Genomic DNA, 66,453 nt, shown 5'->3' on the forward strand with positions numbered 1-66,453 from the left:
GGGGTTATGGTTAGGGCTAGGGTTAGGGTAAGGGTTATGTTTAGGGTTAGGGTTAGGGTTAGCTTCTTTTTTTTAAAATTCATTATTCATCTCCACTTTTATGAACAATAACACATGATACAATTGTATCTTGCATGGTTAGGGTTTAGGTTGAGGTTGGGGTTAGGGTTAGGGTTAGGGTTAGCTTCTTTTTTTTTTAAATTCATCATTAATCTCTACTTTTATGAACAATAACACATGATAAAATTGTATCTAGAATGGTTAGGGATAGGGTTAGGGTAAGGGTTGAGGGTAGGGTTAGGGTGAGGGTTGAGGTTAGGGTTAGGTTTAGGGTTAGGGTGAGGATTAGTGGTAGGATTGGGGTTAGGGTTAGCTTCTTTTTTTTTAAATTCATTATTAATCTCCACTTCTATGAACAATAACACATGATAAAATTGTATCTAGCATGGTTAGTGTTAGGGTTGAGGTTGGGGTTAGGGTTTAGGTGGAGGTTAGGGTTAGGGTTAGGGTTGAGTTTAGCGTAAGGGTTAGGGTTGAGGTTAGGGTAAGGGTTACGGTTACGTTTGGAGTAAGGGTTAGGGTTAGGGTAAGGGTTAGCTTCTTTTTTTTTAATTCATTATTAATTTCCACTTTTATGAACAATAACACATGATAAAATTATATCTAGCATTGGTAGGGTTAGGGTTGCGATTGGGGTTAGTGTTAGGGTTAGGGTGGGGGTTGGGGTTAGGATTAGGGTTTAGGGAAGGGGTAGCTTCTTTTTTTTAAAATTCATTGTTAATCTCCACTTTTATGAACAAAAACACATGATAAAATTGTATCTAGCATGGTTAGGGTTAGGGTAAAGGTTAAGGTTGGGGTTAGGGTTAGGGTTAGGGTTAGCTTCTTTTTTTTAAATTCATTATTAATCACCCCTTAATGAACAATAATCTATGCTAAAATTGTATCTAGCATGGTTAAGGTTAGGGTTCAGGTGGAGGGTAGGGTTAGGGTTAGGGTGAGGGTTAGCTTTTTATGTTTTAAAATTCATTATTAATATCAACTATTATGAACAATAACACATGATAAAATTGTATCTTGCATGGTTAGGGTTAGGGTTAGGGTTGAGGTTGGGATTAGGGTTAGGGTGTAGGTTAGGGTTACGGTTAGGGTTATGGTTTAGGTTAGCTTCTTTAATTTTAAATTCATTCTTTATCTCAACTTTTATGAACAACAACACAGGATTAAATTGTATCTAGGATGGTTAGGGTTAGGATTGAGGTAAGGGTTTGGGTTACGGTTAGGGTTAGTTTCTTTTTTTTTAAAATCATAATTAATCTCCACTTTTATGAACAATAACACATTATATAATTGTATCTAGCATTGTTAGGGTTAGGGTCAGGGTTGGGGTTGAGGTTGGGGTTAGGGTTGAGGTTAGGGTTAGTGTTAGGGTTGAGGTAAGGATAGTGTTAGGGTTGAGGTTAGGGTGTGGGGTTAGGGTTAGGGTTAGGGTTTAGGTTAGAGTTAGGGTTAGGAGTAGGGTTAGGGTTAGCTTCTATTTTTTTTAAATTAATTATTAATCTCCACTTTTATGAACAACAACACATGATAAAATTGTATCTAGCATTGTAAGGGTTAGGTTGGCTAAGGGTTGAGGTTAGAGTTAGGGTTAGGGTTAGGGTTAGCTTCTTTTTTTTGAATTCATTAATAATCTTTACTTTTATGAATAATAACACATGATAAAATTGTATCTAGCATGCTTAGGGTTGAGGTTAGGGTTGAGTTTAGGGTTAGGGTTTTGAATTCATTAATAATCTCCACTTTTATTAATAATAACACATGATAAAATTGTATCTAGCATTGTTAGCGTTAAGGTTGAGGTACGGGTTAGGGTTAGGGTTAGGGTGTAAGTTCGGTTAGGGTAGAGGTTAGGGTTAGAGTTGAGATTAGGGTAAGGGTTAGGGTTAGGGTAAGGGTTAGCTTCTTTTTTTTAAAATTCATTATTAATCTCCACTTTTGTGAACAACAACACATGATGAAATTGTATCTAGCATGGTTTAGGTTAAGGATGAGGTTGGGCTGAGGGTGAGGTTTAGGGTTAGGTTTTGGGTTAGCTTCTTTTTTTTTTAATTCATTATAAATCGTCAGTTTTATGAACAATAACACATAATAAAATTGTGTCTAGCATGGTTAGGGTTAGTGTTAGGGTTAGGGGAAGGGTTAAGGTAAGTGTTAGTGTTCGGGTTAGGGTTGAGGTTAGGGTAAGGGTTGGGGTTAGCTTTTTTTTTTTAAATTCATTAATCATCTCCACTTTTATGAACAAAAACAGATGATAAAATTGTATCTAGCATGGTGAGGGTAAGGGTTGAGGTTAGGGTTTAAGTTAAGGTTAGGGTTAGGGTTGAGGTTAGGGTTAGGTTTAGGGTTGAGGTTAGGGTGAGGGTTAGGGTTAGCTTTTTTTTAAAAAATTCTTTAATAATCTCCACTTTTATGAACAACAACACATGATAAAATTAGTATTTAGCATGGTTAGGGTTAGGGTTGAGGTTGGGGTTAAGGTTAGGGTTAGGGTTGAGGTTAGGGTTAGTGTTAGGGTTAGGGTTAGGGTTAAGGTTAGGGTGGAGGTTAGGGTTAGTGTTCGGGTTATGGTTAGGGTAATAGTTAGGGTTACGGTTTAGGTTAGGTTTTGTTTAGTGTTGGGTTCAGCTTCTTTTTTTTTTAAATTCATAATAAATCTCCACTTTCATGAACAACAACACATGATAAAATTGTATCTTGCATGGTTAGGGTTAGGGTAAGGGTTGAGGTTTGGGTTAGGGTTAGGTTTAGGGTGTAGGTTAGGGTAAGCGTTAGGGGGAGGGTTAGGTTTGGGGTTGAGGTTAGGGTCAGGGTTAGGGTGTATGTTAGGTTTAGGGTAAGAGTTAGGGTTAAGGTTAGGGTTACGGTTAGGGTAAGGGTTAAGGTTAGCTTCTTTTTTTTTAAATTCATTATTTATCTCCACTTTTATGAACAACAACACATGATTAAATTGTATCTAGGATGGTCAGGGTTAGGGTTGAGGTAAGGGTTTGGGTTACTGTTAGGGTTAGTTTCTTTTATTTTTAAATTAAAAATTAATCTCCACTTTTATGAACAATAACACATTATAGAATTGTATCTAGCATGGTTAGGGTTAGGGTCAGGGTTGGAGTTGAGGTTGGGGTAAGGGTTGAGGTTAGGGTTAGTGTTAGGGTTGAGGTTAGGATAGTGTTAGGGTTGAGGTTTGGGTTTTGGTTAGGTTTAGGGTTAGGGTTAGGGTTAAGGTTAGGGTTAGGGTTAGGGGTATGGTTAGGGTTAGCTTCTATTTTTTTTGAATTAATTATTAATCTCCACTTTTATGAACAACAGCACATGATAAAATTTTATCCAGCATTGTTAGGGTTAGGTTAGGATAAGGGTTGAGGTTTAGGTTAGGGTTGGGGTTAGCTTCTTTTTTTTGAATTCATTAATAATCTTTACTTTTATAAACAATAACACATGATAAAATTGTATCTAGCATGGTCAGGGGTAGGGTTAGGGTTGACGTTAGGGTTAGAGTTAGTGTTAGGGTTAGGGTAAACTTCTTTTTTTTTAAATTCATTATTAATCTCCACTTTTATGAACGATAACACATGATTAAATGTTATCTAGCATGGTTAGAGGTAGGGTTGCAGTTAAGGTTTGGGTGAGGATTAAGGTAAGGGTTAGGGTTAGGGTAAGGGTTAGGGTTGGGGTTGAGGTTAGGGGTAGGGGTAGGGTTAGGGTTAGCTTCTATTTTTTGAACATTCATTATTAATCTCCACCTTTATGAACAAAAACATATGATAAAATTGTATCTAGAATGGTTAGGGTTAGGATTGCGGTTAGGGTTAGGGTAAGGGTAAGGGTTAAGGGTAGTGTTAGGGTTAGGGTTGAGGTTAGGGTTAAGGTGAGGGTTAGGGTTAGGGTTAGCTTCTTTTTTAAAAAATTAATCTCCACTTTTATGAACAACAAAACATGATAAAATTGTATCTAGCATGGTTAGGATTAGGGTTGAGGTTAGGCTTAGGGTTAGGGTTAGTGTCAGTGTTTAGGTTAGGGTTAGGGTTAGGGTAAGGGATGAGGTTAGGGTAAGGGTTAACTTCTTTTTGTTTTAAATTAATAAATCTCCACTTTTATGAACAACAACACATGATAAACTTGGATCTAGCAAGGTTAGGGTCAGGGTTACGGTTTAGGTTGAGGTTGGGGGTAGGGTTAGGGTTAGGGTTGCTTCTTTTTTTTTAAATTCATTATTAATCTCTACTTTTATGAACAATAACACAGGATTAATTTGTATCCAGCATGGTTAGGATTAGGGTTGAGGTTTAGGTTAGGGTTAGGGTTAGAGTTTGGTTTAGGTTTGAGGTTGGGGTTAGGGTTTGGGTTAGGGTTGAGGTTGGTGTTAGGGTAAGGGTTAAGGTTAGCTGCTTTTTTTTTACATTCCTTATTAATCTCCACTGTTATGAATAACAACATATGATATAATTGTATCTAGCATGGTTAGGGTTAGGGTTGAAGTTAGGGTTAGGGTTAGGGTTGAGGTTTTGGTTAGGGTTGGGGTTAGGGTTAGGGATAGCGTTCGGGTTAGGGTTGAGGTTGGGGTTAGTGTAAGGGTTAGGGTTGAGGTAAGGGTTAGGAGTAGGGTTAGGGTTGGTGTTAGGGTTGAGGTTAGGGCTAGGGTTAGGGTTGGGGTTAGGGTGAGGGTTAGGGTTAGGGTTACAATTAGCTTTTTTTTTTTTTAAATTCATTATTAATCTCCACTTTTATGAACACTAACACATGATAAAAGAGTATCTAGCATGGTTAGTGTAATGGTTGATGCTTGGATTAGGGTTAAGGTTAGTGTTAGGGTTAGCTTCTTTTTTTTTAATTCATTATTAATCTCCACTTTTATGAACAATAACACATGATAAAATTGTATCTAGCATTGTTGGTGTTAGGGTTCAGGTTGGGGTTAGGGTTACGGTTAGGGATAGGGTAAGTTTCTTTTTTTTTAAATTTATTATTAATCTCAACTATGCTGAACAATAACACATGATAAAATTGTATCTAGCATTGTAAGGGTTAGGGTTAGGGTTGAGGTTAGGGTTAGGGTTTAGGTTAGGGTTAGGGTTTAGGTTAGGGTTAGGGTTAGGGTTAGGGTTAAGGTTAGGGTTTGATTATTTTTTTTTTGATTCATTATTAATCTCAACTATTATGAACAATAACACATGATAAAATTGTATCTAGCATGGTTAGGGTTAGGGTTACGGTTGAAGTTGGGGTTAGGGTTAGGGCTAGGGTAAGGGTTTAGGTGAGGGTAAGGGTTAGGGTTAGGGTTAGGGGTAGCTTCTTTTTTTTTTAAATTCATGATTAATCTCCACTTTTATGAACAATAATACATCATAAAATTTTCTAGCTTTGTTAGGGTAAGGGTTTGAATTAGGGTTGAGGTTGGGATTAGGGTTAGGGTTAGGTTTTTTTTTTTCAATTCATTAATTATTTCCACTTTTATGAACAATAACACATGATAAAATTTTATCTAGCATGGTTAGGATTAGGGTTAGGGTTGAAGTTGGGGTTAAGGTTAGGGTTGGGGTTTGGGTTAGGGTTATCCTCTTTTTTCTTAAATTAATTATTAATCTCCACTTTTATGAACAATAACACATGATAAAATTGAATCAAGCTTGGTTAGGGTTAGGGTTGAGGTTGGGGTTAGGGTTAGGGTTGGGGTTAGCTTCTTTTTTTTTAATTCATTATTAATCTCCACTTTTATGAACAACACATGATAAAATTGTATCTAGCATGGTTAGGGTTAGGTTTGAGGTTGAGGTTAGGGTTAGGGTTAGGGTTGTGGTTGGGGTTAGGGTTAGGGTTAGGGGTAGCTTCTTTTTTTTTTAATTCCTTTTTAATCTCCTTTTTTATGAACAACAATACATGATAAAATTGTATCTAGCATGGTTAGGGTAAGGGTTGAGGTTAGGGTTAGGGTTGAGGTTTGGGTTAGGGTTGAGGTTTGGGTTAGGGTTGGGATTAGGGTTAGGGATATGGTTAGGGTTAGGGTTGAGGTTGTGGTTAGGGTTAGGGTTGAGGTAAGGGTTAGGGTTAGGGTTAGGCTTAGTGGTAGGGTTTAGGTTGAGGTTAGGGTAAGGGTTGGGTTTAGGGTGAGGGTTAGTGTTAGCTTCTTTTTTTTAAATTCATTATTAATCTCCACTTTTATGAACACTGACACATGATAAAAGGTATCTAGCATGGTAAGGGTTAGGGTTGAGGTTAGGATTGAAGTTGGGGTATGGGTTAAGGTTAGGGTTAAGGTTAGCTTAGGGTTAGGGTTAGTTTCTTTTTTTTAAATTCATTATTAATCTCCACTTTTATGAACAATAACACATGATAAAATTGTATCTAGCATGGGAAGGGTTGAGGTTAGAATTGAGGTTGGGGTTAGAGTTTGGGTTAGTGTTAGGGTTAGTGTTGAGGTTAGGGTTAGGGTTGGGGGTGAGGTTGGGGTTAGCGTTAGTGTTAGGGTTAGGGTTAGGATTAGTGTTAGGTTTAGTGTTAGGGTTAGGATTGAGGTTGGAGTTAGGGTTAGGGATAGGGTAAGGGTTGATGTATGGGTTAGCGTTAGGGTTAGGGTTAGGGTTAGGGTTAGTGCTAGCTTCTTTTTTTTAAAATTCATTATTACTCTCCACTTTTATGAACAATAACACATGATACAATTGTATCTAGCATGGTTAGGGTTAGGGATGAGGTTAAGGTTAGGGTTTGGGTTAGGGTTAGCTTCTTTTTTTTTAAATTCATTATTAATCTCCACTTTTATGGACAATAACACATGAGAAAATTGTATCTAGCATGGTTAGGGTTAGAGTTGAAGTTGGGGTTAGGGTTAGTGTTAGGGTTAGGCTTAGGGTTGAGGTTGTGTTTAGGGTTAGGGTTAGGATTAGGGTTGAGGTTGGGGTGAGGGTTAGAGTTAGGGTTAGCTTCTTTTTTTTTTAAATTCATTATTAATCTCCACTTTTATGAACTATAACACATGATAAAATTGTATCTAGCATGGTTAGGGTTAGGGTTGAGGTTGGGGTTAGGGTTAGGGTAAGGGTTAGCTTCTTTTTTTTTAAATTGATTATTATACCTCACTTTTATGAACAATAACACATTATAAAATTGTATCTAGCATGGTTAGGGTTAGGGTTGAGGTTGAGATTAGGGTTAGGGTTAGGGTTAGGATTAGCTTCTTTTTATGTAAAATTCATTATTTTTTCTTACTTTTATGAACTATAACACATTATAAAATTGTATCTAGCATGGTTAGGGTTTGGGTTGAGGTTGGGGTTATGGTTAGGGTTAGGGTTTGCTTCTTTGTTTTTAAATTCATTTTTATTCCTCGCTTTTATAAAAAATAATACATGATAAAATTGTATGTAGCATGGTTAGGGTTAGGGGTGAGGTTGGGGTTAGGGTTAGGTTTAGGGTGAGCTTCTTTTTTTTGAAATTCATTAATGTTCCTCACTTTTATGAATAATAACACATGACAAAATAGTATCTAGCATGGTTAGGGTTAGGTTGATGTTTTTTTTTGTTTACTGTGCCACTTTATGTTTTTTTTATTTACTTTTTATTTACACAACAAAAAACATGTTTCGAAATAAATGTTACAAAAGTCAAGAATGACTTTATTAAATAAATAACCAAAGTCACCATTCGCAAATACACTGAGTAACACAGAGTCAAAACATATTTTACCTCTTGTTCTGTTTTGCTTTTGTTTTACGGCATATCAATCTTTTTTCGTGTTATTTAATGCCGAATCGTGTAATTTTGTAACATTTAGACATCTTCACGTTGTTTACGTAGTTATTATTTATGTTTTGTCTGTTTTGTTTGCTTCTTTTACAGGCATTCATCATCTTCTAATGCCCACCGACAGGGCATACATATTTAAATACTATAAAAAAAATGGACACGACAATTTTTTTAATATGAAATAAAACACACAGTTTCATTACTTACAATCTAATTTATTTAAAGAAATATTTATTTCCTATTTAAAGATTTTCAGTATATTTTATTTAACTGAAGAAATATTTATTGTTCATACATATATTTTCCCTTATTTTTTTTACATTGTTAGGTAAAGTTTCAGAATAGTTAACCCCCCTCCCCATATTAAGAATGGCTTTCAGCATGATTCTTACAATAATGTTATCAAAGTTTATTGATTTTTCTTATTTAACAAAAATTATAAAAAGATACAAGAACATTTTAAACATTTTTTTCATTAAATGGTTATTTAGGTGAAGATTTAGAATAGTCAAACCCTCTCCCCTTATTAAGAATGGCATTTTTATTATTTCAGCATGATGCTTACATTTTTCTTTATATAAAAAAAAAGATACAAGAAAATGTTAAGCTCTTTTTTTTAAATTAAACTGTTAGATCAAAAATCGGAATAACTTACTTTATAGCCAATTAGCCAGCTGTATTAAAATGTTTTAGCATTTAATACCTAATAAGGTTTTTGCTTCAATTGTCACAAGTAGACGATACCGATTCAAAGAAGGTAATTCGTCAACAATTGTTTTAGCCGAATTTTACGGTAAAGTGTAGTGGATTGGTGGATATATTATACATATCCCCCAGTTTGTATTTATTTGCTTCCCCACTGAGCAAATTAGGCACAAGGCCGTTTTTTAATGTGGAGAGAGAGAGGGAGGGGGAGGGAAATGGGGACCAGCTCCCGATGGGTGGGAAATGGGAGTTGGATAGGAACTGTTGGTATGAAGAGTTGCCCCTACATTGACCAAAGTAGATATGTGGGGTTACCCCCACATATGGTCTTTGCTTGCAGTATCTGTCGGAACAGATACTACACTTTGATCTTGTCGCCCGGGCCGCAAAGGGCGGGGGCCAGTGTATATACATATCCCCCAAGTTATTCATTTGATAAAAGCAATATTTAATGAGCATGGTTCTTCTTGCCAGGCAATGGGTTTACCTGAACCAACAGGTGATCCTCCAATAGATAATATGACTCGAAATACAAACGGGCCTAATGTTGAATTGTTAAACAATGAACAATTACAGGTCTTTAATACTATAATCAAGGCTGTCATGGCAACTGAAAAAGAAGCCCCACACAGCAATTGCTTCTATTTAGATGCCCCAGCCGGATCAGGAAAAACCTTTTTATTCAACATGTTATATGATTACTTCACCTCCAGCAGTACTGTAACCGCTACTGCGGCATTGCTGCAATGCTACTAACTTCAGGGAAAACACTCCACAGTATATTCAAACTACCTGTACCTCTGACCGAAACCGGTGTCTGTAACGTTTCTCCTGTATCAGAGCATGCTTCTTTTTTGAGAAAGGTAAAGGTATTCATCATAGACGAAGCCTCTATGATACCTAATCATGCACTGCTTGCTATAGATAGATGTTTACAAGATATAATGGGTAACGATAAAATATTTGGTGGAAAATTTCTCATACTTGGAGGTGACTTCAGGCAAATTTTGCCAGTAGTGCCACATGGATCACCTACATCTATTATAGACACCTGTCTTAAAAGATGCCCATTGTGGCATCATTTCAGTCAATTACAACTAACACAAAACGTCAGAACTAACATAAATGAACAGGAGTTTTCTAGATGGCTCCTTCATCTTTGTAATGGTACACTAACGAGCAGTCTTAATGACGTTCCTGTAGATGCCATAGATGTTCCTGACTATTCGGTATGTAATGGTTCTCTAATCTCAGAAATATTTGATTGCAGCCCTCAAGAAATGGAAAATTGAATCATCATGACTCTAAAAAATACAGAATGTTTAACAGTAAATGTAGAAATTCTAAATAATCTTCCTGGAGGCATAAATACATATTTAAGTGCAGATTACATCTCCGATGATGATGCTGAACTTCAAAATTATCCTATCGAGTTCATAAATTCATTAACTCCATCTGGAATGTTACCTCACCGACTTAATGTGAAAATAGGGGCAATAGTAATGCGACTGCAAAATTTATCCATAAATCAAGGACTTTGTAATGGAACTAGGATGAAAATAAAAGAATGTCATCAAAACAGCATCATTGCTATTTTAATTAATGGATCTAATAGAGGTTCCACAATTATCATTCCAAGAATTAAGTTAAAGCCAAGTGATACAAATGTTCCGTTTGCATTTCATCAGATACAGTTTGCAATACGATTAGCATATTCACTGACCATCAATAAAGCACAAGGCCAAACTTTGGATAAGGTTGGTATATATCTTCAACAACCTGTATTTTCTCATGGTCAGCTGTATGTGGCATGTTCAAGAGCTCGATCTAAGCACAGTGTGAAATTTAAGGTAATGCAACTGCATAGAGATGATAATCAGGTCAGAAAGCGTGGTGTAACATATACTAAGAATATTGTTTACCGTGAAGTGTTATGAAAACAATCAGGAACAGCTATGGAATCTAAAAATTAACTTAGATGTAAATATGATTTTGGGAAAAAATTTTTTTTAAATTGCTTTCCTTATATTTAAAATTCATAATTTGATGAAAAAGTAGTGTACAGTTTGTTTAACCTACCTCACATCATTTTGATTATCGAAAAATCAAAATTTAACTGTATTTCGTAAGATTTACAGAAACACTTCATTTTCTATGCATGTAATACACAAGCGTCTGAATATTATAACAGATTACAATGTTTTTATGGAAAAAACTTTTGTACAGAAAATTTAAAGTGTTCTATTTATATTATCAGGAAGTTGTGATGCATTAATTGAAATCTATATCACTAATTCGACTTAAAAAATATTTGTGAATTTCCAAATCTTCATTGAATAAAATTTAAAATAAATAGAAAAGTCTATTGCATATGTAAAAGTTGACGGTTGCTTATTTAACTTCATTAAAAGTTATCAAAGTCAACCAAGAACTGCTCAATATTCTGGCTTAATGGATCATTTAGCAAGGAATGAAGATGGCGATTCTGGTGTACCAGTTATTCTACCATCTTCATTTACAGGAAGTCCTAGGAATCTTCAACAACTGTATATTGCATTTATTTGGTATTATATCATATATGTTGTTAACTATTCTGTACTTCCACTTTACAATTTAATAAATTAAAGATAACATTAAAAAGTGTCAATATTGCATTTATTTGGTATTATATCATATATGTTGTTAACTATTCTGTACTTCCACTTTACAATTTAATAAATTAAAGATAACATTAAAAAGTGTCAATATTGCATTTATTTGGTATTATATTTTATATGTTGTTAAGTATTCTGTACTTCCACTTAACAATCTAATAAATTAAAGATAACATTAAAAAGTGTCAATATTGCATTTATTTGGTATTATATTTTATATGTTGTTAAGTATTCTGTACTTCCACTTAACAATCTAATAAATTAAAGATAACATTAAAAAGTGTCAATATTGCATTTATTTGGTATTATATTTTATATGTTGTTAACTATTCTGTACTTCCACTTAACAATCTAATAAATTAAAGATAACATTAAAAAGTGTCAATATTGCATTTATTTGGTATTATATTTTATATGTTGTTAACTATTCTGTACTTCCACTTAACAATTTAATAAATTAAAGATAACGTTAAAAAGAGCTTTCTTTCACAAGTAAACATTATAAACAGAACTTTTTACAAATAATAAACAACTTTATTTATTTTTTAATTTTAAACAATATACTTCGGACTAATGTTCTCATTTGGTTGATTAAAAAAATGGTGCTAAACGTCTTTTCTTCCCCCCGTCCACTCGTCGGTAGGAAATATCGACATATCCTATATGTTATTAACTATTCTGTACTTCCACTAAACAAATCAATCAACCAAAGATAACAATGACATTTTTAGTTTAGATGGGAATTAGATCCTATATGTTGTTAACTATTCTGTACTTTCACTTAACAATTTAAAAAACCAAAGATACCGTAAAAAAGTATCAATATGACAGCTATTTGGTGGTTTCCTACCAGTATTTTGTTTTATTATTGATGTTTAAATGATTATCGGGACTTCCATTATAGCTGTTTTATATCTGCCAATTTTTATAATTCTAATGTGAGATTCAGCACGATGTTTTTCAAAAGGAGTCCATAAAAATGTCCCCGAATTTAAAAATGAAATTTAACCCCCTTTTTTTATAGGATGTTTTGATTGGTTGTTTCTGTTTTATTGCATATCAACCCTTTTCAGGTTATTTAATGCCGAATCCAAAGATTTTGAAGGAAAATTTGTTTAATAGAATATATTTGTTGTTTACACGTCGGTTTCTGTTTAACCCATATATGTGACCCTAACAGCTTCTACCACTCCGGATAAGAGTGGACCTGGGAGCAATGGCAATTAAAGTTTGGCTTCACACTCCCCAAAGCCCACAAACTGGGGCCTCACCACTGGATATAGTTTAAGGTCATATCCAGGACCTTTATAGAATGTAAAACAAAAAAATACAAAGGCACTTTTTTAAATATCAAATATTATTTTGAATATTGACATTTAAGAAAGCCAACAACAATATTGTTACTGTACATTCCTCGACCTTTTGGCTAGGAGAAAAGTGTAGTATATGTTCTAGTACTGCACTAGTACTGCACAATAGGAACAATATTTTTACAGTATCTTTCGTTTAATAAATTAGTTGGTGAAATTTTAGCCTCCTTACAAATCCTAAGAAAGTCGAAATATATATTACCCCACCACCTCTAACTGCTGCAAAAATGATAAATTGAGATTAATTACATGCCTGACTGGCCATGAAGTAAGTGCTCATTTATGTTTAATTTATAAAGTGATCTCCAAATTTGCGCTGCCAAGTGTTCAAAGTTCAAAAGATTTTACCTTTGCGGTCTCTAGCAAACTATTCAGCCAATTCTTAGTCTAAATATTTGAAATTTACATAATGTGTATTCAGACAAGTGACAAGCACTTTAATCAGTTTTGGGAGGCAAAAATCACGCTGCCAAAAGGTCAAAGTTGAAAGAGTTAACCTTTATAGATTCTACCAAACTCCTCCGCCAATTTTGGGTCTGCACACTTAAAATTTTAGATGTAGGTAAATTGGAGATTGGTCAAAATTTATAGATGATTTTCCCCTGCTGATGTCCCCAGATCAACTCTGTGTGATATCGAGCTAACCTTATCCATGTGTCTCACACGTCATTATATAGCTTGTGGAGTAAAAAACAGTATCATTGGATGCATCATCTCATGGTGTGGAAGCTGTCATGTTACAAATGCAAGACAACAACAACATGTGTATGCATCCTCATCATGAGAGAAACTGAAATAAACACGGATTAAAAAGGAAACCCATGCAATAACATGGGTATGAGATTGACTACACTATTGGCCTACCCTGTCGCTCAAAAAGGAGAAGGTAATACTTGGGAGGAAGGCATTCCGACAATGAGACAGAGAATACAGTTTTAACTCAACTTAAAGACTAAATTTGTTTAGATTCAGAAAAGTTAGACAGAAGGTCATTTCATAGTGATGTGTGCGTGTAAAATGAATGCTGATGCTCGAAATCTATTAATATTTTGACCCCTCTCGTTACTTAAAAATTCACCAAAACTCAGGAAATTAACCAATTTCAAAAATTTTCTGCTTTTATCAAATAATGATAACGGAATATAATGAACGCATTATTTTATTTACATTTTAGTGGAAATGTATTATTTCGCTTAAACAAAAAATGCATTTACTAAAGTTTTGGTTTTCAGTAGTAAAAAAAAATGCATTCATTTATTTTTTATTTTTTTATGAAAATAAAGCATCATGAATTATAATATTTTTTTAATATTTAATTTTTACAGGAATATTACAAAAAAAGCCCCTGAAGTCCATATTAATGAATTCCATATGACTCAAAGAAAAATTAATTTCTTGGACTACCTATATTATCATTTGTTTATTTAATATTTTCAGACAAAAAATTATAATTTCAAAAAATATTTCTTTTTTTTTAGATTACAGGTTTCACATAATTTTTTACATGTAACGTTTTCATATTTTCCTTGCTTGCATGAATGAAACTTTTGACGTAACATAATTTTTATATTATCTTGAAAAATAAAATCTTTTATATAATCTTGAAAAATAAAATTTTTTATATAATCTTGAAAAATAAAAAATTTTATATAATCTTAAAAAATAAAATTTTTTATATAATATTGAAAAATAATAATTTTTATATAATCTTGAAAAATAATAATTTTTATATAATCTTGAAAAATAATTTTTATACAATCTTGAAAAATAATAATTTTGATATAATCTTGAAAAATAATAATTTTTGTATAATCTGGAAAAATAATAATTTTTATATAATCTTGAAAAATAAAAATTTTTATACAATCTTGAAAAATAATAATTTTTATATAATCTTGAAAAATAATGATTTTTATATAATCTTGAAAAATAATGATTTTTATATAATCTTGAAAAATAATAATTTTTATATAATCTTGAAAAATAATAATTTTTATATAATCTTGAAAAATAATAATTTTTGTATAATCTTGAAAAATAAAAATAATTTTAAAACAGGAACATAGTAAAATAATTAAATTAAGAAATGGTAAAAATGATACAAACGTTCGGAATAGGAATGTACGGATGCACGTCTGGGGGTAAAAAGAAATCCAGCACCACTACCTTCCTTTTAATTACATAACGTCATTTACAGACATCCTTTTGATTGTCTCAGATTTGAGCTTCCATTATATCCATGTCTACAAAACTTCCATTTGTTGCAATTTTGTGAACGGCAGAATCCCTCAATTTTTTAGGCTAATTAATTGTTTGTACAAGTCAGTTCTTTTTATTTAGTTCAATATCTTAGGACTTTATTTTACTAATTATCTTTAAAATAGACCCGGAAAACTAATATTTATTTTTAAAAGATTTCTCCAATGAATTTATTTAACTTCAAAATTTAGCTGAATTGGTTAACTCGCCATGAAAACATTTTTCTTCATGTATTTTTACCCGTACCTAAAAATGTAAGGGAGATAATTACATTTATTTAACTAATAATCATAATGAAAATATTACAACTGATATTTTTATTCATGTATTTTTACCTAAAAATGTAAGGGAGATAATTACTATTAATTAGATATTAATTTTTGCCCGTACCTACACAGTGAGAACTCACCTCCCAAAAAGGGACCATCCCATCAGCATCCCCTTACGAACGAGAGAACAAAAAGCTATCGACAATTAAAGTAATACATTTTCCAATATGAGAAATGTCTGGCATGATTGCTTCTTTAAACTGAATAAATACCACAAATACCAGATGTTTGACCGAAATTGGAAAAAATGTCTAGTTGTGATCTACTTTAACTTAATATCAATTTCATGAAGATGAAACCTGTAATCGTTTTTCTCATGTGAATATTAAAATGTGATAAATAAAATAAGACTAATTTTAAGAGTCGATTGCGTATTTTTCCCTACTGTATCCAAAATTGTACTGTAGCAAATATACCTAAAGAATTTTCTAACATATTACAATACGTTCCAATTATATTTATTTTTCAACAATAATGAATGTATTGGCTTTTAAATAAGTATTACAAAAAGTCCTAATTATATTTTGTTTTTTAAAATTGATTAATTTGTTGACTTTTTATTAAGAATACGTTTAAAAGTTAAATATTATCACATGAAATCTATTTTATATTTGCAGCAATCAACAGAAATCAATTATTTGATTAGAATGGATCTTCATTTTTCGTTGATGATATAAGAAACTCATACCATATTTGGAAATGTCCACATAAAAATTTAGTGAAAATATCAGAAAGCAAAGAAATTATAGACTTGTGAAACACGTGACATCAAATTTGATGTAAAGAAGTTCAAAACATTGTTCTTGTTACGTGTATGAATTCTTTTACATATAGCATTACCATCAATGTAAAAATGCATAGAAAATTTAAAAGTGCAAAAAAATCCTGCATCTATAATGTTTAAGAAAAATACAAAACATCCGCTAAAACTAAAATCAGTAGAAATGAAAACATATTTTACTAACAAAGAAAATGTTACAGAGTTTGGTTGGTTTTTGCTAATATATTAAAATTCGATAAATGCATGAAAAAATAGTTATGCAAAAAATCATACATTTATAATAAAAGAAAACGTGAAGTGTAAAGCAAAAATCGCAATGGCGAAGTAAAATAGAAAAAAATTAAAATAGAAAAAAAGTAAAATAGAAAAAAGTAAAATAGAAAAAAAGTAAAATAGAAAAACAGTAAAATAGAAAAAAAGTAAAATAGAAAAAAGGGATAAGAAAAACAAAAATTCTTTAATACATGTAGGTTGTTTTTATTATTAAAGAAATCAACATATGCAAACACACATGGGAGATAAACCAGATTCTTGTGAAGTATGTTTTTATTCTTTTACACGGAAGTCACATTTGTTACAACATATGTTAACACATACAGGAGAGAAACCACATTCTTGTGAAGTATGTGGGTTTTCTTTTAGACAGAAGTCATCTTTGTTGCGACATATGTTCACACATACGGGAGAGAAACCACATTCTTGTGAAGTATGTGGTTCTTCTTTTGCACGGAAGTCACATTTGTTGCAACATATGTTAACACATACGGGAGATAAACCACATTCTTGTGAAGTATGTGGTTCTTCTTTTACACAGAAGTCATCTTTGTTGCAACATATGTTTACCCATAAAGGAAATAAACCACATTTCTGTGAAATATGTGGTTCTTCTTTTACACGGAAGTCATCTTTGTTGCGACATATGCGAACACATACAGGGGAGAAACCATATTCTTGTGAAATTTGTGGTTATTCTTTTACAGATAAGTCAAATATGTTGCAACACACGTTAACACATACGGGTGAAAAACAGCATTCCTGTGAAGTATGTGGTTCTTCTTTTAGACAGAAGTCAAATTTGTTGCAACATATGCTAACACATACAGGAGAAAAACCACATTCCTGTGAAGTATGTGGTTCTTCTTTTACACAGAAGTCGCATTTGTTGGGGCATATGTCAACACATACGGGAGAGAAACCACATTCTTGTGAAGTATGTGGTTCTTCTTTTACATGGAAGTCGCATTTGTTGGGACATATGTTAACACATACGGGAGATAAACCACATTCTTGTGAAGTATGTGGTTCTTCTTTTACATGGAAGCCAACTTTGTTGCGACATATGCGAACACATACAAAATAGAGATCATATTCTTGTGAAGTGTGTTGTTCTTTTTTTCACACAAGGCAAATATGTTGCAACAAATGCATACTCATACAGGAGACACATGACATTCATACAAAAAGTTTATTTTAATTCATCATATCCATATACATATAAAAGACAAACGTGTATGCAGAAGACAAATATGTTGAACAAATAACGATTTTTTCGCCAAGATTAGACTCATAGTAGAATTTATATTTTTTTATACAATTATTTCAATATTAGTTTTCATAATCCAGAGATATAAATATTTAATTACTGTAACTTATCATTTACTGGTTAAACGATGATGTTCAATAAAGTATAATATATGTTTTTGAACCAATTTAATTCTGATTTAATATATTTGCATTACAAGCTAATCAATGAATATAAAGTAATGAAGTCATAAATCAGTATGTATGTGTCCGCCATTTTTCAAATGAGCAATACTTTTTCTCTGGTGTTCTTGGGTAATTATTTGCTTTATCAGGTTTCCAGTTTTTTTTTCTACTCGACGAATGCCCCAGAGTGAGGTCCAGAATATATCTCTAGTTTTTGAAGTTGCATATAAATGCACGAGCACATTATTTAAATATTATGTTGGAGTTACTCATTTGTGAAATAAGTGGACGGGGCAGAAATATGCGACTATACAATCAATCCCAATATGAATATAAAATAAATATTTTAATTTCCCTTTGTGCCCTTCTACTGTTGTGTTACAAGTCATGTCTCTTCATCAATAAACAGATGTATTTAAGCAATATACTTAATATCTACAATTACCATATGCTCGCTTGTATTAATAAATGACCTCAAACCACTGAATATAGATTATATTTAACTTTCACTATATTTGTAACAGAAATATACAGTTATATTAGCTGTGTCACTAGGGCTATTTTCTAAGTATATACAATGCTTTATGCCTGACCTTGATGACTGCCTATAAATAGAATATACGAATTTCGAATCACCATGTACTAATTATTTCTCTTATAACTGAAAAAACACATGACAGATAGCTACTGTAATTCCAATATATACTTTACCTCCAAGGCGACTTCCTTTATCTAACTTGCATGCCAAAAAAATAAAATTCCCAAACCAACCTTTACTTAAAACTGTAAATCCTAATGAAAATCTACTCTCATTTGTTAATAACCCCCGTCTCTTGAAAGCTAACAACCTGCCCCCCCAAGCTGTCACTAAAACTCCTACATTGCACACGCCTTTGTAGTGGAATCTTTAACTCCCAGCCCTTATCCTTCACATGCTGACCGCTTAGTAGTCATCACTAAACATCTATACATTTCTACCTATGACATGCATTAGAGTTCATTCCTATATGACACTTTTAATTAAGTGTCAAAAAGTTGACTGGCGAAGTTAATTAAAATTAATTAAATTATGATAATAATTGTTTTATTGAACAGTAAAAATTTCGTTTGGGTAGCCAACACTTTTTAAGAACCAAGTGTAATAAACTGTCATTGAGTGTAAAGAGATGATGACCCGAGAAAGAACAGGATTGACCTATAAAACTGTCAATAAAACAAAAACCATCTGCAGGTGTATTGACCTTTCAAAATTATAAAAACGTTATCAAAATAAATTCGTTTTGGGAATCCAACATTTTAAGTGCAAGGAGATGGTGCCTCGAGCAATGACCTATAACACTAAAACAAAGTGCTGAAAAATCATAATTGTCAAAATTATAAACAATAAATATATTTCTAAGTTGGCAAACATTGTGGGTCGGCCTAACTTAGAATTAAGCACAAGTTTGGCACAAGGCTGGGCGGCTATACATCGTTAATCAACTAATCACAGAATTAGTATAGCCCCTCCCAATGACTGCAACTAATTGGCCGATTATCTAAAAACCGATCAGAGGCTAACATGGGTGATTGTTACGACGATAGCTATTAGTCGGCATTCCCCATTGACTGACCAATCAGACACTGATTGTTCAAGGATTCGGGCCAATAAATAGAGGATACCCAAAGCGAAAAAGCAAGTTGATTCATTTTTGTCGCCACTAAAAGAACTAAATGCGTTGCCACTCCGTTCTACATCATTAACGCTGCCTAATTGCAGTTAAGATTTTCTAAGAAAACTTTATTCCGCCAGTCAACCACAATCACTCCCATTCCGTGGTGTTTTTGAAGATTGTTTTAATAAACGTTGTTATTGTTTATAACAAGTGCTTTCCGATGTTTTCTTTTGTCTGCTTGGCAACTTTTCTTCTCTCCAGCAGAACTTCAACCTTCTTCGACTGGACCGTACTGATCTCTTCTTTCTACAGAACTTAAAGCAACGTGGGCGTGGAAGGAAACAGAGAAAGATCAGTCGAAATATGTGGTGATCACGAAACCATTAGCCAACTCGGGTTCGTGAAGACATCGTATCACATTTGGTGCCGTGACCGGGATATATTGTTTCCCAGCATGGAAATAATTTTGACCCACGGCATAAAAAAAATTATAACCACTAGACAAATAAAAAATGGCCCACGGTCTTTAAAAACGGAAAAAAACTGAATATTTCAGGCAAAATTTTAAACAATGACAGACCAGTACACACGTGCATAAAAAACGCACTCAAAAAGAAAATTCAGAACTTGAAAAAAAAATTTGTCTTGCACCTAAAAAAAAAAAACAGTTACAAAGATCGATTAAAAAAGAGTATTGAAAAATAACCCTTCGAAAAAAAAGTAAGAAATGTGTCCTCCACACAAACAAAAAAAAAACAGACGAAAAAAGTGCCTCTAGAATATGCAATATCTCTTTCTCTCTCACGCTTTCTCTCTTCCTGTCTCTCCGAAGATATATATCCATATGTGTGTATATCTATGCATCTTGCTATTACATGAAAGAAAAAGAAAAAAATCCTTCAAACACGAAGCTCAAAAAATAAATTTAAAAGAGAAAAAACGAAAGAAAAAAAGGATACCTACCATTTGTTATCTGATCTTTATTTTAAAAATATATTATAAAAATATAGGACTTTTTAAAAAATTGCTTTTGACTTTGCAAATGTAAGAACCTTGTAGAATGTTAATTACTTTTTCGGTTTGGATTTAAGAAAATGGAACTCTGTTTCAGCACTGTGTTTCATGAACAGTTTATATGTCCTTTTTCAGGTTAGGTAACAATTAACGCTGAAACATAAGGGGACTTTTTGATTTGATAATGTTTTTTTATTGATTTTTTTTGTCTGTTAAAAAAGTAAAGAAGGGAAAGTAAAAGATTATTGCTAAAAATATGAAGGTTTTGTGTCAGCGCCTTACAAAATTGATAAAAACAAGATTTTTTCTATTTTGTGATTTTTTTTAACTGTTTAAGTCTACCTGTCACTCATTTGTTTAAAATAATAGCACACATATAAAAGTGAGTTGGTGGGCCGGTTTGGCCTCACCGTTATAAGTGAGGAGGGTGTTGGAACAATGCTACCTGCCTCTGTTTCTCTTCCTCTCTTCTCTCTCTCCCCCTCTCGTGTTGTCTACCATTCTTTCACCCTCTGTAAGTTTTTTTTGGGCGAGAGAGTGACTTTTCAAATTGTCGAAGTTTTTTTTATTACGTAATGGTGTTATGAGAGTGGTGGGTGTGTAATGGCATCGCTCTGTCTCTATCCCCTTCTTTTCCCCCTCATTCTCTCTCTCTACTCTTGCGTTTTAATGATTGTATAGCTAAACCCCCATGGCTGATTGTAGGAGGGCATATAATAACGAATTAACTTGAAGTTTTTTAAAAAAATTTTCTACCAAGTTTAAAGAACAAAATTATTTATGCTTCGTAAAATTACATTAAATGATGTCTTCAATTGTTTTTTATCAAAAAAAAGAGAGACAATTATTCAAACAGAACTTGAAGTACTTTTTTGAAATCTTCGGGTGTTTGGAAAAACCAACTGTTACATTATTACGTTAATTTTTAAGAGTTCTCTGAAATTTTCATAGTTTTTTAAAGAAAAATTATGCTATTACATTTCGAATATTCTCTGAATTTTTTATAGTTTCTAAGAAAATATTATTTGACTAACGAAAGAATTTTTTCTGAATTCTATATGATTTTCAAGGAAGAATTATTCGAGCGAATTCTTTAATTGAAGGTTTATTTGAAATTGGACCGTATGATAGGGGTCCCTGAAATATTGACTGGGGAGTATTTACGAAAAGTTGCATTAATTCTTAAGAAAAAAATTCCTCAGTCTTGAAAGATCTCTCCTTAATTGAAACTTTAATTTTCTCAAGCTGTTAACTATACAGAACTGGTCGTTAACTAATGTAACTCCCAGGTGTGGCGGGAGTTCATTAATACGAAATAATCTTTGTGAGTGATATTAGGAAGAGAGTTGCTTTTAAATAATAAACTAATTACTTTGGAAAAAAAGTTGATTAACGTGAAAAGTTTCTGAATTCGAAATGACCTTGATAATGGTCTATACGAAGGAATGATTTTTAAGAATTAATTAAATAACTTTAAATGTACACTGAACTTTAAAAAAAATAATTACGAAAAAAAATTTGGGATGTCTGAATCTCATTGTGAAGGGTAGATTGATTAACAATGGATTTTCTATGATCTTTTAGGAAGATTGATTTTAATAATGAACCAAATGTTTGGAAAAATTTTTGGATTTCATTGTGAAAAATGGGTTGATTCGAAATTTATGATCTTTTGAGAAGCTTGTTTTAAAATAATAAATGAATTACTTAGGAAAGAAGTTAACTAACATAAATTCGGAATTTTTAATAGTCCTTTGTGAAAAACTGCTTTTAACGATGAACCAAAATACTTGAAATAATTAAATTTTGGGATGAAATTTTAATGATCTTTTGTAAATCAAGTTTGGAAAAAAAAACAGATACTTTTTAAATGAAATTTGGGAAAAAGTTTATTATGAATGTATTAACTTGGAATACGTTTGCACTGTGTAAACAAATTCTAATTGTGACCGAGGTGCTCTGAAATGATTTTTTTTAAAAATGTTCTGTTTTTAAGAAAAAATTGTTAACACCCTATTATTATTATATAGGTTTCTGAATTGTTTTTTTTTTTTAATTTTGTGCCCAAATTGAGTATTCTAACTCATGAAGGCTGAGTGCCCTTCTTAATTAATTATTTATATAATTAATAAATATTCCGTGGTGCATAGTTTTTATTAGTCGTTCGGCGGCAGACTCCTTGCTCTAACAGAATTAAATTTAGGCACCGCCAAAACTGGGGGGGGGGGCAGGTAAGTACTTTTTGACGGACCGTCTTTTTAAAAATCTACCAAAAATCAGTTAATTATCCAATCAATACGAAATTTTCAGCGATTATTAAGAGAAGAATGAACTTTATAAAAGTGTACTTATTTTTCATAAACGATATATATATATATATATATATATATATATATATATATATATATATATATATATTTGCTTACAACCCCTCCTTGTTTTTTTTGGGGGGGGTACCAAATATGCTTAAAATAATCATCTGAAACTGAACTCAACATATTGTGTTGTTGTAAGGAACAGGATTATGAATTAAAAAAAAAATTGTTTACATACCTTATTTTGACGTCTGAATATCAGAAATTTGATTGTGTTTAATTATTCCGCTTTTGACTTTTGGAGTGTGAAATTCGGTGAATATGTTAAGTAAAATAATTAATTTAAGTTAAGCAAAAAAAAATTTTTTTTTAAATATTTATACGAAAATGCCATTTTAAAATCTTTGATAAATAAATTAATAGTTTTTTTTAGCGAGCCGAATATATCATGAGCATTATTAAACAGGGCATGCTTTGAGGAATCGATACAAAAAATCGATAAATATTGTGCCCTCTGTGTTAAAAATATCAGTTTTTCGATCCCGTTTGATAACGTTTGCCACCTTTCGACTACGGTGGACCATACGCGCTGAAATAATTTTGTGGGATCTTCGTGACTGCCAAAATCGGTGCAAGCGTGAATCAGTACAGTACAGTAGTACCCAATTTTGGTTGGTCCACACTCACATAGAAACGAGACGCTTCTCTTTTCATTGCGAGACAAAATTATGGATGGTAAATAAAAATTTATTATTATTTTTATTATTACACGTATTTATTTTTATTTTACCGAAACTATAGCGGTCATTTGTTCGTCCGTCTGCCATAAACAAAACTTTACAGAGAAAAATTAATTTTAAACTAGAAACAGTACTTTTTTTTATACTGCGAAAAATACGCACCGTAAAAAAATTGTTAAACCTTCTTCATTGAATTATTAGGTGAAAGTGCAGAATAGTTGAACACCCCCATGTTAAGAATGGCTTTCTTGCAGCCTCAGGGTTGCTTATGTAGTTTATTTTAATTTTTATTCTGCTTTAAATCCCCCCCCCCACACACATACAAATTAAAAACCAAACTCATCAAAATGGTCACCCATCTGGTACTGGCCAGCCTCGGGGTTGCTTATGTAGTCAAAAAACCCCTACAGTTCTTCCTCGTTCAATGAAGGAGAAGTCTTTCTAGACTGGGTCAATTTTAATTTTTATTCTGCTTTAACCCCCCCCCCTCCATTTTTGGAAGCCTAATCCCCACACATACACATTAAAAACGAAACTCATCAAAATGGTCACCCATCCCTCTCTGAAAAATAATTTTTTTGTGCAAGTTTGGTCTTCCGTAGTTTGCTTTTTATCAACTACAAACATAAATAGGAACGTAAGCACTATCAAATCGATGCGAATTAACTGGTTGCCTATATGAATAAGTGGAATTATTTTAAATCCAGGTACTTATATTATAATATTTTTGCATATATTCATAAAAAAAATCACCCTAAATCTTAGTTAGACTAAAAATAAACAAATTAATTCTTTCAAATACCTTTTTTAAAAAATACTTATATACGCTTTTTGTGCAAGACAAAAAATGTCAATTGTTAACTTTTGGGGAAATTTTAACATTTAAAATTTAATTAAAAATAGTAGAAAAAGTTTTACATTATTCAGCTTTCTATATGATAAAATTCAGAATTTTGTCTTTCTGGACTTATTTAGGAATACATTCTATCTAAAGAACTATTTTGCATTTTTGATCAACTTGGGAGCAGTTTCATTCAAGCTGAAATATTATGCGCAGTTTGTTTTACCTCATATTTTTTTCTTATAAAAGGGGTCATTGACACACAAACTAATAATACTACAGAAATATCCATTGACATTATCGAGTAGCAGCGCCTCAGTTCTTGACTATTAGCTACTTCATTCTGAAAGGAGGAGTTAATGCCTGGGATGATGAAACTCATAATATTTGAGCTGAAGTTATCTCATTTCAACAAGACTTGCCTCTCTAACTCGCCAGAATGATAATAGCGCAAAGGTATGAAGAAACAGAAACATCTACTACACTTTAATCGTTTAATTTATTTCTTTGTTCGAATGTAATTTTGTAATTTAACTGAATTTGTCGTTTGTGCAATTCGTTGAGTTGTTTAGTTCGAAATAACAATGAAATGTTCAGTCTTAAAAAAAAACCCTCATTTTTATATCTTCATATAATTTAGTTTTGAATGATAATAAGTTTACCAAAGAAATCCAAACAAGCCTTAAACATTGACAAAATAATCTAAACTTGATAGAAAAACAACTCGACAAATGTAATAAATACACGGACATTTTTACACGAGGAACAAAATAATGATTACACCGTTTTATGATGACTTTAATTCATTGTTCTTTAGCAGTTGATTTTCTTTTTAAATAATTTCACGTTTAAATCGTGTTTTTCATCGTTTAATGTTGATTCTTTTATATTTTCATATATTTTATTTCTTAATGAATTGAACACACAAAACAAAAGTTGTTTCAATTTACTAAAGAAATCAAAACAAATCAGAAAAAAAAACGAATTCTTTTTATTTATTTATTTATTGAATTCCTGGAAAGAAAGGTATGTTGTGTTTTCTTTTACTTTTTAACAATTTAGAAATTCAATAACTTTAAAAATAATTTTAAACATTCAAAAAAAAAAAAAAATAATTCTGCAAATAAAATAAAAAGTGTGAATCGAGTTGACAGATCGATCTTTTTTAATATTTCGTTATAAGCATGTCGAAATTATTAACATATTCAAAAGTTACGAAAACTCATCAAGTTCAACAACTATTATTGTTTTTTTAGTTTTTAAAAAAAAGTCTATCACTATAGACGACACATGTTGGTTTAAACTTTGCTTTCCGAGTTAAATCTTCATTTGTGATAATTAAATTGATTGACTTACCGAGGGTGGCTCGGTGGGAAGGGAAAGACACTCATGGCTGTGAACGGCCCGGCCTGGTGTTTGTTAATGAAGAAAATAGGATGTCTATTCCTTATAGCTTAAATAGACATTCCAGTCTCGTTTCAATCTCGCTGAACGAGAGATTGAGACTATAAAAAGAGTCACCTTTGTAAGCTTGTTGTTGTTGTAGTTTTGTTCTTGTCGTTGTTAGAGATCTTTCAGACCGGTACAACAACTGTTAACAGCGCGTTATATTTACAAGAATACGTTTGCTTGTAAGCAACGAGGTAATTTTTCGTTGCAAGCTAAACGTCTTTTCTCCCCCCCCCACTCGTCGGTAGGAAATATCGACACATTGTCTACTCTATGACATTTAAGAAAAATGCAATTTTACCCAATTTTCCGAAAAAGTTACTTTTACCTATAAATAACTTACTACTCGTTTAATTTTCGTAATTTAAAAAAAAAAATACTATTTTCGTATTTCGTAATGTTTTTGCTTAAAACGAAATATTTTTATTAATTTTTTTTTACTAAAAATACAATAGCAGTTGCTCAACTCATGTGTTTTCGTAATTTTTTCGTATGTCAATATTTTCGACATGCTTATAACAGTATATTTTGTAAAAAAAAAAAATGGATCTGCCGACAAGATACATATTTTTTTTTTATTCAGGTCTGCTATAAGGCATTGCACAATCCATATTTTCTATTGGATTGCAATAAAAATGTTTTAATAGGCACCGCCAAAACGGAGGGGGGGGGCAGGTCAGTACTTTTTGATGGACCGTCTTTTTAAAAATCTACCAAAAATCAGGTAATTATCCGATCAATACGAAATTTTCAGCGATTATTAAGAGAAGAATGAACTTTATAACAGTGTACTTATTTTTTATAAACGATATTTATATATATATATATATATATATATATATTGCTTACAACCCCCCTTGTTTTGAGAGGGTACAAATATACTTAAAATGATCATGTGAAACTGAACACAACATTTTGTGTTGTTGTAAGGGACAGAATTATAGATTAAAAAAAAATTGTTTGCATACCTTATTTTGACGTCTGAATATCAGAACTTCGATTGTGTTTAATTATCCTGCTTTTGAGTTTTGAAGTGTGAAATTCGGTGAATATGTTAAGTAAAATAATTAATTTAAGTTAAGCAAAGCAAAAATATTTTTTTTTAATATTTATACGAAAAAAGACATTTTAAAATCTTTGATAAATAAATTAACAATTTTATTTTAGGGAGCCGAATAATGCATGACCATTATTAAATAGGGCATGATTTGAATAATCGATACAAAAAAAATTCGATAAATATTGTGCCCTTTGTGTTAAAAATAGCATCATTTTTTTCGATCCCGTTTGAAAACGTTTGCCGCCTTTCGACTACGGGGGACCAAACGCGCTGAAATAATTTTTTTTTATTCTGCTTTAAATTGCCCCCCCCCTTATTTTGGGGAGCCCACACACATACACATTAAAAACCAAACTCATACAAATGGTCACCCATCTGGTACTGGCCAGCCTCAGCTTAATAATACATTGAAATTTTCGTCACTGAAAAATAAGTTTTTTTTCGCCTGTTTGGTCTTCCATAGTTTGCTTCTTATCAAACGCAAACGTAAACAGTGTCGATCTAGACTCTAGATCGAAGCGAAATAACTGGTTATCTATATGAATAAGTGGAAATATTTGAAATCCAGGTACTTATATTATAATATTTTTGCATATTCTCTTAGAAAATCATCCTAAATCTTAGTTAGACAATAAATAAATTAATTAATTATTTCAAAAACCTTTTTTTTAAATATTTATGTACGTTTTTTGTGCAAGACAAAAAAATGTCAATTGTTAACTTTTTGGGAAAATTTAACATTTAAAATTTAATTATAAATAGTAGAAAAAGTTTGACATTATTCGGTTTTCTCTATGATAAAATTCAGGGTTTTATCTTTTTGGAAAAAAAAAGTTACTCAGAAATAATGGATTTTAATAAATGTAATTTCGTTTTAAAAAACAACAACAACTTGATGTTTCGGCCATTTTTGGCGGTGCCTATAATATATATATATATATATATATATATATATATATATATATATATATATATATAAATTTATGTTAAGTTCTCTTCCTTGAATATTTTTCATCGAAACCCGAACTCTTATTCTCCGATATTATTATGAAAACCACCCAGCAGAAGGAATAATATCGACAAGGAAGAACGTGAACAAAAATGGACTTTCCTTAATCGCCGATAAGGACTATGTTGAATGAATAATATTAATAGCAGGGACAAACTCTTGTTGAACTGAAGAACATTTTATTTTTTTAATAGTTTCTTAAGTCTATTTAAAAATAAACAATTTAGCAATCAATTGCTTAAAATTAAATTTATATTGTTTTTCTTGTTCTTTCTTGCCACCATACACTTATTTTTTAATATAACACAGCTACTACACTTTAATCGTTAAATTTATTTTTTTGTTCAAATTTAATTTTGTAATTTAACTGAGTTTGCTCTTTGTGAAATTCCTTCCTCTTATTTGAGTTGTTTATGTGAAATATTCAGTTTTTTAACTTTTTTAAAGTTTGCATTTTTTTTTTTTTTTTAATGTGACGATTATTTGGATTCTTCGGACTTTGGATGTTAACATTAGTTCGACTAATTCAAATAATAATGAAATGTTCTGTCTTAAAAAATAAATCTGATTTTTATATTTTAATATTTAAGTTTTGAATAATAATACATGCAAAATTTGAATAAAAAAAATCCAAACAAACTTAAATCATTGTCAAAAATAATCTAACCACAATTCGGCACATTTAACTAATAAACGGACATTTTTACACGAGGAACAAAATAATGATTACACCGTTTTATGATGACTTAAATCCTTTGTTCTTTAGCAGTTGATTTTCTTTTTAAATAATTTCACGTTTAAATCGTGTTTTTCATCTTTTAATTTTGATTCTTTTATATTTTCATATATTTTATTTCTTAAAGAATTGAACACACAAAACAAAAGTTGTATCAATTTACTAAAGAAATCCTAACAAACAAAACAAATTTTCTATTTTTAACACAAAAAGAAAAAAAGGAATTCATCCCGATTTTTAAAAGGATTGCTAGGAATGAAAGGTAAGTTTTTTTTCTTTTCCTTTTTAACAATTTAAAAATTCAATAACTTTTTAAATAAATTTAAACATTAAAAACATTTTTATTGCAATTCAATAATAAAAAAAATGATTTCGTAAAAGACGTGAATAAAAAATTATGAATCTCCGATTAAAAAAAAAATGAGTTTGTTAAGTCGACAAATCGGTATTTTAAAAAGATATCTCGTTATAAGCATGTCGAAAATATTAACATATTCAAAACTCATGAAAACGCATCAAGTTGAACAACTGCTATTGTATTTTTAATAAAAATAAAAGTCAATCACGAAAGACTACAAATGTTGGTTAAATCTAAACTCTACATTCAGACTGTGTTAACACTTCATAATCTATTTTATGATATTTATATTTAAAAAAATGAAATTTTACCTAATTTTCCCAAAATTTATTTTTACGTATAAATAACTTATTATTCGATGAATTTTCGTAATTTTTGAAAATATAACCATTTTCGAGATTACAGTAAAATTTTTATTGGTGCTAATGCAGAGAGTGATCCACGCTATTTTTTAAATTGTATTTCCCCGTTTAATTAATTTTATGATATGTTTTTTTATTCAATTGTAAGGTTAAAGTACATATTAGGTACAAATACCCTCCCCATGTTAAGAATGGCTTTTTAAATAATTACGTTATTATTTCAGCACAGATTTCTCTCTGCATAAGTACAAAATAGTTATATACAGTTAAATACGTAGTAATGTTTTTGCTTAAACGACATATTTTTAAAAATCGATCTATTAACTCTATCTTGAACAAACACCAAAAATCTCCTAAAATTATATTATGTAATCTGACATTTAGATTTTTTTCAAATTTTTTTTACACTTATCAAGGCCCGGAAGCCACTCAGGGATAAGGGTTATTGCAAGTACATTACGTTAGTGTGGAGATTTGATGAAGTGTTTACTTAAGGGGGCGGTTCATTAGGAATTTGTTTACATTGGACTTGAATACATCCAAGTTGTAGTCAGGTGGGAAGCAGACAGACGGAATAGAGTTCCACAGGCGTGCAATTATTTTTCTTTTTTTTACTGTCCAAATTAGCTATTATGTCGCTGTAATAATATGTAATAATAATAATAATAATAATAATAATAATAATAATATGTCGCTGTAATAATATGTAATAATAATAATATGTCGCTGGAGAATTCTGCTGGATTTTTTAATGTTTTCTCACATATTTGCATTTTCGAATGGCGACCTATTTCTTTTTTTATAAAATTTAATATAGAAAAAATTTAATATAGAAAAAATAATTGTAAAACTTTATAATCTAACAAACGTAGAAAATTAATATAGAAAAAATTAATATAAAAGAAATTCAATATAAAAAAATTTAATATATAAAAAAATTCAATATAAAAAAATTTAATATATAAAAAAATTTTATATAGAAAAAATTTAATATAAAAAAGAATTAATATAGAAAAAATTTAATATAAAAAATTAATATGGAAAAAAATTATTATAAAAAAATTTAATATAAAAAAGAATTAATATAGAAAAAATTTAACATAAAAAAGAATTAATATTGAAAAAATTTAATATAAAAAATTAATATGGAAAAGAATTATTATAAAAAATTTTATATAGAAAAAATTTAATATAAAAAAGAATTAATATAGAAAAAATTTAATATAAAAAATTAATATGGAAAAAAGTTATTATAAAAAATTTTATATAGAAAAAATTTAATATAAAAAAGAATTAATATAGAAAAAATTTAATATAAAAAAGAATTAATATAGAAAAAATTTAATATAAAAAATTATAAAAAAATTTTATATAGAAAAAATTTAATATAAAAAATTAATATGGAAAAAAATTATTATAAGCATGTCGAAAATATTAACATATTCAAAACTCATGAAAACTCATCAAGTTGAACAACTGCTATTGTATTTTTAGTTCAATTGTAAGGTTAAAGTACATATTAGGTACAAACACCCTCCCCATGTTAAGAATGGCTTTTTAAATAATTACGTTATTATTTCAGCACAGATTTCTCTCTGCATAAGTACCAAATAGTTACATACAGTTAAATACGTAGTAATGTTTTTGCTTAAACGAGATATATTTAAAAATCGATAACTCTATCTTGAACAAGCACCAAAAATCTCCTAAAATTATATTATGTAATCTGACATTTAGATTTTTTCAAAAGTCCTTTTTTTACACTTATCAAGGACCGGAAGCCACTCAGGGATAAGGGTTATTGCAAGTACATTACGTTAGTGTGGAGATTTGATGAAGTGTTTAATTAAGGGGGCGGTTCATTAGGAATTTGTTTACATTGGACTTGAATACATCCAAGTTGTAGTCAGGTGGGAAGCAGACAGACGGAATAGAGTTCCACAGGCGTGCAGTTATTTTTCTTTTTTTTACTGTCCACATTAGCTATTATGTCGCTGTAATAATATGTAATAATAATAATAATAATAATAATAATAATAATATGTCGCTGGAGAATTCTGCTGGATTTTTTAATGTTTTCTCACATATTTGCATTTTCGAATGGCGACCTATTTTTTTTTTTTATAAAATTTAATGTAGAAAAAATTTAATATAGAAAAAATAATTGTAAAACTTTATAATCTAACCAAACGTTGTTTACTCCTTTAAAAAAAATAAAAATTGACTTTATTTTGGCTACTACGTTCAACCAGCCTTAAAAATATCTGCAAAAAGAAAAAAAAAATTAAAAAGTTTTTAGGGTGGGGAATCACTTTCCTATATAAATTTAATGTAAAATGAGCACCCACTTTATGACCAGTTAGCAGTCAATAATATCTGTAAATTTTTATTGGAGGGGAAGAGTAGGGGGCTCATATCAGGTTTTTGCTTTCTTGCGTTTTGAGGGGTGGAGGATGGGGATTAGATCCTATATGTTGTTAACTATTCTGTACTTCCATTTAACAATTAAAAAACAAAATAAAGATAGTTTTGTCGGTGCCTAGATTAGATTCTATACGTTGTTAACTATTCTGTACTTCAATTTAACAATTTAAAAAAAAAACAAAGATAGTTTTGTCGGTGCCTAGATTAGATTCTATACGTTGTTAACTATTCTGTACTTCCATTTAACAATTTAAAAAAAAACAAAGATAGTTTTGTCGGTGCCTAGATTAGATTCTATACGTTGTTAACTATTCTGTACTTCCATTTAACAATTAAAAAAAAAACAAAGATAGTTTTGTCGGTGCCTAGATTAGATTCTATATGTTGTTAACTATTCTGTACTTCAATTTAACAATTAAAAAACAAAATAAAGATAGTTTTGTCGGTGCCTAGATTAGATCCTATATGTTGTTAACTATTCTGTACTTCAATTTAACAATTAAAAAACAAAATAAAGATAGTTTTGTCGGTGCCTAGATTAGATCCTATGTGTTGTTAACTATTCTGTACTTCCATTTAACAATTAAAAAACAAAATAAAGATAGTTTTGTCGGTGCCTAGATTAGATCCTATGTGTTGTTAACTATTCTGTACTTCCATTTAACAATTAAAAAACAAAATAAAGATAGTTTTGTCGGTGCCTAGATTAGATCCTATATGTTGTTAACTATTCTGTACTTCCATTTAACAATTAAAAAACAAAATAAAGATAGTTTTGTCGGTGCCTAGATTAGATCCTATATGTTGTTAACTATTCTGTACTTCCATTTAACAATTAAAAAACAAAATAAAGATAGTTTTGTCGGTGCCTAGATTAGATCCTATGTGTTGTTAACTATTCTGTACTTCCATTTAACAATTAAAAAACAAAATAAAGATAGTTTTGTCGGTGCCTAGATTAGATCCTATATGTTGTTAACTATTCTGTACTTCCATTTAACAATTAAAAAACAAAATAAAGATAGTTTTGTCGGTGCCTAGATTAGATCCTATGTGTTGTTAACTATTCTGTACTTCCATTTAACAATAAAAAAACAAAATAAAGATAGTTTTGTCGGTGCCTAGATTAGATCCTATATGTTGTTAACTATTCTGTACTTCCATTTAACAATTAAAAAACAAAATAAAGATAGTTTTGTCGGTGCCTAGATTAGATTCTATATGTTGTTAACTATTCTGTACTTCAATTTAACAATTAAAAAACAAAATAAAGATAGTTTTGTCGGTGCCTAGATTAGATCCTATATGTTGTTAACTATTCTGTACTTCCATTTAACAATTAAAAAACAAAATAAAGATAGTTTTGTCGGTGCCTAGATTAGATTCTATATGTTGTTAACTATTCTGTACTTCCATTTAACAATTAAAAAACAAAATAAAGATAGTTTTGTCGGTGCCTAGATTAGATCCTATATGTTGTTAACTATTCTGTACTTCCATTTAACAATTAAAAACCAAAATAAAGATAGTTTTGTCGGTGCCTAGATTAGATTCTATATGTTGTTAACTATTCTGTACTTCAATTTAACAATTAAAAAACAAAATAAAGATAGTTTTGTCGGTGCCTAGATTAGATCCTATATGTTGTTAACTATTCTGTACTTCCATTTAACAATTAAAAAACAAAATAAAGATAGTTTTGTCGGTGCCTAGATTAGATCCTATGTGTTGTTAACTATTCTGTACTTCCATTTAACAATAAAAAAACAAAATAAAGATAGTTTTGTCGGTGCCTAGATTAGATCCTATATGTTGTTAACTATTCTGTACTTCCATTTAACAATTAAAAAACAAAATAAAGATAGTTTTGTCGGTGCCTAGATTAGATTCTATATGTTGTTAACTATTCTGTACTTCAATTTAACAATTAAAAAACAAAATAAAGATAGTTTTGTCGGTGCCTAGATTAGATCCTATATGTTGTTAACTATTCTGTACTTCCATTTAACAATTAAAAAACAAAATAAAGATAGTTTTGTCGGTGCCTAGATTAGATCCTATATGTTGTTAACTATTCTGTACTTCCATTTAACAATTAAAAAACAAAATAAAGATAGTTTTGTCGGTGCCTAGATTAGATCCTATATGTTGTTAACTATTCTGTACTTCCATTTAACAATTAAAAACCAAAATAAAGATAGTTTTGTCGGTGCCTAGATTAGATTCTATATGTTGTTAACTATTCTGTACTTCAATTTAACAATTAAAAAACAAAATAAAGATAGTTTTGTCGGTGCCTAGATTAGATCCTATATGTTGTTAACTATTCTGTACTTCCATTTAACAATTAAAAACCAAAATAAAGATAGTTTTGTCGGTGCCTAGATTAGATTCTATATGTTGTTAACTATTCTGTACTTCCATTTAACAATTAAAAAACAAAATAAAGATAGTTTTGTCGGTGCCTAGATTAGATCCTATATGTTGTTAACTATTCTGTACTTCCATTTAACAATTAAAAAACAAAATAAAGATAGTTTTGTCGGTGCCTAGATTAGATTCTATATGTTGTTAACTATTCTGTACTTCCATTTAACAATTAAAAAACAAAATAAAGATAGTTTTGTCGGTGCCTAGATTAGATCCTATATGTTGTTAACTATTCTGTACTTCCATTTAACAATTAAAAAACAAAATAAAGATAGTTTTGTCGGTGCCTAGATTAGATCCTATATGTTGTTAACTATTCTGTATTTCCATTTAACAATTAAAAAACAAAATAAAGATAGTTTTGTCGGTGCCTAGATTAGATTCTATATGTTGTTAACTATTCTGTACTTCCATTTAACAATTAAAAAACAAAATAAAGATAGTTTTGTCGGTGCCTAGATTAGATCCTATATGTTGTTAACTATTCTGTACTTCCATTTAACAATTAAAAAACAAAATAAAGATAGTTTTGTCGGTGCCTAGATTAGATTCTATATGTTGTTAACTATTCTGTACTTCAATTTAACAATTAAAAAACAAAATAAAGATAGTTTTGTCGGTGCCTAGATTAGATTCTATATGTTGTTAACTATTCTGTACTTCCATTTAACAATTAAAAAACAAAATAAAGATAGTTTTGTCGGTGCCTAGATTAGATCCTATGTGTTGTTAACTATTCTGTACTTCCATTTAACAATAAAAAAACAAAATAAAGATAGTTTTGTCGGTGCCTAGATTAGATCCTATGTGTTGTTAACTATTCTGTACTTCCATTTAACAATTAAAAAACAAAATAAAGATAGTTTTGTCGGTGCCTAGATTAGATCCTATGTGTTGTTAACTATTCTGTACTTCCATTTAACAATTAAAAAACAAAATAAAGATAGTTTTGTCGGTGCCTAGATTAGATCCTATATGTTGTTAACTATTCTGTACTTCCATTTAACAATTAAAAAACAAAATAAAGATAGTTTTGTCGGTGCCTAGATTATATTCTATATGTTGTTAACTATTCTGTACTTCCATTTAACAATTAAAAAACAAAATAAAGATAGTTTTGTCGGTGCCTAGATTAGATTCTATATGTTGTTAACTATTCTGTACTTCCATTTAACAATTAAAAAACAAAATAAAGATAGTTTTGTCGGTGCCTAGATTAGATTCTATATGTTGTTAACTATTCTGTACTTCCATTTAACAATTAAAAAACAAAATAAAGATAGTTTTGTCGGTGCCTAGATTAGATTCTATGTGTTGTTAACTATTCTGTACTTCCATTTAACAATTAAAAAACAAAATAAAGATAGTTTTGTCGGTGCCTAGATTAGATTCTATACGTTGTTAACTATTCTGTACTTCCATTTAACAATTTAAAAACAAAATAAAGATAGTTTTGTCGGTGCCTAGATTAGATCCTATATGTTGTTAACTATTCTGTACTTCCATTTAACAATTAAAAAACAAAATAAAGATAGTTTTGTCGGTGCCTAGATTAGATTCTATATGTTGTTAACTATTCTGTACTTCCATTTAACAATTTAAAAACAAAATAAAGATAGTTTTGTCGGTGCCTAGATTAGATTCTATATGTTGTTAACTATTCTGTACTTCCATTTAACAATTAAAAAACAAAATAAAGATAGTTTTGTCGGTGCCTAGATTAGATTCTATATGTTGTTAACTATTCTGTTCTTCAATTTAACAATTAAAAAACAAAATAAAGATAGTTTTGTCGGTGCCTAGATTAGATCCTATATGTTGTTAACTATTCTGTACTTCCATTTAACAATTAAAAAACAAAATAAAGATAGTTTTGTCGGTGCCTAGATTAGATTCTATATGTTGTTAACTATTCTGTACTTCCATTTAACAATTAAAAAACAAAATAAAGATAGTTTTGTCGGTGCCTAGATTAGATTCTATATGTTGTTAACTATTCTGTTCTTCAATTTAACAATTAAAAAACAAAATAAAGATAGTTTTGTCGGTGCCTAGATTAGATCCTATATGTTGTTAACTATTCTGTACTTCCATTTAACAATTAAAAAACAAAATAAAGATAGTTTTGTCGGTGCCTAGATTAGATTCTATATGTTGTTAACTATTCTGTACTTCCATTTAACAATTAAAAAACAAAATAAAGATAGTTTTGTCGGTGCCTAGATTAGATTCTATATGTTGTTAACTATTCTGTACTTCCATTTTACAATTAAAAAACAAAATAAAGATAGTTTTGTCGGTGCCTAGGTAAGATTCTATATGTTGTTAACTATTCTGTACTTCAATTTAACAATTAAAAAACAAAATAAAGATAGTTTTGTCGGTGCCTAGATTAGATCCTATATGTTGTTAACTATTCTGTACTTCCATTTACCAATTAAAAAACAAAATAAAGATAGTTTTGTCGGTGCCTAGATTAGATCCTATGTGTTGTTAACTATTCTGTACTTCCATTTAACAATTAAAAAACAAAATAAAGATAGTTTTGTCGGTGCCTAGATTAGATCCTATGTGTTGTTAACTATTCTGTACTTCCATTTAACAATTAAATAACAAAATAAAGATAGTTTTGTCGGTGCCTAGATTAGATTCTATATGTTGTTAACTATTCTGTACTTCCATTTAACAATTTAAAAACAAAATAAAGATAGTTTTGTCGGTGCCTAGATTAGATCCTATATGTTGTTAACTATTGTGTACTTCCATTTAACAATTAAAAAACAAAATAAAGATAGTTTTGTCGGTGCCTAGATTAGATTCTATATGTTGTTAACTATTCTGTACTTCCATTTAACAATTTAAAAACAAAATAAAGATAGTTTTGTCGGTGCCTAGATTAGATCCTATATGTTGTTAACTATTCTGTACTTCCATTTAACAATTAAAAAACAAAATAAAGATAGTTTTGTCGGTGCCTAGATTAGATTCTATATGTTGTTAACTATTCTGTACTTCAATTTAACAATTAAAAAACAAAATAAAGATAGTTTTGTCGGTGCCTAGATTAGATTCTATATGTTGTTAACTATTCTGTACTTCCATTTAACAATTAAAAAACAAAATAAAGATAGTTTTGTCGGTGCCTAGATTAGATTCTATATGTTGTTAACTATTCTGTACTTCAATTTAACAATTAAAAAACAAAATAAAGATAGTTTTGTCGGTGCCTAGATTAGATCCTATATGTTGTTAACTATTCTGTACTTCCATTTAACAATTAAAAAACAAAATAAAGATAGTTTTGTCGGTGCCTAGATTAGATTCTATATGTTGTTAACTATTCGGTACTTCAATTTAACAATTAAAAAACAAAATAAAGATAGTTTTGTCGGTGCCTAGATTAGATTCTATATGTTGTTAACTATTCTGTAATTCCATTTAACAATTAAAAAACAAAATAAAGATAGTTTTGTCGGTGCCTAGATTAGATTCTATATGTTGTTAACTATTCTGTACTTCAATTTAACAATTAAAAAACAAAATAAAGATAGTTTTGTCGGTGCCTAGATTAGATCCTATATGTTGTTAACTATTCTGTACTTCCATTTAACAATTAAAAAACAAAATAAAGATAGTTTTGTCGGTGCCTAGATTAGATTCTATATGTTGTTAACTATTCTGTACTTCCATTTAACAATTAAAAAACAAAATAAAGATAGTTTTGTCGGTGCCTAGATTAGATTCTATATGTTGTTAACTATTCTGTACTTCAATTTAACAATTAAAAAACAAAATAAAGATAGTTTTGTCGGTGCCTAGATTAGATTCTATATGTTGTTAACTATTCTGTACTTCCATTTAACAATTAAAAAACAAAATAAAGATAGTTTTGTCGGTGCCTAGATAAGAGTCTATATGTTGTTAACTATTCTGTACTTCAATTTAACAATTAAAAAACAAAATAAAGATAGTTTTGTCGGTGCCTAGATTAGATCCTATATGTTGTTAACTATTCTGTACTTCCATTTAACAATTAAAAAACAAAATAAAGATAGTTTTGTCGGTGCCTAGATTAGATCCTATGTGTTGTTAACTATTCTGTACTTCAATTTAACAATAAAAAAACAAAATAAAGATAGTTTTGTCGGTGCCTAGATTAGATCCTATGTGTTGTTAACTATTCTGTACTTCAATTTAACAATTAAAAAACAAAATAAAGATAGTTTTGTCGGTGCCTAGATTAGATCCTATGTGTTGTTAACTATTCTGTACTTCCATTTAACAATTAAAAAACAAAATAAAGATAGTTTTGTCGGTGCCTAGATTAGATTCTATATGTTGTTAACTATTCTGTACTTCCATTTAACAATTTAAAAACAAAATAAAGATAGTTTTGTCGGTGCCTAGATTAGATCCTATATGTTGTTAACTATTCTGTACTTCCATTTAACAATTAAAAAAAAAAATAAAGATAGTTTTGTCGGTGCCTAGATTAGATTCTATATGTTGTTAACTATTCTGTTCTTCAATTTAACAATTAAAAAACAAAATAAAGATAGTTTTGTCGGTGCCTAGATTAGATCCTATGTGTTGTTAACTATTCTGTACTTCCATTTAACAATTAAAAAACAAAATAAAGATAGTGTTGTCGGTGCCTAGATTAGATTCTATATGTTGTTAACTATTCTGTACTTCCATTTAACAATTAAAAAACAAAATAAAGATAGTTTTGTCGGTGCCTAGATTAGATCCTATGTGTTGTTAACTATTCTGTACTTCCATTTAACAATAAAAAAACAAAATAAAGATAGTTTTGTCGGTGCCTAGATTAGATCCTATGTGTTGTTAACTATTCTGTACTTCCATTTAACAATTAAAAAACAAAATAAAGATAGTTTTGTCGGTGCCTTGATTAGATCCTATGTGTTGTTAACTATTCTGTACTTCCATTTAACAATTAAAAAACAAAATAAAGATAGTTTTGTCGGTGCCTAGATTAGATTCTATATGTTGTTAACTATTCTGTACTTCCATTTAACAATTTAAAAACAAAATAAAGATAGTTTTGTCGGTGCCTAGATTAGATCCTATATGTTGTTAGCTATTCTGTACTTCCATTTAACAATTAAAAAAAAAAATAAAGATAGTTTTGTCGGTGCCTAGATTAGATTCTATATGTTGTTAACTATTCTGTACTTCCATTTAACAATTAAAAAACAAAATAAAGATAGTTTTGTCGGTGCCTAGATTAGATTCTATATGTTGTTAACTATTCTGTACTTCAATTTAACAATTAAAAAACAAAATAAAGATAGTTTTGTCGGTGCCTAGTTTAGATCCTATATGTTGTTAACTATTCTGTACTTCCATTTAACAATTAAAAAACAAAATAAAGATAGTTTTGTCGGTGCCTAGATTAGATTCTATATGTTGTTAACTATTCTGTACTTCAATTTAACAATTAAAAAACAAAATAAAGATAGTTTTGTCGGTGCCTAGATTAGATTCTATATGTTGTTAACTATTCTGTAATTCCATTTAACAATTAAAAAACAAAATAAAGATAGTTTTGTCGGTGCCTAGATTAGATTCTATATGTTGTTAACTATTCTGTACTTCAATTTAACAATTAAAAAACAAAATAAAGATAGTTTTGTCGGTGCCTAGATTAGATCCTATATGTTGTTAACTATTCTGTACTTCCATTTAACAATTAAAAAACAAAATAAAGATAGTTTTGTCGGTGCCTAGATTAGATTCTATATGTTGTTAACTATTCTGTACTTCCATTTAACAATTAAAAAACAAAATAAAGATAGTTTTGTCGGTGCCTAGATTAGATCCTATATGTTGTTAACTATTCTGTACTTCAATTTAACAATTAAAAAACAAAATAAAGATAGTTTTGTCGGTGCCTAGATTAGATTCTATATGTTGTTAACTATTCTGTACTTCCATTTAACAATTAAAAAACAAAATAAAGATAGTTTTGTCGGTGCCTAGATAAGATTCTATATGTTGTTAACTATTCTGTACTTCAATTTAACAATTAAAAAACAAAATAAAGATAGTTTTGTCGGTGCCTAGATTAGATCCTATATGTTGTTAACTATTCTGTACTTCCATTTAACAATTAAAAAACAAAATAAAGATAGTTTTGTCGGTGCCTAGATTAGATCCTATGTGTTGTTAACTATTCTGTACTTCCATTTAACAATAAAAAAACAAAATAAAGATAGTTTTGTCGGTGCCTAGATTAGATCCTATGTGTTGTTAACTATTCTGTACTTCCATTTAACAATTAAAAAAACAAAATAAAGATAGTTTTGTCGGTGCCTAGATTAGATCCTATGTGTTGTTAACTATTCTGTACTTCCATTTAACAATTAAAAAACCAAATAAAGATAGTTTTGTCGGTGCCTAGATTAGATTCTATATGTTGTTAACTATTCTGTACTTCCATTTAACAATTTAAAAACAAAATAAAGATAGTTTTGTCGGTGCCTAGATTAGATCCTATATGTTGTTAACTATTCTGTACTTCCATTTAACAATTAAAAAACAAAATAAAGATAGTTTTGTCGGTGCCTAGATTAGATTCTATATGTTGTTAACTATTCTGTACTTCCATTTAACAATTAAAAAACAAAATAAAGATAGTTTTGTCGGTGCCTAGATTAGATTCTATATGTTGTTAACTATTCTGTACTTCAATTTAACAATTAAAAAACAAAATAAAGATAGTTTTGTCGGTGCCTAGATTAGATCCTATATGTTGTTATCTATTCTGTACTTCCATTTAACAATTAAAAAACAAAATAAAGATAGTTTTGTCGGTGCCTAGATTAGATTCTATATGTTGTTAACTATTCTGTACTTCCATTTAACAATTAAAAAACAAAATAAAGATAGTTTTGTCGGTGCCTAGATTAGATCCTATATGTTGTTAACTATTCTGTACTTCTATTTAACAATTAAAAAACAAAATAAAGATAGTTTTGTCGGTGCCTAGATTAGATTCTATATGTTGTTAACTATTCTGTACTTCCATTTAACAATTAAAAAACAAAATAAAGATAGTTTTGTCGGTGCCTAGATTAGATTCTATATGTTGTTAACTATTCTGTACTTCCATTTAACAATTAAAAAACAAAATAAAGATAGTTTTGTCGGTGCCTAGATTAGATCCTATGTGTTGTTAACTATTCTGTACTTCCATTTAACAGTAAAAAAACAAAATAAAGATAGTTTTGTCGGTGCCTAGATTAGATCCTATGTGTTGTTAACTATTCTGTACTTCCATTTAACAATTAAAAAACAAAATAAAGATAGTTTTGTCGGTGCCTAGATTAGATTCTATATGTTGTTAACTATTCTGTACTTCCATTTAACAATTTAAAAACAAAATAAAGATAGTTTTGTCGGTGCCTAGATTAGATCCTATATGTTGTTAACTATTCTGTACTTTCATTTAACAATTAAAAAACAAAATAAAGATAGTTTTGTCGGTGCCTAGATTAGATCCTATATGTTGTTAACTATTCTGTACTTCCATTTAACAATTAAAAAACAAAATAAAGATAGTTTTGTCGGTGCCTAGATTAGATTCTATATGTTGTTAACTATTCTGTACTTCCATTTAACAATTAAAAAACAAAATAAAGATAGTTTTGTCGGTGCCTAGATTAGATCCTATATGTTGTTAACTATTCTGTACTTCCATTTAACAATTAAAAAACAAAATAAAGATAGTTTTGTCGGTGCCTAGATTAGATCCTATGTGTTGTTAACTATTCTGTACTTCAATTTAACAATTAAAAAACAAAATAAAGATATTTTTGTCGGTGCCTTGATTAGATCCTATATGTTGTTAACTATTCTGTACTTCTATTTAACAATTAAAAAACAAAATAAAGATAGTTTTGTCGGTGCCTAGATTAGATCCTATATGTTGTTAACTATTCTGTACTTCAATTTAACAATTAAAAAACAAAATAAAGATAGTTTTGTCGGTGCCTAGATTAGATCCTATACGTTGTTAACTATTCTGTACTTCCATTTAACAATTAAAAAACAAAATAAAGATAGTTTTGTCGGTGCCTAGATTAGATCCTATATGTTGTTAACTATTCTGTACTTCCATTTAACAATTAAAAAACAAAATAAAGATAGTTTTGTCGGTGCCTAGATTAGATCCTATACGTTGTTAACTATTCTGTACTTCCATTTAACAATTAAAAAACAAAATAAAGATAGTTTTGTCGGTGCCTAGATTAGATCCTATACGTTGTTAACTATTTTGTACTTCAATTTAACAATTAAAAAACAAAATAAAGATAGTTTTGTCGGTGCCTAGATTAGATCCTATACGTTGTTAACTATTCTGTACTTCAATTTAACAATTAAAAAACAAAATAAAGATAGTTTTGTCGGTGCCTAGATTAGATCCTATACGTTGTTAACTATTCTGTACTTCCATTTAACAATTAAAAAACAAAATAAAGATAGTTTTGTCGGTGCCTAGATTAGATCCTATATGTTGTTAACTATTCTGTACTTCAATTTAACAATTAAAAAACAAAATAAAGATAGTTTTGTCGGTGCCTAGATTAGATCCTATACGTTGTTAACTATTCTGTACTTCCATTTAACAATTAAAAAACAAAATAAAGATAGTTTTGTCGGTGCCTAGATTAGATCCTATACGTTGTTAACTATTCTGTACTTCCATTTAACAATTAAAAAACAAAATAAAGATAGTTTTGTCGGTGCCTAGATTAGATCCTATATGTTGTTAACTATTCTGTACTTCCATTTAACAATTAAAAAACAAAATAAAGATAGTTTTGTCGGTGCCTAGATTAGATCCTATATGTTGTTAACTATTCTGTACTTCAATTTAACAATTAAAAAACAAAATAAAGATAGTTTTGTCGGTGCCTAGATTAGATCCTATGTGTTGTTAACTATTCTGTACTTCAATTTAACAATTAAAAAAACAAAATAAAGATAGTTTTGTCGGTGCCTAGATTAGATTCTATACGTTGTTAACTATTCTGTACTTCCATTTAACAATTAAAAAACAAAATAAAGATAGTTTTGTCGGTGCCTAGATTAGATCCTATATGTTGTTAACTATTCTGTACTTCAATTTAACAATTAAAAAACAAAATAAAGATAGTTTTGTCGGTGCCTTGATTAGATCCTATATGTTGTTAACTATTCTGTACTTCTATTTAACAATTAAAAAACAAAATAAAGATAGTTTTGTCGGTGCCTAGATTAGATCCTATATGTTGTTAACTATTCTGTACTTCCATTTAACAATTAAAAAACAAAACAAAGATAGTTTTGTCGGTGCCTAGATTAGATCCTATATGTTGTTAACTATTCTGTACTTCCATTTAACAATTAAAAAACAAAATAAAGATAGTTTTGTCGGTGCCTAGATTAGATCCTATATGTTGTTAACTATTCTGTACTTCCATTTAACAATTAAAAAACAAAATAAAGATAGTTTTGTCGGTTCCTAGATTAGATTCTATACGTTGTTAACTATTCTGTACTTCCATTTAACAATTAAAAAACAAAATAAAGATAGTTTTGTCGGTGCCTAGATTAGATCCTATATGTTGTTAACTATTCTGTACTTCCATTTAACAATTAAAAAACAAAATAAAGATAGTTTTGTCGGTGCCTAGATTAGATTCTATATGTTGTTAACTATTCTGTACTTCCATTTAACAATTAAAAAACAAAATAAAGATAGTTTTGTCGGTGCCTAGATTAGATTCTATATGTTGTTAACTATTCTGTACTTCAATTTAACAATTAAAAAACAAAATAAAGATAGTTTTGTCGGTGCCTAGATTAGATCCTATATATTGTTATCTATTCTGTACTTCCATTTAACAATTAAAAAACAAAATAAAGATAGTTTTGTCGGTGCCTAGATTAGATTCTATATGTTGTTAACTATTCTGTACTTCCATTTAACAATTAAAAAACAAAATAAAGATAGTTTTGTCGGTGCCTAGATTAGATCCTATATGTTGTTAACTATTCTGTACTTCAATTTAACAATTAAAAAACAAAATAAAGATAGTTTTGTCGGTGCCTAGATTAGATTCTATATGTTGTTAACTATTCTGTACTTCCATTTAACAATTAAAAAACAAAATAAAGATAGTTTTGTCGGTGCCTAGATTAGATTCTATATGTTGTTAACTATTCTGTACTTCCATTTAACAATTAAAAAACAAAATAAAGATAGTTTTGTCGGTGCCTAGATTAGATCCTATGTGTTGTTAACTATTCTGTACTTCCATTTAACAATTAAAAAACAAAATAAAGATAGTTTTGTCGGTGCCTAGATTAGATCCTATGTGTTGTTAACTATTCTGTACTTCCATTTAACAATTAAAAAACAAAATAAAGATAGTTTTGTCGGTGCCTAGATTAGATTCTATATGTTGTTAACTATTCTGTACTTCCATTTAACAATTTAAAAACAAAATAAAGATAGTTTTGTCGGTGCCTAGATTAGATCCTATATGTTGTTAACTATTCTGTACTTTCATTTAACAATTAAAAAACAAAATAAAGATAGTTTTGTCGGTGCCTAGATTAGATCCTATATGTTGTTAACTATTCTGTACTTCCATTTAACAATTAAAAAACAAAATAAAGATAGTTTTGTCGGTGCCTAGATTAGATTCTATATGTTGTTAACTATTCTGTACTTCCATTTAACAATTAAAAAACAAAATAAAGATAGTTTTGTCGGTGCCTAGATTAGATCCTATATGTTGTTAACTATTCTGTACTTCCATTTAACAATTAAAAAACAAAATAAAGATAGTTTTGTCGGTGCCTAGATTAGATCCTATGTGTTGTTAACTATTCTGTACTTCCATTTAACAATTAAAAAACAAAATAAAGATAGTTTTGTCGGTGCCTAGATTAGATCCTATATGTTGTTAACTATTCTGTACTTCCATTTAACAATTAAAAAACAAAATAAATATAGTTTTGTCGGTGCCTAGATTAGATCCTATGTGTTGTTAACTATTCTGTACTTCCATTTAACAATTAAAAAACAAAATAAAGATAGTTTTGTCGGTGCCTTGATTAGATCCTATGTGTTGTTAACTATTCTGTACTTCAATTTAACAATTAAAAAACAAAATAAAGATAGTTTTGTCGGTGCCTTGATTAGATCCTATATGTTGTTAACTATTCTGTACTTCCATTTAACAATTAAAAAACAAAATAAAGATAGTTTTGTCGGTGCCTAGATTAGATCCTATATGTTGTTAACTATTCTGTACTTCCATTTAACAATTAAAAAACAAAATAAAGATAGTTTTGTCGGTGCCTAGATTAGATCCTATATGTTGTTAACTATTCTGTACTTCAATTTAACAATTAAAAAACAAAATAAAGATAGTTTTGTCGGTGCCTAGATTAGATCCTATACGTTGTTAACTATTCTGTACTTCCATTTAACAATTAAAAAACAAAATAAAGATAGTTTTGTCGGTGCCTAGATTAGATCCTATATGTTGTTAACTATTCTGTACTTCCATTTAACAATTAAAAAACAAAATAAAGATAGTTTTGTCGGTGCCTAGATTAGATCCTATACGTTGTTAACTATTCTGTACTTCCATTTAACAATTAAAAAACAAAATAAAGATAGTTTTGTCGGTGCCTAGATTAGATCCTATACGTTGTTAACTATTTTGTACTTCAATTTAACAATTAAAAAACAAAATAAAGATAGTTTTGTCGGTGCCTAGATTAGATCCTATACGTTGTTAACTATTCTGTACTTCAATTTAACAATTAAAAAACAAAATAAAGATAGTTTTGTCGGTGCCTAGATTAGATCCTATACGTTGTTAACTATTCTGTACTTCCATTTAACAATTAAAAAACAAAATAAAGATAGTTTTGTCGGTGCCTAGATTAGATCCTATATGTTGTTAACTATTCTGTACTTCAATTTAACAATTAAAAAACAAAATAAAGATAGTTTTGTCGGTGCCTAGATTAGATCCTATACGTTGTTAACTATTCTGTACTTCCATTTAACAATTAAAAAACAAAATAAAGATAGTTTTGTCGGTGCCTAGATTAGATCCTATACGTTGTTAACTATTCTGTACTTCCATTTAACAATTAAAAAACAAAATAAAGATAGTTTTGTCGGTGCCTAGATTAGATCCTATATGTTGTTAACTATTCTGTACTTCCATTTAACAATTAAAAAACAAAATAAAGATAGTTTTGTCGGTGCCTAGATTAGATCCTATATGTTGTTAACTATTCTGTACTTCAATTTAACAATTAAAAAACAAAATAAAGATAGTTTTGTCGGTGCCTAGATTAGATCCTATGTGTTGTTAACTATTCTGTACTTCAATTTAACAATTAAAAAACAAAATAAAGATAGTTTTGTCGGTGCCTAGATTAGATTCTATACGTTGTTAACTATTCTGTACTTCCATTTAACAATTAAAAAACAAAATAAAGATAGTTTTGTCGGTGCCTAGATTAGATCCTATATGTTGTTAACTATTCTGTACTTCAATTTAACAATTAAAAAACAAAATAAAGATAGTTTTGTCGGTGCCTAGATTAGATCCTATATGTTGTTAACTATTCTGTACTTCAATTTAACAATTAAAAAACAAAATAAAGATAGTTTTGTCGGTGCCTAGATTAGATCCTATATGTTGTTAACTATTCTGTACTTCCATTTAACAATTAAAAAACAAAACAAAGATAGTTTTGTCGGTGCCTAGATTAGATCCTATATGTTGTTAACTATTCTGTACTTCCATTTAACAATTAAAAAACAAAATAAAGATAGTTTTGTCGGTGCCTAGATTAGATCCTATATGTTGTTAACTATTCTGTACTTCCATTTAACAATTAAAAAACAAAATAAAGATAGTTTTGTCGGTTCCTAGATTAGATTCTATACGTTGTTAACTATTCTGTACTTCCATTTAACAATTAAAAAACAAAATAAAGATAGTTTTGTCGGTGCCTAGATTAGATCCTATATGTTGTTAACTATTCTGTACTTCCATTTAACAATTAAAAAACAAAATAAAGATAGTTTTGTCGGTGCCTAGATTTGATCCTATATGTTGTTAACTATTCTGTACTTCCATTTAACAATTAAAAAAAAATAAAGATAGTTTTGTCGGTGCCTAGATTAGATTCTGTACGTTGTTAACTATTCTGTAAATCAATTTAACAATTAAAAAACAAAATAAAGATAGTTTTGTCGGTGCCTAGATTAGATCCTATGTGTTGTTAACTATTCTGTACTTCAATTTAACAATTTAAAAAAAAACAAAGATAGTTTTGTCGGTGCCTAGATTAGATCCTATATGTTGTTAACTATTCTGTACTTCCATTTAACAATTAAAAAACAAAATAAAGATAGTTTTGTCGGTGCCTAGATTAGATCCTATGTGTTGTTAACTATTTTGTACTTCCATTTAACAATTAAAAAACAAAATAAAGATAGTTTTGTCGGTGCCTAGATTAGATCCTATGTGTTGTTAACTATTCTGTACTTCCATTTAACAATTAAAAAACAAAATAAAGATAGTTTTGTCGGTGCCTAGATTAGATCCTATATGTTGTTAACTATTCTGTACTTCAATTTAACAATTAAAAAACAAAATAAAGATAGTTTTGTCGGTGCCTAGATTAGATCCTATACGTTGTTAACTATTCTGTACTTCAATTTAACAATTAAAAAACAAAATAAAGATAGTTTTGTCGGTGCCTAGATTAGATCCTATATGTTGTTAACTATTCTGTACTTCAATTTAACAATTAAAAAACAAAATAAAGATAGTTTTGTCGGTGCCTAGATTAGATCCTATATGTTGTTAACTATTCTGTACTTCAATTTAACAATTAAAAAACAAAATAAAGATAGTTTTGTCGGTGCCTAGATTAGATCCTATATGTTGTTAACTATTCTGTACTTCAATTTAACGATTAAAAAACAAAATAAAGATAGTTTTGTCGGTGCCTAGATTAGATCCTATATGTTGTTAACTATTCTGTACTTCAATTTAACAATTAAAAAACAAAATAAAGATAGTTTTGTCGGTGCCTAGATTAGATTCTATACGTTGTTAACTATTCTGTACTTCCATTTAACAATTTAAAAAAAAACAAAGATAGTTTTGGCGGTGCCTAGATTAGATTCTATATGTTGTTAACTATTCTGTACTTCCATTTAACAATTAAAAAACAAAATAAAGATAGTTTTGTCGGTGCCTAGATTAGATCCTATGTGTTGTTAACTATTCTGTACTTCCATTTAACAATTAAAAAACAAAATAAAGATAGTTTTGTCGGTGCCTAGATTAGATTCTATATGTTGTTAACTATTCTGTACTTCCATTTAACAATTAAAAAACAAAATAAAGATAGTTTTGTCGGTGCCTAGATTAGATCCCATGTGTTGTTAACTATTCTGTACTTCAATTTAACAATTTAAAAACAAAATAAAGATAGTTTTGGCGGTGCCTAGATTAGATCCTATATGTTGTTAACTATTCTGTACTTCCATTTAACAATTAAAAAACAAAATAAAGATAGTTTTGTCGGTGCCTAGATTAGATCCTATGTGTTGTTAACTATTCTGTACTTCAATTTAACAATTTAAAAACAAAATAAAGATAGTTTTGGCGGTGCCTAGATTAGATCCTATATGTTGTTAACTATTCTGTACTTCAATTTAACAATTTAAAAACAAAATAAAGATAGTTTTGTCGGTGCCTAGATTAGATCCTATGTGTTGTTAACTATTCTGTACTTCAATTTAACAATTTAAAAACAAAATAAAGATAGTTTTGTCGGTGCCTAGATTAGATTCTATATGTTGTTAACTATTCTGTACTTCCATTTAACAATTAAAAAACAAAATAAAGATAGTTTTGTCGGTGCCTAGATTAGATCCTATGTGTTGTTAACTATTCTGTACTTCAATTTAACAATTTAAAAACAAAATAAAGATAGTTTTGGCGGTGCCTAGATTAGATCCTATATGTTGTTAACTATTCTGTACTTCAATTTAACAATTTAAAAACAAAATAAAGATAGTTTTGTCGGTGCCTAGATTAGATCCTATGTGTTGTTAACTATTCTGTACTTCAATTTAACAATTTAAAAACAAAATAAAGATAGTTTTGTCGGTGCCTAGATTAGATCCTATGTGTTGTTAACTATTCTGTACTTCCATTTAACAATTTAAAAACAAAATAAAGATAGTTTTGTCGGTGCCTAGATTAGATCCTATATGTTGTTAACTATTCTGTACTTCCATTTAACAATTTAAAAACAAAATAAAGATAGTTTTGTCGGTGCCTAGATTAGATCCTATGTGTTGTTAACTATTCTGTACTTCCATTTAACAATTAAAAAAAAAACAAAGATAGTTTTGTCGGTGCCTAGATTAGATCCTATGTGTTGTTAACTATTCTGTACTTCAATTTAACAATTAAAAAACAAAATAAAGATAGTTTTGTCGGTGCCTAGATTAGATCCTATGTGTTGTTAACTATTCTGTACTTCCATTTAACAATTAAAAAACAAAATAAAGATAGTTTTGTCGGTGCCTAGATTAGATCCTATGTGTTGTTAACTATTCTGTACTTCCATTTAACAATTAAAAAACAAAATAAAGATAGTTTTGTCGGTGCCTAGATTAGATCCTATATGTTGTTAACTATTCTGTACTTCAATTTAACAATTAAAAAACAAAATAAAGATAGTTTTGTCGGTGCCTAGATTAGATCCTATATGTTGTTAACTATTCTGTACTTCCATTTAACAATTAAAAAACAAAATAAAGATAGTTTTGTCGGTGCCTAGATTAGATCCTATATGTTGTTAACTATTCTGTACTTCCATTTAACAATTAAAAAACAAAATAAAGATAGTTTTGTCGGTGCCTAGATTAGATCCTATATGTTGTTAACTATTCTGTACTTCCATTTAACAATTAAAAAACAAAATAAAGATAGTTTTGTCGGTGCCTAGATTAGATCCTATACGTTGTTAACTATTCTGTACTTCAATTTAACAATTAAAAAAAAACAAAGATAGTTTTGGCGGTGCCTAGATTAGATCCTATGTGTTGTTAACTATTCTGTACTTCCACTTTACAAAACCAAAAATGTTGTAAAAAATTGTTGGGCATAACAAAAGTTGGCGAAAAATGTCATCGTGACATTTATTTGGTGATTTTTTTAGTATTTTGTTTAATACTCGATTTTTGAATTGATTATCAGGACTTTTGTGACTTTTCAGTTAATTTTTTTAATTCTAACCTAAGACTCGGTATGTATATTGAAGTAAATAAACGCTTCAAAATAAGTTAAAACAAGTTTACCCAAGTTGGTAGAAGAGGTACTTATGTTGCCTTTGGTAACAATCATTGGTTATTTATTTGATTTTGGACCATTTTTTCGTTTTTTGTCTAAAATACCCAATTATTAACTTGTTAAGTGAAAGAGTGGAACTCTCTTTTGTCTGCCTGTTTCCCACCTGACTACAACTTGGATGTCTTCAAGTCCAACATAAACAAATTCCTGATAACCCGACCCCTTAAGTAAGACACTTTACCAAATCTCCATTACTAACGATATTATCCCATTGATTACTGTACACAACGTATATCCATTAACCCTTATCCACTAGTGGCTTCCGGGACTTGATAAGTGGTGACTTCCATGTAGAAAAAACTCTGCCACGAGGGGGAAGGGCGTTAAAATCCCGAATTGAATTTGCACGGCATTCATATGTAACTTAATTCTCATCATGGAAAATTACAACATTGAACAAGACTTCATTCTTTTTAAAATGTTATTTCAAACTACCGTTTTCTTATGTGATGAACACACACGCATTTTGTTTAATAATTGTTTTCCTCTCAAAACTATTCACATTCATTTCAAGCCACGTTCATAAAATCAATAATTTTCAATTCCATGCTCATTTAGCTAATCCTGCATAATGAACACTCGTTACAAGAAAAGATTAACGTTGTAACAGTTTGAATTAATATTCTTAACATGTAAATAAATGTTATTTCATATTAATACAGTGATTTCGAGTTTTTTGTGATTATTTTTTGGAGTTATTTCTATATTTTTATTTCATGTATGTGAGGATGTGTGTCTTGCTGGGAACTTTCTATTAATCTGCATTCTTGTTGAGTTTACCTTTAACGATCATTCGGATACTCTACTACTTTCGACTTCAAAAGATTCATTCAAAATAATAGATCTTGATTATGCATTGGTGAACATCGACTCACAACAAGTTACACGTTTGTGACTCCACGGTCAGTTCCTACAAATCGGCACCACTTCCGGGAGTCCTTCATTCTGAATAATTAACAACACGTTGTCTCTAATCCCTCTTTAAGAAACGTAAGAAAGCCAAAAAATTGCTGCAAAAATTAGAAACTGCAACGTATATCATGCCTGGTTCACCGCAAAATGGCCATGAAGAAGGTGTTTATTTTATGTGTAATTTATATCGGAAAGTTATCCCCTACTCTAAAATCTAAAATATTTTTTAATTACTTCTGTGCATATATTTTAAGGGTGGTTGAAATCTAAAAAAAAAAAGTACCTTTTGAATATTTAGGAGGTAAACTATGCTGGGCTAGATAGTAAAGATTTACGAAAATATTTTTTTGTTTTTATTTACAGAAACCTATCTTGTGTGCATATTTTTAATGAACCATTTTTTTGTATAACAGAAACGTATCTCGTGTGCATATTTTTAATGAACAATTTTTATTTGGTCAATTTTTATGACGGTGTTATTGTACCGTCCATTCTTTTTAATTTTAAAAAATATGAACTTTTTTTTCACGTTTTTGAACTGCATGTTTTTTTTTTCTTTTTTGGTGTTCTGGATCACTGCACTTGTTGACTTGAACGTAATAGAACATAATATAGCTGGCACTGAACTAATGGCCCTACATATTACGTTTTTGAACTGCATGCTTTTTCTTCTTTTTTTTGGTGTTCTGAATCACTGTACTTGTTGACTTGAACGTAATAGAACATAATATAGCTGGCACTGAACTAATGGCACTAGATATTACGTTTTTGAACTGCATGCTTTTTTTCTGTTTGGTATCTCTTAAATTTTACAGTGTTATATTTTAATCTTAAAAGTATATATATAATCACATATAATATACAGGATTACTTTGTGTAGAGATTAGGTTATGTTTGACAAAAATCTATTTGAATTGTTTTAATTTACTTAAGTTTGCAATAAACTAATCAATGATTTTACAATGTCATCTATTATTCTCTTCTTAATTTGTTTTAGTTTGCAATTAACTCATAAATGACGTATGTTTTACGGTGCTGTTTATCATTCTCTTTCTTTTAATCGAAATATTTACTTATTTAGCAATTGAAATATATCTAATGTTCATTATCTGTTTATAGTAATTTAAACAATAATAATCTTCGCGACATTCAAAAATAAAATTTAAAACTCCAAGTTTAACATATCCAGTTACAAAATAATTTAATACTGAGTTGCATTGGGTGTAAACGGATATTTATGTTCCCAAACTATAAACTTGTTAAAATAGGATTGACAAATTCAGAAATATATGAGAATAAATAGATGTAGTTATCCCAAGCAAGTAAAATCTCAGCATTAAACATAAAACATGAAAACGTTGTTAAGTCAAACGCATCTGGTTGCAAATAATTTTTATGTTCAAATTAAATAAGGATAAATGGAATTTTTTTTTTATTGTTTTTTTATCGCAATAGATGCACAATACCATCTAGACCTAAGGGGTTTAAATATTGGACTAAAACTAAAGGGGTATCCTACGATAATTAATTGTTAACCATATTATCTGCTTAGAATAATGTTTTTACATTTTTAAACCAAAACAAGTCGCAATGCCACTCAAACCAAAGGAACTTCTGTATGGAAATAAAACTACAGGGATAGCATAGTTAGGTTTAATATTAATTATTTGTTTACAGTAATTTAAATATTTAATCATACTAATATTTAAAGATAAAACTACAGGGATAGCATAGTTAAGTTTAATATTAATTATCTGTTTACAGTAATTTAAATATTTAATCATACTAATATTTAAAGATAAAACATTCAACACAGTGATAAGTTGCAAACCTGTTATTAAAAATATTTTGACGTTCATATCAATTAGGGATGAACAGATATCTATAAATATAAAAGCGAAAATGTATGTATGTTTGTATGTGTGTTCGCTTTTTCTGTATGTCTACAAAAGGCTTTTTTCAGAGAAGCGGTCGGTCGCTTCACAACTTTTAAAAAATTTTATATCACATATAAATCATAATATCTCACAGTTAACAACGAAGCTCGTCTGTCTATTTAATTTCCTCGATTTCGAGAAGATAAATATTCAACATTTGTCGCTCAACGCATGTGGATGTGCTATTTTTCCTATAACATCTTGGGAAAATAAAAATCCCGCAGTCAAACTTGACCTCATTAACTCATTAAAACGGGCACCTGCCAAATCCAAGCGATTAAATAAATTCAAACGTGTTTCCGTCAGCATCTCGCAGTGGGGCAATCATTAACGTTGCACGTTTTTTTTCACACTTTAATTTACAACTTTGCCTCAAGTGTTCAGGTTCGATCCTCATACTGAATTTTTTAACCTCCCCACCCCCGGAGTTTCCACACACACCAACAAACACCCGGGCAACGCCGGGTACCCCTCGCTAGTTTAAAGATAAAACATTCAATACGGTGATAATTTACACACCTGCTATTAAAAATATTTTGCCGTTCATATCAATTAGGGATCAACAGATATTTAAAAATAAAACATTCAACACGGTGATAAGTTACAAACCTGTTGTTAAAAATATTTTGATGTTTGTATCAATTAGGAATGAACAAATATTTAAAGATCAAACATTCAAGACATTTTTGCTACTCTTTTCATCCTAAATAAGGCGTATTACTACCTAAATGTAAGGGACTACTATTTGGGATTATTACTAACAGAAGAGTACCGAGATGTTTGTTCACATTACATTTAAACTACTGCATTTTAGTACACTCAAGGAATCAGAAACGGAGACAGAATTCCAGAGTTTAGCAGACTGAGTGAAAAAACTGTTTGACTTTTCCGGTATATAGCGACATAAATAGTGAAGGTGTGAGATTTTGCTGATTGTCAGGTTAATTCGAAGTATGTACGTCAGGGGGTACAATTAATATATATTCATCACAGTACATGCTGATGGATACACATAGATATATAAATATATAGAAAGATAGATCCACATAAAAATAGAACCTAAATAATAAGGATGAACGGAAATTTTCTTACTGATTTTTTTTCTTCTCCAAAACAAGTCACAATGCCAGTCGGACCTAAGGGACTAAAACTATATGGGATTAAAACTACAGAAATATCATATGATAATATGGTTAGGTTTAATATTTTCTTTTCACAGTAATTTAAATATTTAGTCACTCATATTGAAAGATGCAACATTAAAAAAGGTGATCAGTTACAAACCTGTTGTAAAAGTATTTACGTCGATATGATGTAGAATTACTATATATTCATCAGCACATTCTATAAATTATTTGCAAAACATAGTGATGCAAAATTGTAGAGATGGGACATGATAGAGCTTAAACGTATGGGCGGAACGTATTAGATTAAAGATTCTTTTTTAACCTTTTGTCTAAGATGATTTTTATTCTATTTGTAGTCGCCTCTATGTTGCAACAATCAATGCAACTCAATGCATATGCAAATGTAATTTTCTAGCAGGTTTGGGAAAACCTGTCTTCTTTCAAGAAGCCTTTTTAATGTTCTGAAATTATTTGCTGATGAATTTGACAATTAGTAAACTAAAAATTTATTCATACCAATATTTAAAGACGGATGAAACATTAACACACTTATAAGTTAAACGATTGTAGTTACAAATAAGTTTTATGTTCAGATGAATTAGATGTGATTGGATACATTCCCTCAAACAAATGTAGATGGAATAATAGGATTGACAAATATGAGAAAAACGTATGAATGAATAAAAATAGAAATATATAGAATATCATTGTAGCCTTTTCAAGTAAACTTGCGTCTTGTTGGAGATAAACCAACCAAACATTAAGAAAATGTTTCAATATTTTTGATAATTTTGCATATTTATATATCAGTTATATGTACGTGCTTGAAGAAAGCAAAAAACGTTTATGCAATAAATACCTTTTGGATGGACATATGTAATTTACTTTCATTGTTACATTAAAATATATGTATATATATTGTAGCATTGTATATATAAATATATCTCTTCTCACTATGATGAAAATCATAACAAAACAATAAATATTATTTCAACTTGATAATAACTTTAGCAACACTTGTATCGACTTAGTCTGTGTCAAGCTTGAAAATATCTTGTCATTATTGTGATGCGTCTTATATGAACTTTTTTACGTTAAATAAATGTAGGTGGTGTGTGTTTAATCTAAGTTTTTTGATTTTGTAGATGAAATAAATGTGGTTCAATCTAATAATACTGACAATAATAAACAAACGGAATACTAATATTTGAATGCAAATACTAAATATATTGAACGTCATGATTTTTTTACAGATGTTCCTGATTGAACCCGATTTCAATTTTAATGGAGGATCAGGATCAGTAAGAAAATATCGGATCATTTTTGTGATGCGTCTTATATGAACTTTTTTACGTTAAATAAATGTAGGTGTTGTGTGTTTAATCTAATAACATTGACAACAATAAACAAACGGAATACTAATATTTTTGGATGAACGTATGGTAATTTACTTTCATTGTTACATTAGGATACATGTATATATATTATAGTATTGTATATATAAATTGCAAATGCTTTCATTCATAATTATTTGGATTAATTAGCGGTAAATTTTGAAAGGTGTAAAGATAAAATGTGCAATTATGGAGTGAAGCGGTATTTTATCGTGCCTTCATAAAATATATATACATTGTAGTATTGTATATATAAATTGCAAATGCTTTCATTCATAATTATTTGGATAAATTAGCGGTAAATTTTGAAAGGTGTAAAGATAAAATGTGCAATTATGGAGTGAAGCAGTATTTTATCGTGCCTTCATAAAATATATATATATATTGTAGTATTGTATATATAAATTGCAAATGCTTTCATTCATAATTATTTGGATTAATTAGCGGTAAATTTTGAAAGGTGTAAAGATAAAATGTGCAATTATGGAGTGAAGCGGTATTTTATCGTGCCTTCATAAAATATATATATATTGTAGTATTGTATATATAAATTGCAAATGCTTTCATTCATAATTATTTGGATTAATTAGCGGTAAATTTTGAAAGGTGTAAAGATAAAATGTGCAATTATGGAGTGAAGCAGTATTTTATCGTGCCTTCATAAAATATATATATATTGTAGTATTGTATATATAAATTGCAAATGCTTTCATTCATAATTATTTGGATAAATTAGCGGTAAATTTTGAAAGGTGTAAAGATAAAATGTGCAATTATGGAGTGAAGCAGTATTTTATCGTGCCTTCATAAAATATATATATATTGTAGTATTGTATATATAAATTGCAAATGCTTTCATTCATAATTATTTGGATTAATTAGCGGTAAATTTTGAAAGGTGTAAAGATAAAATGTGCAATTATGGAGTGAAGCGGTATTTTATCGTGCCTTCATAAAATATATATATATTGTAGTATTGTATATATAAATTGCAAATGCTTTCATTCATAATTATTTGGATTAATTAGCGGTAAATTTTGAAAGGTGTAAAGATAAAATGTGCAATTATGGAGTGAAGCGGTATTTTATCGTGCCTTCATAAAATTCGGTTCACTAAGTATATTGTTATTTTACAAGAACGTGGTCATAAAAAAACTACTTCTTAAATTATAACATTTAATATACAAAACTACTTCGTAAATTGTAACATTTAATATACAAAAAGTTTGGGTGTACCACCAACTCCAATATTAGCAAGAACGTCTTAAATCTATCTCCCCATGATCTATCTCCCTCTGAACTATTAAGACTTGATCATTGGAATTCTGGAGTTAAATAGGAAGAGGTATTTTCTGAATTTGAAATCCTCAATGCCCAAGTAGAGAAACTTACACCAGTGTCTGAAATTAAAGTAAGGGATTTAAAAGCAAGATTAAATGACCTTGCTCACAGCTATGCTAGTACACCAATATCCCATTCGGAATTTAAATGATGCAAAGAACATTATGCAGTTATTAAAACTCTACAAAAAATAAATGATTAGTAATTATTAGACTGAATAATGGTTCAGGGGTTATAGTATTAAATTATCATGATTATGTTGACAAAATATCTAATGGTTCAGGGGTTATAGTACTAAATTATCATGATTATGTCGACAAAATATCTACCATACTGAACGACTCGGAGAAATTTATGAAAATAAGCCTTGTCGAAACTCATGATCGTAGAAACCAAATTTCAAAAAGAATTAATGAAGTGGGTTAAGAATGGCTTCCATCGAGCATAGTCAATGAGAGTAGACTAAAAATTAAAAAGTAGATTAAAATTAAAAAGGTATTCCTTTAAGGCCCATTTTGTCTATGGTAAGATCATCACAGCATAAAGTCGCAAAGTGCATTTTAAATATTTTACAACCAGTATTAAAATAATACAGTATTAAAATATTACAGTAAATACTGTTTGAAGGATTCATTTCATTTTGCAGACTTTATTCAAATCTCAAAGGCTGTTAATAAATGTATGTGTTCTTTTGACATTAGCAACCTGTTTACTTGATATCGCCTCTTTCCATCTCTAAAAGTATAATCGTTGAACTGATTAAATATGCCACTACATCTGTTGGATTTAGGTTCAACAATGTAATGTATCGGTAAATAGGTGTGTCGATGGGTTCAGTTTTAGGGCCGATAATAGCAAATATTTTCGTGAGTTTCCATGAAAAGAAATTGCTCTCTGAGCCCATGAAACCTTTGGTCTATTTTCGATATGTTGACGACATATTTTCTATCTTCGATGATCAAATAGATGCAAACAATTTTTCTCCTTATTTAATAGAATGCATCCAACGTTATATTTATGAAGGAGAGTTTAACTCATCCATAGCAATGTATTAGTAATTGAAACACCATCCGGTTACCTTACATCAGCATACCGTAAACCTACATTCATGGGACTGTATATGCGCTGGGATTCATTCTGCTCCCGAAAATGCAAGATAAATTTAATTTGGACCCTAACACATCGTGCCCTGATGATCTGCTCAAAATCAAAATTGGATGAGGAATTTAAAATAATTACTGATATCCTATCCAAAAATGGGTACCCTCTGGATGTGATTAGGTCAGTTATGCAAACAAAAATAGTGAGGTTATCTGTAACTAAATTCAAAACGGTTAATAAATGTCCACTTAATTTGTGTAAACCGTCACTGAGGACTGTAAGCAAAAAATTCGCAAAGCTAATCAGCTCAAGAGTGCAAAATTTGTATTTTGCTTCAAATGTGCGTGTTGTGTTTTCTATGAGAACATTAATGCCACCCTCTCGAAAAGATGTTATACTCCCATATAGTAATAATAATAATGTAATTTATAATTTTGAATGTAGTTGCAGTGCCGACTATGTGGGTCGAACAACATTAAGATTTGATGGAAGAATTCAACCTACAAAAATCATAAACGTTATATACTAAACAACAAACGTACTTCTCAACAAATACGGGTCTTCAATTATTGAGCACCTTATAAAAACTTTAGCACAAACTCTTTTTCAATCCTGAATCGTGCTCACTCATTATTTTATCTAAAGATCTTGTAGACTAGTCACGTTTGGTTAAAAAGTCCTTCCTTTTGTAAACAGAAGGAATGCCTCTTAGGTTTGAGTGTGATTAGTTTCTAAAATCTTCGAGTAATATAACGTTGCTTTATTTGCTTTCCCCCATTTTCTTCCCCCCCCCCCCATATATAACTTAATGCAACATGATTTTACTTGTAAATATTTTCAATTACCATTTGGGTTTTTTCTTCTCCAAAACAAATACCTCGATAAAGCAAAGGCGAAACCGGTCAGCTGACACTCTCATTTTTATTCTTCTCTCTACCCCGTTGACTTTATTTTAAACATTTTAAATCATGAATTTAAGTTTTCCCTTCATGATTGCGATATATAAAGTTTGTACCCCCTCAAACACTCATGATACAAATATATCTCTTCTCACTATGATGAAAATCATAACAAAACAATAAATATGATTTCAACTAGATAATAACTTAATCATTACTTGTATCGACTTACTCTTTGTCAAGTTTGAAAATATCCGGTCATTTTTGTGATGTGTTTTATATGAATGTTTTATATGAAATAAATGAAGATGTTGTGGTTTAATCTAATAACATTGACAACAATAAACAAACTGAATATTAATATATTAATGCAAATACTAAATATATTGAACTTCATTATTTTTTTCAGATGTTCGTGATTGAACCCTATTTCAATTTTAATGGAGGATCATGATCTTTAAACATTAAGCTGAAAATAGTTATTACTTTATTTGGAACATTACGGCGACATCTGTGAGAAAATTTACTATTTACCGGACAATACTATTTAATGAATTTTGCTAAACATTGGTGAAAACATAACATGACTTGAAAGTAATATAAATGTTTGTAAAAATGTGTGTAATGTCCAAATATAAGGAATCAGAAAAGTATGTGACTTTTAAAAAATCCATATCTTCTTTAATATCGAAAACAATCACTCTAAAAATATATCGTGGAAAAATAGCCCCTTATGAACGCTAAATTCTTTGCAATAGCATTTAAAAAAAAAACTTATGAAAACTCATGGTGGAAAAAGCCACATTGTTGTAAAGTTTATGGATATTATTGTTCTTAAAAAATAATGAAACATGTGAGAACTCACACTGGGGAAAAGTCATATAATTGTGAAGTGTTTGAATATCCTTTTTCTCACAAATCAACCTTAATGAGTAATATGAGTAGACATACTGGGGAGAAGCCACATTCTTGTCAAGTGTGTGGATATTCTTTTTCTTGGAAGTCAGACTTTTTGAAACATATGAAAATTCATACTGGGGAAAAGCCGTATTGTTGTCAAGGATGTGACTATTCTTGCTCTACAAAATCAGATTTAGTGAAACATATGAGAACTCACACTGGGGAGAAGCCACATTCTTGTCAAGTGTGTGGATATTCTTTTTCTCAAAAATCACATTTAATGAGCCATATGAGAACTCACACTGGGGAAAAGCCACATTCTTGTAAAGTGTGTGAATATTCTTGTTCTGAAAAATCAAATTTAGTTAGACATATGAGAACTCACAATGGGGTAAAGCCACATTCTTGTAAAGTGTGTGGATATTCTTGTTCTGAAAAATCAAATTTAATGAGACATATTAGGACTCACACTGGGGAAAAGCCATATTCTTGTCAAATGTGTGAATACTCTTGCGCTAAAAAATCAAATTTAGTGAACCATATCAAAACTCATTATGGGGAAAAACATTCTTGTCAAGTATGTGGATATTCTTGTTCTGAAAAATCAAATTTAGTGAGACATATGCGAACTCACACTGGGGAAAAGCCACATTCTTGTAAGGTGTGTGGATATTCTTTTTCTCAAAAATCAAATTTAGTGATCCATATAAGAACTCACACTGGGGAAAGACAACATTTTTGTCAAGTATGTGAATATTCTTTTTCTCAAAAATCACATTTAATGAGCCATATGAAAACACACATTTGGAGAACCAAGTGATGTTACCTCAAGTAACGAAGCTGGATACTCCACCAGACAAGATAAATTTCTGCCCTGGAATCCAGTAAGACCAAGACATCAAAACGACTGAAGTAAAATAAAACAAAAAGAGAAGAACAGCTCGTCTCTCTGATAGACTTTTAGATAGCATGTCTGCATGGAGTTTGGATTTGACAAATAAAAAAGGAAAAAAGACGACATCCGAAAATATTCAGTTCAATGATAGCTTGATTGAAGACCTAGGAGAGGATGCCACATATAAGTACCTCGGAATAGAGGAGAATGTAACTGTGGAGCATGAGAAAATGTGACATAAGGTGGAACAAGAATACACATCACGCCTTAAAAAGATCCTCAAATCCGAATTAAGCCTGAAAAACAAAATAACTGCCATAAATCAACTTGCAATTCCTGTCATCACATATGGGTTTGGTATTATTGACTGGTTTCAGTGCAATATCTATAGGCTAGATACAAAGACTAGGAAACTCCTAACCTTGCATACAAATAATATATCGAAACCAATGTATGGACAGGATATACCTATCACGAAAAGAAGGTGGCCTCAGTCTCACTGAAATAAACCATGCATATCGAGCCACCATAGTAAGCATGGGGCAGTATATTAAAAGCTCAACAGATATGTCAATACAAATAGTGAGGGACCACCATGAACGCCTACCCCAACAAACGTCAGTCACGAAGCTTGCTGAAAACTTTGGAGGTGCCATACTGGAAAATACTGCCGAGCAATACAGATTGCAAGAAAAAAGAGAAAGAAATGCACCAAAATCGAGATAGACACAAAAAAACAAGGATGGGAACAACATTAAAAAAAAACAGGAAAGTTCCTAGAGGAGCTTAAACAGGAATATATAGACAAAGATGCTTCATTCCAATGGCTCAAGAGCGGGAGACTTCCATTTGATGAGAGAAGACTCATTATAGCCAGTCAAGATCAGGGCTTACTCACAAATGGATTTTAAAAAAATTGTGGGTCTACAAGCAAATGGCCAATGCCGGTTTTTCCACTCAGCAGTTGAGAGCCCAAGCCATCTAATGCATGTCCAATCTTATTGACAGATGGCCTTTACACTGCCTGTCACAACAAAGTACGTCCATTGGAAGATCTGTGGAGAGATGCAACTTGACAGAGCAACGAACATCTGGGAACATGAACCACCATCAATAACATTGAATGGAAAAGTGATTGTGTTCTATGACAAAGTCATACAGGCGGGCAGATACATAAAAGACAAGGCTATCAAACCAGATATTGTAATATGGAAAAAGCCCGAAAGAACTGCACTCATTATCGATGTCACAATCCCAAACGACTTTGGCCTTAATAGAACAGGAAAAGATAACATAATGTCAGGACCTAAAAAATGATCTAAAAGAAACATGGTCTCTGAAAGAAATAAACATTATACCAGTTGTGACAGGAGCAACTGGGTTAATAAAAAAGAACCTTCATAAATACTTAGAAGCAATCCCTGGAAGACCAAGCTGTAACGAAATACAAATAGCAGCCATAAAGGGAACAACATCTATTCTTAAAAGAGCCCTCGGATATAAATTTAAATCATAACAGAATCAAGTGTTAGCTCCAGGAGGAGTTAGCTCCCTTGATCTCTTAAAACTTACTGAAGTTAAATAAAAAAAGCTAAAGCCAGATGTTTGTGATGTGTGTGGATTTTCTTGTTCTCTAAAATCACATTTAATGAAACATAAGAACTCACACTGGAGAAAAACCACATTCTTGTGAAGTGTGAATATTCTTGTTCTCAAAAATCAGACTTAGTGAGACATATAAGAACTCAAACTGAATTGCACTTAAGGATGTGAGGATACTAAAACAAGCTCTCGGTTGGTTTTAATAAAAAGTGGGGAAATGTTGGCAGCTGGTTTGGCTGCCCCATACCAGCATTACAATCTTCAAAGAAAGGAAAAAAAAGAAAACCAGGGGAAAGCCACATTCTTGCACAATCAGTGATAGGTCAAGTTCAGTGATACATACGGAAAAACACACAATTAGTAAAAGTTATATTCAACAGATTAAATGCCATATTCTTACAAAATATGTGTCTTATTCTATTCATATAGACAGTATTACACAGAATAAGATAAAAAAAAAACTTATGTTGATCAAATAAAATGCGACTGTAATATGAGAAAGTAAACATTGTTGAAAATCGACAAAAAGTCTCTAAAAGATATAAGTTGTATTGTTTTAAGAGCAAGTAGACAAATAAATATATATATATAATATCTGGACAGGAGCTGCTAAAAACAGCCTATCCTGCCTTGACAGAATACAAAATAGACTTCGTGGCTTAGTGGGGAATGTCCTTTTCTCTAACCTGCAACCTCTCTCCCACAGAAGAGACGTTGCGAGCTTATCCTTATTTTAACGTTATTTCCATGGCAGGTGCTCGTCTGAACTCCAATCTCTGGTCCCCCCTCACCAATCTTTCACGAAAAACACCCGTCTAGCTGAATCCACTGTGAAAAATTTCCCCCACTCTTTATCCGTACCTAAATCAAACCGTGGATTCCATGAACAAAGCTTCTTTCTTAGAACTGCACGCCTGTGGAACTCTGTTCCGTCTGCCTGCTTCCCACCTGACTACAACTTGGATGTCTTCAAGTCCAACGTTTACAAATTCCTAATGAACCGCCCCCTTAAGTAAACACTTCATCAAATCTCCACACTGATGTACTGTACTTGCAATAACCCTTATCCCTGAGTGGCTTCCGGGCCTTGATAAGTGGTGACCACCATGTAAAAAAAAATTAAAGGAAATTCTTCAGTAAAATTTCTGGGAGAAAAAAGTGAAAAAAACAAGTTTTTAAAAACTACAACGTTTAGTGTTCGTTACATGTGTTGTTGTTGTTGTTCATAAAAATATGCAAAAGCCGTTAGAATGCAAATGAAAATCAAAATAGATTTTTGAATAAAACTTCAGTTTACAATAAGCAATACTGGTTGGTGACGTAAGACAAAAATGTTGTGCAAAAAAGTAGAAGTGTTAATCTTAATGAAATGAAATATTTGCTCTATGATATAAAATGAAAAGCCCCAAAGTTATACTTTTGTATATAGAAGTTTTAACAACTTGTATAAATTTAAATATAAAGCCAAAAGTAATATTTTTGTCAATTATTTCAATATTATTCGAATATTAATCTCGTAAATAAACTGTTAATTTGTATAAATTTTAATCGTAATGAAATTAAATATTTGCTACATGATATAAAATGAAAACATCAAAAGTTATACTTTTGCACATAGAAGTTTTAACAACTTGTATAAATTTTAGTCGTAATGAAATAAAATATTTCCTCGAATAGGAATCAACTTTGTTCCACATAACTGATGTAAAATTAAAAAGACAAAAAGTAATATTTTTTCAATATTTTTTCAATATTTCAATATTTTTTCAACATTATTTCAATATTTTTAAAATATTTTTCAACATTATTTCAATATTTTTTCAACATTATTTCAATATTTTTTCAATATTATTTCAATATTTTTTCAATATTATTTCAACATTATTTCAATATTTTTTCAATATTATTTCACTATTTTTTCAATATTATTTCAACATTATTTCAACATTATTTCACTATTTTTTCAATATTTTTTCAATATTATTTCAACATTATTTCAATATTTTTTCAATATTATTTCAATATTTTTTTTCAATATTTCAACATTATTTCAATATTTTTTCAATATTATTTCAATATTTTTTCAATATTATTTCAACATTATTTCAACATTATTTCAATATTTTTTCAATATTTTTTCAACATTATTTCAATATTATATTTTTCAACATTATTTCAATATTTTTTCAACATTATTTCAATATTTTTTCAATATTTAAATATTTTTTCAATATTTTTTCAACATTATTTTCAATATTTTTCAATATTATATCAATATTCATCTTCTCGTAAATACACTGTTGTAACAATAACAATTGACAAAAGTCATTTTCTTACAAAAATATGAGTTTATTACGAAAATAAAGGAGTTTATTCCTCACTTAAATATACCATGCATAGCGAACAGCCATAGCAAGCATGGGGCAGTACATCATAAGTTATCCAGACATGACAATTGACCAGCATGAAAGTCTACGCCAACTACCATGCATATAGAACCACTTAAACATACCATGCATATAGAACAACCATAGTAAGCATGGGGCAGTACATCAAAAGTTATCCAGACATGACAATTGAAATGGTACGTGACCAGCATGAAAGTCTACGCCAAATAATTTCAATCACAAAACGTACTGAAACATTTTGGCCGTCATACTGGAAAATAATGCAAAATTTGGGGGATAGAAGGGACTCTTCATGCCAGGGCTACCGCCCAAATTTTGCCTGTATTCCATTATTCAATAAATGATCTTTTCTATATCTACCTATATATAGTTTTGTGTCTTCATTTCATACTCTTGTTGTCCTATTGTATTAGCTCCAATAATTATTGTAAAGTTCCAAGAGGAACTAAACCAGGAATATATATATATATATATATATATATATATATATATATATATTTCCATTATTTTCATCATATATATATATATATATATATATATATATATATATATATATATATATATATATATATATATATATAATGATTCTTTGAGGGGTACAAAATTGCATTATATATATATATATATATATATATATATATAATACAATTTTGTACCCCTCAAAGAATCATGATATATATATATATATATATATATGATGAAAATAATGGAAATAGTATTCCGACAAAATAGAGAAAATAAAAAGGAACAAACTGTATTATGTGTTCATCAACGTTTCGTCTTTATTTCGAGACTTCCTCTGGATGAATGAGATTAAGAAACAAAAAATACCAGTACAAAATATTTGAAAATGTTTCATGTGCACAATGTGACGTAGTTCTATTTCAGAGAAACGGAAAATGAACGTTGGAAATTCAAAAAGGACGGGGAGGGCTGGCGCTGTTAAAGAGAAGGAAATTTTAGTGACGTCATATAGTCGTTAATGTAATTTTAAAACTATGACCGCAAGTCAATATTCTTATTGGGAAAAAGATATATCTGTTGAAATTCAAATATAAGTTTGTAACAGAAATGAAATGAGTGTTATTTATGTAATTTATTGATTGAGGTTATGTGTTAATTATTACAGGGGTGTTTGAATGGTGTGAGAAATTATTATTTAACTGTAGACACAGGTTAACTTTCAACGTTTCGTCTTTATTTTGAGACTTCCTCTGGATGAATGAGATTAAGAAACAAAAAATACCAGTACAAAATATTTGAAAATGTTTCACGTGCACAGTGTGACATAGTTCTATTTCAGAGAAACGGAAAAAGAACGTTGGAAATTCAAAAAGGACGGGGAGGGCTGGCGCTGTTAAAGAGAAGGAAATTTTAGTGACGTCATATAGTCGTTAATGTAATTTTAAAACTATGACCGCAAGTTAATATTCTTATTGGGAAAAAGATATATCTGTT

At 29.8% G+C, this 66,453-nt stretch overlaps 1 long non-coding RNA gene across 1 annotated transcript; it reads left to right on the top strand.

Moving 5' to 3' along the window:
- Positions 1–28,418: 28,418 nt before the first annotated feature.
- LOC145271106 (uncharacterized) lies at positions 28,419–60,292 on the top strand. Its single transcript, XR_013865694.1, has 2 exons — positions 28,419–28,683; positions 59,600–60,292. It is a non-coding gene; the product is annotated as an uncharacterized LOC145271106 (long non-coding RNA).
- The last annotated feature ends 6,161 nt before the right edge of the window (positions 60,293–66,453 follow it).

The sequence above is a fragment of the Euprymna scolopes genome, chromosome 46 (genome assembly GCF_053919585.1).
Source record: "Euprymna scolopes isolate OS-2025 chromosome 46, ASM5391958v1, whole genome shotgun sequence".
NCBI lineage: Eukaryota > Metazoa > Mollusca > Cephalopoda > Sepiida > Sepiolidae > Euprymna > Euprymna scolopes.